This window comes from Prionailurus bengalensis, chromosome C2 (genome assembly GCF_016509475.1).
Source record: "Prionailurus bengalensis isolate Pbe53 chromosome C2, Fcat_Pben_1.1_paternal_pri, whole genome shotgun sequence".
Lineage (NCBI taxonomy): Eukaryota > Metazoa > Chordata > Mammalia > Carnivora > Felidae > Prionailurus > Prionailurus bengalensis.
The window spans coordinates 115636732-115708177 of NC_057350.1; the positions used below are offsets into that span (position 1 = coordinate 115636732).

The following is a 71446-nucleotide window of genomic DNA, read 5'->3' on the forward strand; positions in this document are numbered from 1 at the left end:
CACCACCACCTGAGACTGGAAGGGATTATTTGTCCCTAGCAACTCATGACTGCTACACTTCATTTTATCAGCGGGAGCCCTGCACGGTGGCCCTGACAAGGAAACATCAGCTCCCTCGCTTCTGGGAAGAGCTGGGAAAAGAGAAATGGGTCATTGCTGATTGTTTTCAGATCTTCCCATACATTAGAGTGAAAATTCAACATCACCCAAGCATCTCATATGCTACTCACTGTGACTATGGCAGAAGCTGGATGTATAAAGTGGCCGTCTGCCCAACCCATTCTGGCTCATTTTAACGCAACTACTAATAAAAACACTTCACTGAAAAATGAAGTACTTGAGACAAATCCTACACCAAAGTAATGCTGAGAATATAGATGCAACCTGGGACTCTTCTGAGCAAACTGGTACGTGCGATCACCCTAGCCTGACCCATTTTTTTCTCATTAGATTTGGCTACATGACACTGTCATCTTCCTGAGTTGTCATTAAAATAAACCCTCTCATATCATTATTATTAAAGTAAAACAATTCACCGACTTGTGAGTTTATTTAACTTCTGGCACAGGACCTTTAGTAAAGCATTATTACTTTATCACTATCACACCCTGAAAAAAAAATCCCGATTTATGGCCCACAAGATCTTGTGTAGGAGCCCCTGCCCCTGAGTCTTCAGCCTCATCTTTTTCTCCTCCTACATCAGCATGCTCTGCCGTGCTTGTCTTCTTTCTATTCTTCAGATATACCAAGTCTTATCTGTCCTCAGAGCCCTTGGAGGCTGCGCTCTCTCCTTGGTTTGTCCTTCCTCCCACGATCCCAAGCTTGGCTCCCCCGTGTGTTCCGGGGATGATCTCAGCTGAAGCATCACCTCTCTGGAGCATTCCTCCCTGGCTGCCTTCCTAGAGGAGGTGTCCCTTGGTTTTTCTAAACCTCAGCTCATATTTGTCTCTTTCATAGCACTCATTGCTTTTGGTTGTAGTTAGCTTTTTTGTTGGCTTATTTATTTTACTGACAGCCCCTGCCCTGAGAATGTAAGACCATGCTCTTTTCATCTTCATAACCCCAGAGCTGAAAGGGTGTCTGGCACCAAACACTGAATAAATATTTATTGAATGTATAACATACATTAAGGTGCGAAACACATCAAAAGATCTACAACCAGTTGGGTCAAGTTTAATATATATGAAAATGTTGATTGCGATATCAAGTTTCTAAAAATGTCTTATTTTCATAATGATTTCTATTATGGATTGGCAAGTTAGCCCCAAGGGCATCACTGTGCTCACTGGAGAGGCACCTCCTCAACCTTTCAAGTCTGCAAACAAAAGGACAGGGTCTGATCTGCTCAAGTCCCACTTGCTGAGATGGTCCTGAGGAGCTTAGCGTTCCTTCAAGTGTGTGGGGTTTAGATGCTGTAGAAAAGAGGGAATTTAAGTCTATCGACTTCCTTTCCATTTATACCTTCATAAACCTGGCCTTGTATGGAATTGTGCTTTGTGAACAAATGGCTGAAGTGCCTTTGTTAAACACAAGAATTTGTCGTGTTGTTTTCATACGCTGAAAACCACGGCTAACCTTATTTGCATTGTTTGATAAACACGCTCTATTTCTCCCAGCATTTCTGCCCTGCAAATGTTCTGGTTTCTGGAAAAATTTACTCTAACTTTATTATGCCTTCTGTAAAATCAGAGGAACATGTTCCTATATTTTAACATTTAAAAAGATAACCTCTTCAATTTAACATTTAAAAAGATAACCTTCGTCCAATTGATGTCATAATCGTGAGTAAATCATTTGCAAAATAGTTTTAATGCCCCGCATTGTTTTCCAGGTACTCATTCCTTCTGCAAAAGGCTTCTTTACAAATAAAATATTCCATGTGTGATTTCAGCTAAGGGAGGTACACTTGTTGTGAGAAAGTAGAGAGAGCTGTGTTAACTCTCCATGAATGAAGTTGACTACAAGGGAAAGAAACTCCTACCTCAAGTCACACACAAAAATCAGTTTCATTATTATAGTCCACACATTTTCAGCTCTCAGCAATCGCTCCGCCTGCCTAGGGATCCAAGGGAGCAATTGGATAATTTATAGGATATCCATGCTCTGGAGTACAATATAGCATTAAAACATCATATTGTAGAAAAATATTCAGTGACACAAAAAAACTGATGTATTAAGAGAACAAAGCAGGAGATACAAGCGTATGTGCAACATGAAGCCTTTTTTTCTTAATTTAAAAAGGCAGAGAAATATTTACGTGGAGAAAAAAGACTGAGTGGTAATGTCAATATGCCAAAATATTAACCCAGAAAGTTAATGTTGGCTTTCCCTGTGTGGTGGGAGTAAGAGTGATCCTCCCTCCCTCCTTCCCTCCCTTCCTTCCTTCTTTCCTTCCTTTCTCATTAAGATTAATGAAGAAAAGGAAGTAGGACAGAGAACAATTAGAATAAGAAAATGGTTAATTTTCTTCATTTAAAAATATACATGAACATGGTTTAAAAAAGTGAAAAAGTAGTGAGTGGGAGAGTAAATATCTCTTCCACTCACGTCTCCCTGCCCTCCACTTTTTTCCTCCCATAGGCACCTCTGTTAACACATTTTTTAATTTAAATATATCCTTTTTGTGAATAAATAGACACATATATTTTGTGTGTATATACCTCCTCCTCTTTTTTATACAGATGCTAGCATAATAAATCATTTTGCACCTTTATTAACAACTTATCATGAAAATTTCCCTTCTACAGCACTGCCTAGACTCTTTGCCGTTACTTAGTGTTCCATTGTCTGAACGTACTATAATTTATATAACCTTTTCCCCAGCCATGGGTGTTTAGGTCACTTCCAATCTTTGCTATTACTGATGTTTTTGTGACGAACATACCTCAACGTACATTTGCTCGTGCGTGCTTTTTAACACCTGCCAATCTGTATGTAAAAAAGTGAGCCAGTGGTTTTAATTAATTTACTTTCTCTTATTATGAATTAATCATGATATTCCAGCTGTATTATTTTAAAAGGTATCTAAATTATTGTTTTAAAGTCCTCACAGGAAGGGAGATCATTACAAGGATGAAGGTCTGCTGGGTCTGGGTAAATGAATACCCAGAGTATGGAGGCCAGCCAGGTTAGGGATGGCTGACAAAAGCATGAGTCTTGCTCTGCTCCCTTCTGGTCAATAATCCATTATGTCAATAACACATCAGAACTGACATCTTAGCTTATACTATTTGCCATACTTGTTTTAGATAGCTTGTAGTTAAATAAAATATAGAGGCAAAACCCTGAGCTATGGGACCCACATGACAACCAATTTAAAAGAGAAAATTCCAGCTCCATGAATCTCTGTAGGATTCACCCTGTGCCATAGAGCCAGTTTGACTTGTTTCCCTTTTTTCACAGAATTATTGGAGATATCCTAAGCTCCAGCAGCACCCAGCAGCACCTGCTTCCGGACACACATTTCAGGGGCTGCTGTCTTTTCTAGCTTTTCTCCCCTCCTCCTTGAGTATTCCCTTCACCTTCCAAATAAACAACTTGCATCCAAACCCGTGACTCAGGTCTTTCCTGGGGACCCAAACCAAGACACAAACCTTATCTTATTTAGTTTTTATAACGATCTGTGAAGTTGGTGTTAAAATTTTCATTTTACAGGTGAGAAAACCAAGTTAAGTAACTGAGTCAAGGTAGAGAGTGGTAGCAAAAAGTCTTTACCAGGTAGACATGTGCTTTTTTTGGTTTGTGTGTTTCCATCCTTTGAGTTCTTGCTCAAGGTAATAAACATAGCACCTGACTTGAGAGGCTACAAACCTGGGGATGGGACCCGGCTGGAAAGCAAGGCCTGATACTGGTTGTTGGGGAGCAAACACATAGAGCACAGGAAGGTGCCACTCTTTTCCGTGATCCCAGGCTCCTGCTTTCACGCTCCTTCCGGTCTCATCTTCTCATCATAACCGTCGCTAATGTAATGTCAAAGTAATTCCTTAGAGACATTAAACCTTTTAAGATGTGCAACTTTTGTCCTACAAAGTGCAACTTTTAGAAATTCCATTTGGGTGTAGATACCCCTACCTTGCATGGACAAACTCATCTGCCTCCAAATGCAATGCCCACAGCTCTCCTTGCTTAAATGGATTGGCTTATGGCTTTTCAATTCCTCTGAGTGGTCTGCCGTCTACCTTTCTCATTACTCAGGATATTGACAACTGGGAAAATGCACACACTTGCTAACTGATGAGGACCCAAGAGCAAAGAATAGAGAAACAAATTTGACTCTGATATATTTTTTCTTCTTTCCTCCTTACACATCCAAGGAACTTTTACTCTGAAAAATTTGCTATGAGTGAGCATAGGAGTTGGCTAGGTGGTGTCTCATGGACGTGTCTCATCGGGGCCTCTCATCCCTTCACACTGAACCCCACCTCACACCCGTTACATAGAGCAGAGTAACTCCTTCAGACACAGTAGATACTACAAATGATATTTATTACTGTTTTTTTGTAGTGATTAAATTTCATCATTAAAAAAATTTTTTTTTGTTTATTTCTGAAAGACAGAGAGAGGATGAGTGGGGGAGGGGCAGAGAGAGAGGAGACACAGAATCCGAAGCAGACTCCAGGCTCTGAGCTGTCAGCACAGGGCCTGACACGGGGCTGGAACCCTTGTACCATAGGATCATGACCTGAGCTGAAGTTGGATGCTTAACTGACTGAGCCACCCAGGTGCCCCTCATGATTTTTTTTTTTAAGTTTATTTATTTATTTTGACAGAGAGAGAGAGAGAGAGAATCTCAAACAGCCTCCGAGCTGTGAGTGTGGAGCCCAATGCGGGGCTTGATCTCCTGAACCATGAGATTATGACCTGAGCTGAAACTAAGAGTTGGACACTCAACTGACTGAGCCACCAGGCGCACCCAGAATTTCATGATTTTTATAATCTCTTTTCCCTAAGAAATTCAGAACATTGGGTACATCTAAATATGGTGATAAGATGACTCCCTCACAGTCCTTTACCCACAATCAAAGTACATTAGAGGCAATACTCATAGAAAAATTGTTTGAGACCCTGGGAAATTGAACAATTTCCTGTAATTTCTTAAGTGTTAACATGTTTTGGAATGATAAACTATTTGTGGGATAATTGCACCATTATAATGAAATGGACCTAAGTCATCTAAACTACATTGTGTTTCCATGCATTTAGGCCTTTTTTATCCAATATTATTCTACTATGTCTCAAAATCAAACACACACACATATACATATATATATAATATACTGTATATTAGATATATATTATATATAATTATATAATATATAATTATCATTATATAATATATAATATATATTATATATTATAATATATATTATATAAATATATATAATATTATATAATATATACATATATCTTAGAGGAAATAGTTATAAGATCAAAGAATTACAGACATAACTATATAAAATGATTTGGAGATTGTCATTGTTGTAGACAGTCTAAGAAAATAATATTAGCTGATAGGCAATACTGAGGTGCAGAAAATGGTGCTGTGTACTAAAGACTACAGACAGATGCTCAACAAGTTCTTAAATTTTAACTTTTATGGAAAAATCAAGGAAAAAGTACAAATAGAATGATTATTACATTGAAAAGATGTCAAAGGGAGAAAATCATTTGGTTAACCATTCAGAGTTTTCCAGAATACATATATTCATCAGTGTCCCAGGATGAGCCCACTGATGAGCATAAGTATTTCTCCATGGTATGTTTGAATTTTCAAAAACTCCATTAGTTATTTTCATGTTGCTCAGGGGAAATCAGAGTCTGATGGAACTGGCTTGTATTAACTAAACTTACAAGGGCTTGATTGATAAAACAGGTTTCCAATTAACTAATTTGAGGTGGAAAAAAATAGAGCTATTAAGAGGTCTGGAATTTCAATGTTCTCAGGAAGATATTTTCTCTTATTTGTAGGGAAGTCTACCGGAAGTCAAATAACTATGAAAAAAATGCTTCGTAAAAACAAAGTCAGAATAAAGGGAGCTGGATCATCTTAATGAGAAATGCCATTATAAAGAATCAATGAAAATTGAAACAATTTGGATAAAATGTGTCTTTTTCAGCGGCTCAAGCTGTATATTTTCAGCAGAACTTTAAACCTTCTCTTTTTAATACATTCTGGTGGTAATTCTCAACTCCCCATAGAAAAACTTGCCTCAATTCTATTTTAAAGGTCATTTGTTGCTGATTTATTTGCTAGAGCCAACTATTTTGGTGTGGCTTGACTCTAATTTCTTTTATAACAAAGTCCTACCAGTATAATTAAGACAGGTTTCCCTCGTAATATTTTTCTATCAGCTTTCACTTCTTTCATTAAACATCATTATCTACTTCCCCTGCCAATGACCTTTACCTTTATTGTCATTTGAGTCATTATGCTACAGACTGGATGCTTTGGATGGAAATGCTGAAATATTATGTTCTAATCCAAACACAATGTTTTAGTTCCATTTTGGTGGCATTCAGGACTTCGTCATGACCAGCAAACAAGTTGGGAACCGAAGAGCAGGATTTCTGGGTGGTGGATCTTCCATCACTTTTCTCGATTATAAAAATCAAGTTAAGGAGGGACACCGAACAAACTATACTTCCTACATTTTCTATGAGCAGAATTCGATGGTTCAATTTTATGGGTGAATTTATTAGCAATAATATATTATCAGGCTTATCAGGAACAAGATAGCATGTTCTTTCTTCTCATGTTCATAGCTTTAGCGTCTATCAAGTGTCTGGAGAGGTAAGTGTCAGGAAACGATTCTCCGCGGATTTCTCGCATTTCTGCACATCTTTTGAATAGAGGCATTGTCGGGAGCGTCTCCCTCAACAGCATTAAGCAGGTGTGCTTACTGTTCAGGACAAAAGACCTGATTTCTCTAAGCTTAGCAATGCTCTCAAACGCAGACACTGAGTACTGCTCCTGCTGTAAGTAAGGCAGTCCTTTGTTTCTGACCTAGGAGTTTCACGACTCCTCCCAGCTTTCAAACTGTCAAAGTTAACGTGTTAACTTGAAAGTAGGGTAAGATCTCATACCCTTCATGGTTCTTGGGAAAAAGTGTTCAAAAAACAAAAAGTTTGTTGAATGAATGAATTAAAAAAGTGTTTAGGGAACTTCATACCCTTATGACTAATAAACAGTTACCCAGAGAAAGAGCCCAAGAACTTCTCTTGGCAAGGAGCTATTTCACAATATTTTTTCGTTAGAGTACCAGTGTGTGTTAGTCACCCTGTGTTTATTTTAGATATCAGTGTTGACTTAAAATTGTTGGCAGCAGTATGTTTGGAATTGGCTAAACACTGAGTTGTATGATGGGAACTGATTATTTATTCACTCATTACCTACTCATATAGGAACTATAGACTTTGGATAGTTTCTACTTTGCTTCTGCATCAGCGTCCCTAATGGATGAAGCCATAATTTTGGTACAGAGGGCTGAAGTTTTAATATCTCTTTCTAAAAATAATAACTAATTATCTTTAGAATGACACTTTCAGTGGGGACCCAAAATACTGACTTTAGTGTTTATTTTTCCATTTGCTTTAGAGGTGGATTTGTTTTTCTTTCTGTTTTAGAATGCCTGACAAAGGTGAGCCTGGAAACCCTTTACCAAAAAGAAGTGACCTAGTCTTTATTTTCTTTCTTTCTTTCTTTCTTTCTTTCTTTCTTTCTTTCTTTCTTTCTTTCTTTCTTTCTTTCTTTCTTTATGTTTATTTATTTTTGAGAGAGACAGAGTGCAAGTGGGGGAATGGCAGAGAGAGAGGGAAACACAGAATCAGAAGCAGGCTCTAGGCTCTGAGCTGTCCTCACAGAGCCCGACCCGGGGTTCGAACTCACAAACTGTGCTATCATGACCTGAGCCGAAGTCAGACACTTGACTGACTAAGTCACCCAGGCACCCGAAGAAGTGACCTGGTCTTTTTACATGGCAGATGATCAAACTGACACCTGTTCCCCTCCAGTTAATCATGACTCCAAGAACTTGAGCAGAGGGCTGGTGCTAGGCAGCTGGGGATCATGGGAGAAAATCACTTTCTGAAGGCATAGCTATCTTAGAAACTACACGGCATGCCAGGAGAGAAAATGCTAGGATCCAGGAGACATAGGTTTGCTTCTAGACTTGCCAATTTTCTGTGATCCTGGGTCAGTCATGTGACCTCACAAAGTTATAGTTTTCCCAGTTGTAAAATGGTAACAATAATACCTACTCTGCCTATATCATAATAGTGTTTTGAGCATCAAATGAAATAGCTCAGTGCTGGTAAGTAAGTGTAATAATTTATATTCTTAACATTTTGGTTACGAATTTAGAAGGGACTTGAAAGATCTACACAAATGGAGGTGTTATTAGTGAGGAGTATGTCTACTTTTAAGTTCTTCATTTTTATCTATCTATCTATCTATCTATTTATTTTGCACTGAGCAAAATGTCACTGTAGGGAATCAAGCAAATATAGCCTTGAATACTACACACACATGATTAAACTGTTTAGACCATAGCAAAACTGACTTGTTCTTTGGACACTTTTTATGTGATAAACTGGATCAAAGCACTCAGAGTGGAATCAAAGCATCATTTGATAAAGACGTAGAAGTTGTGATTTCTTTCTGACTCATTAGGCTTTCTTACAGAAGTTAAAACTTGGGCAACTACCCTTGACCCAATTTGCCCCAGGAAGACCCTGAACAGGATGAAGAAAGGTTGTCTAACAGTTTGTTTATTTCTGTAATGAATCGGCTCCCTGGGTGCAGAGAGACTTTTCCCCATTCTCAGAGAAGGGGGACCAATGACACAGGGAGCTGGTCTTTGTGGTAGCAGTCACCATTGCCGTGATCACAGGTGTTCTTTTTTTTTTTTTTTTTTTTGCTTTTATTGTATCGCATGATAAAATAATCTTAAAACCAGTTTTTGTGGAAATATGGAACCAAATTCACAAATACACATTCACAGAGACACTTACAAAAGTGACAGAAGAAATACTCCTTTTTTTATAACTTAAAAACTAAGAAACCAAGTCATTTCCTTTTGCTTCTAGCGTTTACTCCTAAATGTGAAATATTCATCCTAATGTGAAGTTTTAATGATCCTGAGGAAAATAGAAATGGAACAATTTCCAGGGGGCTATTTTGAAAACTTCTTCAAGTTTGATCGTCAGGATCATGTGTAAATAGGTTACGGCCACTTTACAGTGTTGCCCTGTAAAACTGTAATCACCACTCTCATATTTCTTACGAGATAACTCTTTTCAAAATGGCTCTATGGCTTAACCGTAAGATAAAGTGGTGAATTATTTACGTAAAGATATATTATCTCAGAATGTGGATTCACCTATAACTTGTTGAAAATATCTTTATTGCACTGAGGCTACCATATGTGCCTCATGAATTGAAGATATGATGATGCCCTCAAGCATTCAGTATGTAATACAGTGTCTCTATTATGAATCATATTTCTGCTTCAAATATATACTATGTGTTTTTGACACAAGGCCCTTAAATTGATCACCTTGTTGACCACCCACATACATTTTTAAAATAAATAGTTACCTTAGTCTTTAAAAAAAATTTTTTTTTAATGTCCATCTATTTTTGAGAGAGAGAGAGAGAGAGAGAGTGCCAGTGGGGGATAGGCAGAGAGAGAGGGAGACACAGAATTGGAAGCAGGCTCCAGGCTCTGAGCTGTCAGCACCGAGCCCGACGCGGGGCTCAAACTCACGGACCATGAGATCATGACCTGAGCCGAAGTCGGATGGTCAGCCGACTGAACCACCCAGGCGCCCCTGTTTGCATTCATTTAACATAAACACGGAATACCTTTGTTTTTTCTTTTGGACAGCTAAAGCTTCTAAATATTTTTATGATGGAAAAATTCAAATGTACAAAGACAGAAAAAATAGTAGGATAAAACTTCATGCACTCATCATGCATCTTCAATAAATATTAACTAGTGGCCAATCTCATTTCATTCCAAAATACCAGCGTGTTTCTCTAAAAGGTACATGTAAATCTTAAAATAATAACCATTCCCTTGAAATGAGATATGGCTTCAGCATTTGTAGAGTTTGGTGGAGTATAGGCTGAAGAGCAAGAAGGGTGCCCTGGGATTTAACAATTTCGCCCACAAACATTTGTAGGTTTAAATATTTATTCCAAAACAGAAGGGCCATTGTATTCCCTGGTGGCTCTACAGTTGCAATTGGTTGGCACCTGCAAAGCCATTTCTAACATCCTCTCATTATTATTTATGGGTTGATGGATAATATGTATTTGGTTAAAGCGACCTGGGGGAGCTTTTCCTGTTCTCATAGAGGCTGCTGGGGCCGGGAGTGTTTATACAGTCACAAAGTAGCAGGGAACGCAGCTCTGAGATGCTCCAGATGCAGGACAAAGCTACTTTTCTCATGCTCTGTACCAGGCTCTGGCCAGTGACACCACTTCCTTAATGTGCTGTCAGTGATTTTGCCTTTCTCTGGCCCCAGTGTCTTGTACAACAGCAAGAAGAAGATACACAGGAGACCGTGTCCTCCATAAACACGTGGTGGCCTTCCATTGTATTTGCACTGCTCATCAGAACTTACAAAGCATTTCGGAGATGGTGTCACCTTTGACCATCACCATAACGTGGCTAGGTGGGTATTATTGTGCCGGTTTTATGGTGAGTGAACCAAAGATCAAAGTTAAGACACTTTTATCAAGGTCATGCAGGAGATGAGGCTGGGACCGAGCCCTCTGGAAGGAACATGGTGGTTTTGTTTTTCTGGGCTGTTTCTGGACTAAAGCTTTTATTTTTGTTTCTTAAATAAATTCTGAAATTATAAAGGATAAAGGAAAAACGTGTGGAATGAGTTTACAGTGAAGCATGTTAAACTTCATTTTTTAAAAATGTCTTATTTATTCTTAAGAGAGAGAGAGAGAGAGAGAGAGAGAGAGAGAGAGAGAGAACGGGAGCAGGTGAGCAGCAGAGTGAGAGAGGGACACAGAATCTGAAGCAGGCTCCAGGCTCTGAGCTGTCAGCACAGAGCCCAATACGGGGCTTGAACTCATGGAGTATGAGATCATGACCTGAGTCGAAGTCGGACCCTTAACCGACTGAGCCACCCAGGCGCCCCTACAGTGAAGCATTTTAAAGGAACAAGGCAATAGTAGACCTTCTCTTCCTTCTTGTACCTCCTAACTGGAAGCGAAGATGCCCTTTGTCTTCTCATGGAGGGATGGGTCTTATTAGGATGATCCCTATATTAACAGTAGAAATAGAGTCAATGTGTTGATTCCAGGGTAAAACAAGTGTTCTTTGTCTGGGTGCAGGGATAGAATTCAGCAGCCCATGCACTTGGATGAAGAAAAAATACTGTTTTTATTTTTAAAGATTAAAAATATTTTAAGTGCATTTATTTATTTTGAGAGAGACAGAAACAGCATGAGTGGGGGACCGGCAGAGAGAGAGGGAGACAGGGAATCCCAAGCAGGCTCGCACTCTCAGCATGGAGCCTCATGTGGGGCTCAAACTCACAAACCACGAGATCGTGACCTGAGCTGAAACCAAGAGTCAGATGCTTAACCAACTGAGCCTCCCAGGCACCACTGAAGAAAAAATATTTTTTTTTAAATTTCTTGAACCTCTAGTAGTCTCCACAATTATAAATGTAGATTCTGAATCACAATTATTAACTGTTCCTGTGAATCTGCCACCAGGAGAAATCAAAGACTTGTTCCTATCACATTAGGACTATTGCAAATATCTTGAAATATCCTTTATACTCATCACTACTTCAAAATATGGTAGGTATGAGACCTGCAGCTGGATCTTTTTATTTAGTGTGTTAATAAAGACACATATTATTTTTATTATGAAGTTTAGAAAGCCATTTTGATCATTGTATTTCTAGAACAGAGGGTTGCTGGAGGGGAGCTAGGCAGGGAGATGGGCTAACTGGGTGATGGACATTAAGGAGGGCACTTGTGATGAGCTCTGGGTATCATATGTCAGTGATGAGTCCCTAAATTCTACTCCTGAAACTAATATTACACTATATGTTAATTAACTAGAATTTTAAAAAAAACTTGAAACAAAAAAAATAGAAAAATTTTTGAATCTTGAGCAAAACATAAACATGTGGATTATCTATTTTCAGTGCAATCATATGTATTTTATTTTATGCATTTAGAAACAGTACTCTGAGAAGGGGTATAGGTATCACCATGTTGTCACAGGCGTGCGTGGTACAAGTTTTAAAAACTTGCTTTGAAGGAACAAAAAAATCTTAAATTATTCCCAGGCAACAAAATTTGCAAAAAATTTTTGGAGGAAGGAACTGAGTTGAGGCACCAGTTCCTCAGTCTCATTGCATTTTCTATCTCTACTTGGCACACTGAATTCCTGAAAAACGTGTCAATTTGTGCCATAAACATTCGTAGAGAATGATGCTCCTTTGTCTTCATGGAGGAATGAACGGACTGCTAAAAACACACTGAGTCTGGTTCATGGGACACTTCCCAAAAGGAGAGATGGTTTAAGATGGAGAGTAAAGCAGAAGGGGGGGGAATACCTGCATCAGGGAATTAGCCGAGGACAGAATCTTACATGATAGACCTTCTGCACTGAGTCTGAAAACCACATTTCTCTTCATGTGGGAAAGCATGTCATGACCTAACCTTTCTGTGTCCTCTCAACCAGAGGTAATCAAATTACGCATGAAATAATTTAATAATTTTATTTTCAGTTGGCAAGCACTAAATTTCATGTTAAATCTGTCCGCATATGGGAAGATATTTGTGGCAGTAACATCTCCTATTATGTGCTATTCTCAGAATCTATTATATTACAATTCTTAACCTAGGTATGGAAGTGAAAAGGTCTAAGCATCTGACCAATATAATTTGATGATTCATATATACCGGGAGGAATTCAGGACTTCCATATGATTTTTCTGATAAAACCCTCCTGATAGTCTTTTACTTTGCTACTGGAAATCATTTCGCTTGGCTTGCTATTTCTTCTGACATATGTTCCAACTGAGCAGAATCTTTGAGAAATTAGATAACCATTAAGGACAGTATGTAGAGCATAATGTGTAGAAAGAGCAACAGGCAGAACCAATATGTGGTTGCTTCCTTTATAGCTTATATATTTTTTAAATTTTTTAATGTTTATTTATTTTTGAGAGAGATAGAGAGACAGAGCGTGAGGGGAGGGGGAGGGGCAGAGAGAGAGGAAGACACAGAATCTGAAGCAGGCTCCAGGTTCCGGGCTGTCAGCACAGAGCCTGACGTGGGGCTCGAACCCACGAACCGTGAGATCATGACCTGAGCCAAAGTCAGACACTCAACCGACTGAGCCACCCAGGCGCCCCTATAGCTTATATTTTTATGATGCAAACTCTATGGTTCATAAATAGACCATATTTTTCATATCCCCCAAGATTTGCCCTGGTTCCTCTCCCAGGAACGTTATTCTGCTCTCATTTACCCTCTGCAAACTCAAGATCTGCTAAGTCATCATTTCTTGCAAAAACTTACCCTGATCCTTCCTCTCATTCCAGGTTGGGTTACCTGCCCCTCTGTACCATTAAAGTCCTCTGTCCTCCTTCTAGAGACATGAACTGTTGTCACTTCCCCCTACCCATACCTGCCCCTCTGTGCTCAACATTATGCTCTAGCCTATGAACATCTGGAGGACTGGAATCCCACCTTTGAGTTATAGGCAAATATTAGGCACTCAATAATTTTTTGTAGAATTAATTGAAATAATAATGTAGCCAACAAATAAGACTAATGCGACAGGAAACTTGAAGACTGAAGGGTGGATAGGGAAGGGTGGAGAGGCAAGTCAGTCCTAGGCAGTTTCATTTCCAAGATGCCAATAGAAGCGTGTGTGTGTGTGTGTGTGTGTGTGTGTGGTGTATGCACACATGCACAGGCATCCATGTTTGCATGGGAGTAGTGGTAGTACAGGGGAGGTGAGATTTATACTTGACTCTAGATAGATACTTCCAATGTAGCCATACAAATGTCACACTGCCACTTTCCGACGTGCAAATGCTACATTTCTCTAAATCAGAGAAGTTGGTTCTGTACTTCCACCCACGTGACTGGCAGAAAAACTCAACCTCAGTCGTGTTTGGGAATTCTCTCTCATCCTCCAGGGGTTCATGCAAGGATCTCCTGGTATTTGAGATGCCATACTCTGCAGAGTCCTGATCACCTCCTCCGTTTGCTGTGACTCGTCAGTTTCCAAGGTATTGGTCAGGCAATGTGTTCCAGGAAGACCTGGATGCTTGTCCTGCTGGTCCACTCCTCTACCACACACGGGCCCACAGAGGCCCTCAAGACCTCAGAGTCTCCAAAAAGACTGAGGAAAACCAGCCTTCCTTGATTAGGTGGTTTGTGTGCCTTCAACTCCAAAGCCCTAACCTCCATGCTCTCCTCTGGGGAACACATTCTGGGGACATTTTTTGTACCGGGTGTAATCGGGGGAAAAAAGGAACTGGAAAAGTCACTTGTTCCTTTCTTAACAACTCACCTGGCTACACAGTTTCTTCAGAAGCAACAGGAAGTTTTATCTCCCTCCTTCCTCCCGAAGATCCCTGGCCCCCGCCCCAATCAACTGGCGATCCAGCCACTTTTTCTCTTTCAGCGTCGACGAGCTCAAAGCACAGAGCCTTGGCGGTTGTCCCGGTTTTCTTCATCCTGTTCATGACTCCAAAGAAAACACATTTCTGACTCAAAAACAAGCCAGGGGTTTCTGTTGAGACCTCAAATATTTTCCCAGAGTCCGTCATGAAAATAAGGTTATGTTGTAATTTTTAAGTGATTTGTTCGACTTCTTGTGGCAAGACTCTGCTATAGTTTTGCTTGTCGTGCAAATAGCCTTGAGTCTGCTTCTAAACAAAATGTTTTCCAAAAACAAACGCAGGCTTCCCTCTGCTGACCCAGATCTCAAGGAGAATCAGCATTTGTTATCATAATGCTCCACACAAATACTTACAAACACAATTGTTTTGCAACTTGAATGCTGTTGGCAGTCAACACTCATACCAGTATTGTTACTTGGACTCAGCATTAATATTTTCTTCAGAATATTTTACTTTGGTAGTATAAATGTTCCCTATATTGCTGAAGACACACGAGAGAAGCGTGGTCATCAGTGTATTGCACTGAAACTTGGCTTCATTTCAAAAACGGTAGGAAATTCACGACAGAAGTTTGGGGAAGAAGAAATCTTTTAGTGATCTAATCCCATAATATTTGTGCTTTCTTACAAATAGTAGTAATTAGGCTGCGCTTGTGACAACACTAAAAATCTACCCCATTCAATGAGTAAGACTCCGTTTTAAAATAAGTATATTATGAAACGTGAACAAGTAATATTGGAGACTAAAAATGCGTAACTGGTGAACATTCATGTGCTTCTCTTCACTGCCCAGTAGGAATAATTCTGCCAGTGCCAGCTCGCTTCGTGAGCATTTGTGATGCAGCAGAAGTAGAGACGAGACCGCAGGGTCTGCTTTGAATTGGAATAGGCTAGATTTTACTTCTGGAATAGCAAATGCTAAAGGTATAAGGAAAGGCAAGAGCCAAGGAAGTCTTGGGAAGGTTTTTGAAATTTTTATTAAATTATTTTTTTAAATTCTTATTTATTTTTGATAGAGAGAGAGCGAGGGAGCGAGCGCGTGCGTGTGCAGGGGGAGGGGCAGAGAGAGGGAGACACAGAATCTGAAGCAGGTTCCTGGCTGTGAGCTGTCAGCACAGAGTCCGACACAGGGTTCGAACCCACGAACTGTGAGATCATGACCTGAGTCAAAGTTGGACGATTCACCAACAGAGCCACCCAGCCTCCCAGGAAGCCTTGGGAACGTTTTATTGGGGGTTTGGACAGAGTAAGAGGTTAAAATGATAAAACCCTCAGGGCTTCGCTCCAGGTCAGGCTGTGTGTGGTTCCAAAGACAGGGTGGGGACTGGACTTTGAAAAGTTCTGTTGTGGCTGTGTATAGCAACCCCCTTGACAGACGCTAGCAAGGAATTTTTAAATGCCGGGTTTTATTTAACTTTTGAATAGATGATACCATCACAACATTCAAAAATTAAATGTAGTATGAACTGCATCAGGGAAAAAAGTCTCCCTAACACTCCAGGCCCTCAACCACCCAGTTCACATCCCTGGAGGCCACCAATATTTCCAGCTGCTTGCCTGTCTTCCAGAGGTATTTTACACACATACAAGCAGATAGGCATTCATATTATATAATGCCCCCCCCCCACTTTTTATACAAGTGGTAGAACACTGCACACATTGTTCTGAGTGCTGCTTTACTGTCTTTCTTCACAATATTTGGGATATTGTTTCATTTTATTAAAGAGATTCCTCTTTTTTTTTTTTTTGCAGCTGCAAAGTATTCCACTATAGCAATGCACAAATATTGTTTAGCCAGGTCACACTTTTGGAAGCTTCCCATCCCATGTTATATATCACAGCAAGGCAATGCTGTTCAATGCAATGCAATGAACTGCTCTGTTCTTAATTTACTTTGTGCCATGCACCCCTTTGGTCGTCTGGTAAAGCCGATGCATTTCTTCTCACCATAATGTATAAAACAAAATCCTTGAGATTAAAAAGAAATCAACTACACTGAAATACAGTTATCAAAATATTTTTTTTATTTAAAAATATGTGCACTTATTTATTCATGAGTTAAGACACAAGATCTAGTGGTGGGCCTAATAACTACTCTAATATCGAAGTATGGACGAAATAAATGATATTGCAGAATGGCTACAACAACTGAAGTATGCATAGAAGATCTGATTTTTACTGGTAACAAAGGCTCAGGTTGACACTATTGTGGCTTCCTGCCTACTTTCATAATGAAAGGAAATGATAAATTTCGGTTAGAGTTTAATGAAAACCAAAACACAATTTCTCCCCCTTCCAATCTGGTAAGTCCCCTAGATTTTCCTGTGCAGCCCTTATCAAGAAGCCCTAGTGTATACATGCATCATTTTCTAAATATTCAAGTATCTTTGTATACATTTGTAAGTTGCCAGAAGTGTTTTAAATGAGCAGATATGAACACATTTGTCATTGAATGCCTGCTGTCAAACTGCCGGAAATACAGGCATTTCACCAGCATTAAAGGAAGGTGTGTGAGCAAGCATTTTCATCTTTGCCAATCTGAGAGATGAAAAACAGTATCCTGGTGTAGTTTTATTTTGGGTTTGTCTTATTAAAAGCAAACCTGAGCATCTTATCATATATTTAAGAGCCATTTCCTATCTGTTCACGTCTTTTGCTTACGGTTTTATCGGTTCCTTTGCAGGTTTGTTGCTGCATCTATCACCACGACGAGGATGTAAACAGCGCCCCCTGGAGTTAAGCACAGAGACCCTACTTACTGGTCAAGGTGAAGATTTACATTGCTATCCATTGTATTTTTACCTCAGATTATTGTTTCTTTGAGTCATCCAAATAGATTAAAATAGAATGTGGAATCCTTAGGGCACTAGTCTTATTTAGGGAACAGTGTGGTCTAAGATGAAGTCTGAAAGAAGTCACAGCAATTTCATAAATGCAGTTATTGCTGGCAAGGGAAATGTCATGGAAAAGGTTTGATAGAATGTTTACTTCGACTTTTTTTCAAGTCTGTAATTATGTACTATTTGTACGCAACAAACAAATGATAAGAATGAATACACGTGGTGAAAATTCAAATAATACAGAGGAGTATGAAAAGAACAGTAAAAGAATCTCTTTTCCCAGTGTCACTCCAACATCGGAATTTTAAGAACAATTACACTGGGGATGTTCCTTGAGCCCAAACTGTGATTTTGAAATACGTTTTCCCACTACAAAGATCCAGGGCTTCTGAGAGAAATAATGGGTTCCAGGTCTAGGGCAGGAAATGTACAAAATGAGCCTGGTGCTTCATGTTATACCAGATAGCAAGAAGTTACCAAAGACTAGTAGGTCATAGCAAAAGGACACAGGACTCAACTTGACCTGAGAGGGAACATCTTGAGCATCAGTATGGATAATAACTGCCATGGCCTGAAGTGCAAACCAGAATACTAAACTGAAATAGTATACAAAATAAAAAATAATTGGTCACATTGGGAGGACAATTGTTCACACAGGGACACAGCAAAGGTCCAGCCAGGAACATGACTTTGATAGGCAAACTAGCCAATCTAGAGCCTCTTCTCTCAGGTTCATGATTTCGGGAGGCCCCATTCTTCTGCCTTGACCATCCCAGGTTGCCAGGCAACCCGGGACCATTCCTACAGCTGAGAGCTCACCGAAATTATTCAAACTAGCCACATTTTAAATTATTTAGCCAGCCCTGCTTTGACTTGCCCTTCAGCTTCAATAAAGGTGGCCTAGGCTCTGCTGACTCCTGCCCCTCTGCCTGGTGTTTTTTCCAGGTGGCCCTGTGCTTCCTGTCTCTAGGGCTGTGAGTATAATCTATTTTGTTTCCCCAAACTTCTTTGTCTCCTCTGGCCATATCCGACTGACCATCGCATAAAAGAACACAGAACACTGGATAAGACATCCCAGAATTATCTTGTGTTTCCCTTTCTTCAGTTCTAGAATCAACCATTTCTTCAAGGAGTCCTGATTCCTTTTATTGCAGAATGGTATTTAGAAACCAGTATCTGAGCACTAAGTATATTTTATGTACAGTGTACAATGCTTTTGTCAATATTTGCTCTTATCTGACCAAGCCCACCAGGTTGGAGGCGGTATGATGTCGCAGTTAAGAGAGGGGGCTCTGGATTCAGACTGCCTGAATTCAAATCCTAGCCATCAGGTTCAAGGTTTGAGGACTTGGGAAAGTCATTTAAGCTCTTCAATTTTATCACCCGTATGATGATGTATAGTACCTACCTCAAAATGTTGTTGTGAAAATTTAGTGAGCTAGACAACTAAAGTTCTCAGACGTGCATGCATGACACACAGGAATTACTCAATTGATATTTGTGGAATGAATGATCCTCATTCATTGATCAGAAATTCTTTCAGAAGAATGAAAATGAGAGGAAAATTCTGATTCATATCCTTTCCAGAAAATGAATAAAAAATGAATTTGTTAGAGATCCTTAAAAATGTTTTCCTTAAAAATTCCCCACAATAATTGTATTTTATTTTTTGAGAGAGAGAGAGCGCATGCGTGCGCACATGAGTGGAGGAGGGGCAGAAGGAGAGGGACAAGGAATTTTAAGCAGGCTCCATGAGCTAGATCTCACCACCGGGAGATCACGACCCCAGCCGAAGTCAAGAGTCAGACGCTTAACTGACTGATCCACCCAGGCGCCTCTCCCACCTCCAACAATAATGTTGTTGTTTTTTTTTATGTTTTATTTAGTTTTGAGAGAGAGACAGACAGACAGACAGAGCACGTACAGGGAGAGGGCAGAGAGAGAGGGAGACACAGAATCTGAAGCAGGGCTCAAACTCAGGAACCATGATATCATGACCTGAGCCGAAGTTGGACACTTAGCCTACTGAGCCACCCAGGTGCCCAATAATAAGTTTTAAATTATCTTTCATATATTGTGAGCAGTGAAAGGACATGCCTATGTAATGTCACATACATGATTTTAGGGAAAAAATGCTTTCCACTTGTCTATGTTCATGTTCTTTTTTCTAATTATAAAAAAAGTCGAAAGAAACACGCAAGCCTGGTGCCAATGTAGATGTGATGCTGTATCTGGGCTCCTGATTCCTAAAAGTATCAAGTCATGGCAGAACACACCAGGAACCCTGGAAAGGCAGTCAGGAAGGTGGGGGAGGAGGGCGGTCTAGAAGGAGCACGCCCTACAGTCATTCTCCCCGGTGTTGTCTTGAGGGGGCGTGAGAGCTGCCAGAACCTGCATGTGCAAAAAGAGATGCAAGGCAAAGCAGGGATTCCACATCCCCAGCTTGCTTTTAATAGCATTCCCTCCACAACTGGCATTTCTATCCCAGATTCCTGATTCAGTGACTCATAGGGAGAGCCTAAGGGATCTCACCAGAGAAGCTTATTTGGTTCCTACTGGGCAGGAATTAATGCATTACAGGTATTCTAGATAATTTTTAGGCTTCAAGTTGGTGTTTCAGTCCCTTTGCAATTCTTGCTCAAGTCTTTTCCTCATCTTGTAAATCTGAAAAGGTAACTTCCAAACCACTTTTTTGAAAACCCATGACTCTGCAGAATCTTTCAGTCATTTGAAATGGGGCAGACTAATTATTTAACATAAAAATGGAATGGATTTCACATCAGCATTCCCATAGTAGGCTACTACTGTGTTTTTGTAACCTAACACAATGAAAGGCGTTGTCACTAGATGATTCAGCTAGTTAGAATCTCAGCTCCCTTTCTGGGGAGGAAATTTGAGGCATGGCGTTTATATTAGATGCTAGGGTAGTGCTTACCCGGACAGTAATGCTTCAATTCTCCTCCATCAATGCCAGGCAGAGACTATGAACAAGGAGATAGGAAGTTAGGTCAACCAGCCACCTTGGCCAGAAGCAAGCAAGCATTGTAGCCAACCCAAATCTGTCATGTTTCCTTGGTATCTGTCTGTCCCTCTCACACACACAACACATGCGCGCACACACACACACACACACACACACACGGAGTCTCAATTGCTCCATTGCTGTAATGCCCTTCTCAGTAAAATTCCCTAGGGCAAAATCAACAGTTACCTGAGTTCTCAGCTCATTCAGTATCAGTGGGAAGCGTGCCATGTTGGACTTTGACTGACAGTCACAAAAAACCAGTTTGACTGAGAGTGGCAAGGCCACGAGGTCTGAGTAGAGTATTAACTCACCAACTTGGAATGGTTCCTTGGAGAACGCTCACATTGCCTCTTATTTATGCTTCAGCCTAAGTCTCCAAGTGTGTCGAAGTCATAGAAACGACTAAACAAATGTACAGCAGGAAGATTTGTTATTCAGAACTCAACCACACACACACACATAAAAGCTCCTCTGTCACCAGGGATCCCTGGAAAGTGGTATCTAAAAATCTGCTCTGAGTCGACTGCCTTCACTTCTCATCTTTGTGTGATCTTTGACTCCCAACTGATAGAAGCCCCATGGAACCAAATTTTAATTGGCATGAGAGCAAGAGGGGGAGAGTTTCACCCCCACTTTTCTGAAAAAAGGCATGCATATTTTTTATCTAAGGTCCAAGGCCACGTGGGGGAATCCTTTTCCATATTAGACTGGAGTAAAGAAAATGAAAATAAGCTTTATTGTTTCTTTCCTGTACTAAGTGTAGGAAAAAAATTACTCTTTTTTTTTTGTTTTTACTTTTAATTGTGCTCATATCTTAATTGTTGACAGTTCTATTTTGCTACAGGAAAACCAAGTTTATTGAATACCACCATAGCCTTAGTAGTGTGCCCACCAGAGTTCTGATAATTTCACTCAGACTGGTGTAAAGTCTTCCTATTTGAAAAACACTGGATTGATTTTTAGAAAGATTTAAAAAAAATTTTTTTTTAATCTTTATTTATTTTTGAGAGAGAGAGAGAGAGACAGAACGCAGGCAGGAGAGGAACAGAGAGAGAAGGAGACACAGAATCCAAAGCAGGCTCCAGGCTCTGAGCTGTCAGCACAGAGCCCAATGCAGGGCTCAAACTCATGCAGTGAGATCATGACCTGAGCTGAAGTTGGAGGCTTAACTGACTGAGCCACCCAGGTGCCCCCAGATTGATTTTAAAATCATTTATCGGGGCGCCTGGGTGGCGCAGTCGGTTGAGCGTCCGACTTCAGCCAGGTCACGATCTCGCGGTCCGTGAGTTCGAGCCCCGTGTCAGGCTCTGGGCTGATGGCTCGGAGCCTGGAGCCTGTTTCCGATTCTGTGTCTCCCTCTCTCTCTGCCCCTCCCCCGTTCATGCTCTGTCTCTCTCTGTCCCAAAAATAAATTAAAAAAAACGTTGAAAAAAAAATCATTTATCTAATTAAAGTAGAGCCCAAATGATTAGTGTCTTGGAATTGTGTGATTCAGAAATATCAAATAAAAAATCCTGTAAGTCATTTTTCATGGGTGACAGTGTTGGGAAGTAGTATAAATAAGCCAAATGTGTGAAGGAAGAATATGAGTGTCTGAGTCAGAGATTCGAGTAGGAATCCAGAGCATGTCACCCTCCAGCCTTGTGACTTTAGCCTGTGTACTTAACCCATCTGAGTCTCCCTTTCTTAACCTGGAAACGGCTCCACACAGAAGAGCTGTAAAGTTCAGTTACAACATGGGAGAAACTGACACGTCTCTATTCTGCATACTATTTAATTGTCCTCTCTTCCTTCCCCTAAATGTACAGAAGCTGGATAACAGGTTTTTTTTGTTTGTTTGTTTGTTTGTTTTTGTTTTTGCCATTCTCCCCAAAGGCAGCTGGGATCTGGGGAAGCAAAAGAATCACAGAGAACCACCTGGTTGACCAGGTTCAAAATACACAAGCAGAGGAATTAGTTTCCATGTTTAGGGTTTGTTTTTGTTTTGATTTAATCTGTGGCTTTGCTTCTGAACTGAAATTAATCTCTCTAGACCTCAGTGGTCTCATTTATAAAATTAGGAAGTCAGACCATCTACCTCAGTGGATTTCAACTTTGGCTGTGCAAATAGAATCACTTAGAGAGTTTTCTTCAAATGAGATTCCTGTCCCCACCCTTAGAGATTCCCTGTTTCCTTAGGGCTGAATCAGCGTGTGTGGTTTTAGAAACCCACAGGCCACTCTCCATTGAGACTCAGGTGATCTTTGAGGCCTTCCACCATTTCACGTGTCTGACTCTATTATAAAACCCAAGGAAAAGATACTCAAACTAGAAAACAAGTATTCATGTGCTGATTGTCACAGGCATGTTCTGGAAGTCCTCAGCTCCCCTATCCCTCAAGGGAGCAAGCCAGCCCTTTGGAGCAGCCAGACCCACATCTTGAGCTTCAGACCATGGGGCAGGCATCCCAGGAGCTACCTTGTCTGAACATGACAATGAGACCTAGGAGATTCCCTGGCTTGATGAGGGGGTAAATGGCCACTGTGAGATGCTGAACTACAACTACCAGATGGGGATGGGAGCATGGAAGAGAAAGGGCAATGCAGGTGAAGGTGAACTCTGGTTTAATCTTGGGCCAAGAAGCATATTTATTTTATTTTATTATTTTTTTTTGAGAGAGTGGGAGTGTGTGTGCATGCCTACATGTGCAAGTGGGGAGGGGCAGAGAGAGAGGGAGAGAAAGAATCCCAGGTAGGCCCTGCTGTGTCAGTGCAGAGCCCCATGTGGGGCTCAAACCCATGAACTGTGAGATCGTGATCTGAGTGGAAACCAAAGAGTTGGACGCTTAATGGATTGAGCCACCCAGGTGTCCCAAGAAGCTTATTTTTAACCCAAGAATAAAATTAGCCACAGTCTAAAGTGAGGAGAGAGCCAGGAGATTGTAGCTAAGATGACTTAACACTGCTCCTTGTCTCCACCTTTCTTTTCCTGCAGTTGTATGTCCTGATTATAGTTTCAAATAAAGCACAGCTCCCAGCCTCTCTGCCTGGTCCTATGCTCATGTTCCCTTTAGAATGCCTGTTCCTCCATCTACATGGGTGCAGAGATGGCTCCCAGCAGCCATGTTTATTCAGTCCCCACGTATGTGAGTGCATCCTTGTCCAGTGTAACTCCCTTCCTTCAGAATCTGAGGTTGATGAGTCTCTTGAACAGAGAAAAATGTAAACTTGGTAACTGCCAGTAGCCATATTCTTTTGTGTGGACTGTGAAAGAGACAAATGAGTCTGCATTAAGAAGAATGAAGTTACAGACAGAAGAGTCAAAAAGAGGCCAAGATGGAAAGTAAAGACATTCTGGATTTCCTATGGAGTTTGGTTCCCCCTGTCCATCTGCATTCTTACTTTTTAGTTCATAATTAATGTCCCTTTGGTTAGGGCAGCTAGAACTGGCTTCTGCTACTTATATAGTTGACCCTTGAACAGCCATGGGTTTCAACTCCATGGATTCACTTACACTTGAATTTTCTTTTGATAAATATAGTACAATATTGTAAATGTATTTTCTCTTCCTTACGATTTTCTTAATAACATTTTCTTCCTCCAAGCTTACTTTATTATAAGAATACAGCATATAATACATATAACACAAAATATGTATTAATTGACTATTTATGTTATCAGTAAGCTAGTGCTCAACAGTGGCTATTAGTATTTTAGAGAGTTAAAAGTTATATGTGAATTTTCTTTTTTTTTTTTTTTTTTTTTCTGAAATTTATTGACAAATTGGTTTCCATACAACACCCAGTGCTCATCCCAAAAGGTGCCCTCCTCAATACCCATCACCCACCCTCTCCTCCCTCCCACCCCCCATCAACCCTCAGTTTGTTCTCAGTTTTTAACAGTCTCTTATGCTTTGGCTCTCTCCCATTCTAACCTCTTTTTTTTTTTTTCCTTCCCCTCCCCCATGGGTTCCTGTTAAGTTTCTCAGGATCCACATAAGAGTGAGACCATATGGTATCTGTCTTTCTCTGTATGGCTTATTTCACTTAGCATCACACTCTCCAGTTCCATCCACGTTGCTACAAAAGGCCATATTTCATTTTTTCTCATTGCCATGTAATATTCCATTGTGTATATAAACCACAATTTCTTTATCCATTCATCAGTTGATGGACATTTAGGCTCTTTCCATAATTTGGCTATTGTTGAGAGTGCTGCTATGAACATTGGTGTACAAGTGGCCCTATGCATCAGTGCTCCTGTATCCCTTGGATAAATTCCTAGCAGTGCTATTGCTGGGTCATAGGGTAGGTCTATTTTTAATTTTCTGAGGAACCTCCACACTGCTTTCCAGAGCGGCTGCACCAATTTGCATTCCCACCAACAGTGCAAGAGGGTTCCCGTTTCTCCACATCCTCTCCAGCATCTATAGTCTCCTGATTTGTTCATTTTGGCCACTCTGACTGGCGTGAGGTGATACCTGAGTGTGGTTTTGATTTGTATTTCCCTGATAAGGAGCGACGCTGAACATCTTTTCATGTGCCTGTTGGCCATCCGGATGTCTTCTTTAGAGAAGTGTCTATTCATGTTTTCTGCCCATTTCTTCACTGGGTTATTTGTTTTTCGGGTGTGGAGTTTGGTGAGCTCTTTATAGATTTTGGATACTAGCCCTTTATCTGATATGTCATTTGCGAATATCTTTTCCCATTCCGTTGGTTGCCTTTTAGTTTTGTTGGTTGTTTCCTTTGCTGTGCAGAAGCTTTTTATCTTCATACGGTCCCAGTAATTCACTTTTGCTTTTAATTCCCTTGCCTTTGGGGATGTGTCGAGTAAGAGATTGCTACGGCTGAGGTCAGAGAGGTCTTTTCCTGCTTTCTCCTCTAAGGTTTTGATGGTTTCCTGTCTCACATTTAGGTCCTTTATCCATTTTGAGTTTATTTTTGTGAATGGTGTGAGAAAGTGGTCTAGTTTCAACCTTCTGCATGTTGCTGTCCAGTTCTCCCAGCACCATTTGTTAAAGAGGCTGTCTTTTTTCCATTGGATGTTCTTTCCTGCTTTGTCAAAGATGAGTTGGCCATACGTTTGTGGGTCTAGTTCTGGGGTTTCTATTCTATTCCATTGGTCTATGTGTCTGTTTTGGTGCCAATACCATGCTGTCTTGATGATGACAGCTTTGTAGTAGAGGCTAAAGTCTGGGATTGTGATGCCTCCTGCTTTGGTCTTCTTCTTCAAAATTCCTTTGGCTATTCGGGGCCTTTTGTGGTTCCATATGAATTTTAGGATTGCTTGTTCTACTTTCGAGAAGAATGCTGGTGCAATTTTGATTGGGATTGCATTGAATGTGTAGATAGCTTTGGGTAGTATTGACATTTTGACAATATTTATTTTTCCAATCCATGAGCAGGGAATGTCTTTCCATTTCTTTAAATCTTCTTCAATTTCCTTCAGAAGCTTTCTATAGTTTTCAGCATACAGATCCTTTACATCTTTGGTTAGATTTATTCCTAGGTATTTTATGCTTCTTGGTGCAATTGTGAATGGGATCAGTTTCTTTATTTGTCTTTCTGTTGCTTCATTGTTAGTGTATAAGAATGCAACTGATTTCTGTACATTGATTTTGTATCCTGCAACTTTGCTGAATTCCTGTATCAGTTCTAGCAGACTTTTGGTGGAGTCTATCGGATTTTCCATGTATAATATCATGTCATCTGCAAAAAGCGAAAGCTTGACTTCATCTTTGCCAATTTTGATGCCTTTGATTTCCTTTTGTTGTCTGATTGCTGATGCTAGAACTTCCAGCACTATGTTAAACAGCAGCGGTGAGAGTGGGCATCCTTGTCGTGTTCCTGATCTCAGGGAAAAAGCTTTCAGTTTTTCCCCGTTGAGGATGATGTTAGCTGTGGGCTTTTCATAAATGGCTTTTATGATCTTTAAGTATGTTCCTTCTATCCCGACTTTCTCAAGGGTTTTTATTAAGAAAGGGTGCTGGATTTTGTCGAAGGCCTTTTCTGCATCGATTGACAGGATCATATGGTTCTTCTCTCTTTTTTTGTTAATGTGATGTATCACGTTGATTGATTTGCGAATGTTGAACCAGCCCTGCATCCCAGGAATGAATCCCACTTGATATGTGAATTTTCAATTGTAGGGGGTGTCAGCACCCCCAAGCCCTGTGTTGTCCAAGAGCCAGCTATAATTAAAAAAAAAAGCTCTAACAGGTATGGTTACTATGTATGGATCATTATATTTTTCATGTCCAAATGAGTAAGAAACTAGCGTTTTCCCAATAAGGAAGGGCAAAGCACATTTGGAAGAAAGCAACCAGGAGGCAGGAGGTCTGGGTTTAAATCTTCCTCTTAGAATCCCACAATCATATAGAATCATAGACTACTGACATTAGTTCTTAAAGGAAACTGATTTCCCCTGCCCACTAGTTGGACGATACTGGGAAGAGTTTTTAACACTTGTGAACTTAACTATAAAGTGGCCATAAAGATTCTGTAAAGGGGTGAGAGCTGAACCATTCACTCTACTGAGGCTTCTTCCAACATTTAAACCTATGATATTATCAAAAGGAGTTTCCCCTGGAATTATTCTTGAAGCCACATTCTGCACATCAAATGGTTAGGAGAGCTAACCATAAGGAGCCATACCAGCTGCTCTTATAAATGACAGGTAAAACTGAACATTTAAAAATGTAAATGTAATAAGTGCCTATTGTGCCCAGCTTTCCATAAGACATTTTGGTTTTGCTTAAAAGCAAATAACCTTAGAACTGAACATATTCAGCTCCCCTATTTATTTGAACAAAATTTAGCAAGTACTTATTGAGAGCTAGCAAAATGCCTGCGACTGTGCCTGCTGTTGTATCCTCAAAGGAAAGATAACCTGCTCTCTGGGACCTCTGCAGAGCTGGGGAGGCTGATGAGAATGCACACTAGTACATCGTGATCTGATTGGTGCCGAATGGGGGTGTGTCCAAGGATGATGTGCGAGTGACCAGCAGGTCTAGGAGGCCGGCAGGGGTGTGGTAGAAAGTGTCATGGAAAAAGTGATGAGTTCAGCCAAGGGAACAAAGCTGGGTGGGGTGGGCTACGGTGAGAAGGAAGATCAGGGCCTTTCTGGCAGTGGGGCAGCACGCCCAAAACACGGGGTTGACAACCACTGTCCAGAGCTCAGAGGCCTGCAGTCCTAGGATGAAGTAAAGAACACTCTTTTCAAAGGTGTTTGTGCACTGGGGCTAATTCCAGAGAGAATGATGGAGATAGAAGTGACCTTTTCTTTTAACGTTTATTTATTTATTTTGAGAGAGAAAGCATGAGCCGGGGAGGGGCATAGAGAGAGGGAGAGAGAAGCTTTGCGCAGTGGCAGTATCGTAGCCAATGAGGTTTATCCGAGGCGCGATTATTGCTAATTGAGAGAGGGAGAGAGAATCCCAAGCAGTCTCTGTGCTGGAAGAGCAGGGCCCGACGTGGGGCTCGAACTCACAAACTGTGAGATAATGACCTGAGCTGAAATCAAGAGTTGGTTGCCTAACCAACTGAGCCACCCAAGCACCCCAAAAGTGAACTTTTAATATAACTGTGGGAGCTCCAGTGTCTAAAAATTAGTCACAAATGATAATAAAGGGATCCAGTACATAATGGAGTAATGGAATCCTAGAGAAGTAGATATATCATAAAGGGAGTAGAGACATCTTGCCTGGGACAGGGGGCTGATGAAAATAGCAATAACAAGTAACATTTATTGAGTTATTACTAAATGCCAGGTGCTTCATGCTTTGCAAACATTGACTCACTTTATACATCACAACTCTGTGATGTAGGTTCTATTATTATCCTGTCTCAGGAGGCCGTATCCCTCCCTCGTCTATTCCCCTTTCCTGCACTTATCACCACCTAATGAACAAGGTATTATATTTATTTAATATGATTTTGTATGTGTCTCTCATTTTCTGATAGAACAGACTCTCCTTAGGGCAGAGATTTTTGTTTCTTTTGTTTCCTGCTGTATACCCAAAACTTAGAAGACACAGTAGGAGCTCAATAAATATTGGTGAACAAAGAATGATAGAAACTGAGGTACAGAATGGTTAATGCCACCTCAGTCAGTTAAGCTTCTGACTTTGGCTTAGGTCATGATCTCGTGGTTTGTGAGTTCGAGCCCCACGTTGGGCTCTGTGCTGACAGCTCGGAGCCTGGAGCCTGCTTCAGATTCTCTCTCTCTCTCTCTCTCTCTCTCTCTCTCTCTCTCTCTCTCTTTCTCTCTCTCTCTCTGTATGTGTGTGTGTGCCCCTACCCTGCTCATATTCTGTCTCTGTCTCTCTCTCTCTCAAAAATAAATAAACATTTAAAAAAAATTTTTTAAAGACATTGATTCACGTATTTATTCAATTTTTCAGCAAATATTTACTGAGTACCTACCACACACCAGGCATTGTTCCAAGCCCTGGGAAATAACGGCGGGTGAGGCAGAAAGGGTTCTGCACAGACAATAGAAAAGGAAACTAGTGAATACATAGGTTAACTTCAGGGATGATAAATTCTTGGATGATAACACAACAGCACGACGTGATGAAAAGTAACTGGGGGAGGGTGCATAATGTCATTAGATGGGGTCTTTGGAGAGGGCCTCTTTGAGGGGATGTGTAAGCAAAATCCTTCAGCAGGAAGCTCCAGAAGGCGATGCTGAGAGCAAGGAGGACAGGGAGGCCCGGGAGGGAGGGGGGTTGGGGGGAGGGCCCGGGGGGGTGGGGATTTGGAGAGCGGGATGAAACCCAGAACGTGCCCATGGAGATGGCAGCTCTGTATAGGAAACTGAGAGTTCACAGCCAGGAGAAAAAAGCCAGGGTCATCTGTGGGACAGAGTCTGGCTAGGACCAGAACCAAGTAGTTAAACAATTGTCCAGAAAAGCATATCTGATTATTAAACGAGGAGCCCAAACCAGAAAAGACCCTGATTTATGTTCCCAGATGAGGGGCAGAAGCAGAGGGTACCATGCAGAATGACAGGAGTGTGGGTAAGGTAGACAGACTCCATATTACAAGTGAAGCCTGAAAGTGGCCTATATCGAGTGGCACTTTGTCCCCCCCACCATTCATGCATATGCTGTATGTCTGTCTAGAGCTATGGAGCCAGTGGAGGTGACAGTGGCCTCAGGGAACATATAATACAAATGGTATTTACCCGGCCTGTGGACCAGTGATCCCCAACCTGAGCTAACATAAGACTCATTTGGAGTACTTGTAAAAACTTCAGATGACTGGGCCTCATCCCTAGAAATTCCTGTTTATTCTGTTGAGGGTGGACCAGGTATCTGCATCTGTGATGCAAATGGTCTCCAGACAGGATTCATCCGGAGAAATGTGGAAGAGAATCCACTAATGGGCTTCAGGGAGTCCGTGAAACCCTGAAAGTGAGTGAAAAATGTGTGTGCTTGCATACATGCACATTCTCTGGGCAGGGAGAGAATCCATACCATCACAAGAGTCTCAAAACTTAAGACCCACTGATCCAATCCTGTCCCACACTTTAGAGAGGAGGAACCAGAGTCCCAGGAATGTGATGACTTCCCTGATCCACAAAACTGGAAAACAGCAGAGGTAGGCTGTCACTCCAGACTTTTTGCATGACCCTCACTCTCTTCTCCACACTCTGTTGATCCTAGGGGTGGGGGAGAAGGGCAAAGGTGATTAAGCACTCAGAAGCAAAGTCGTCAGACGATTGCTCACCCTCATTTTGGCCCCAGGTGGGGTGGATCAGCAAAAGAGGAGGTTTGCAATGATGATGCCTTAACAAAGGGCCCAGGCCTTTATGCCACCCCAGGCCTTGCTATCTGTGGAATCTCCTCTCCATTAGGACCTAAAGCCAGGGACAGAGGGTGCATGTGCCCGGTTGTTGGATGCATGGTGGAAACAGAGCAACGTTCTTGTGAAGATCTGCCCCCCTCTGCCCGAGCAGCTGGGCAGTTCCAGGCTTCTCCACCTACAGTCAGTTTTCCATCCCTCTACTTCCTCAGGCCAGTCTGGATCATGACCCCACCTTTGTGAGTATGTTCCTCCCAGTCCAGATTCTATGTGACTCTATGTGACTCTATGTGATTCTATGTGACTAACCCCAGCTCAATTTAACCTCAAATTTGGTATGCATCCTGCCCTCCAGTGTTGGCCTAAATCCTTCAGACTCCGGTCTCAGCCTGAGCTGCTGGATTCGACAGCCTTGCTCACCTTCCTCTTCTGAACTAACAGTACCCCATCTTGGACTTCTGCCTCTTTTCTGCACTCACTATTCTGTCCTGGGCACACGTCCCCTCCAGTCCTGGCCCCACCTGGCCACCCCGTCCTTCCCCAGCCTACCTGGCTTGCACAAGCTGCTCTTCAAGGGCTAGACTTACTCACAGTCCGACCCCTCCTTCTGTAAGATGGAAGTAACACCCTTTCCCTGCCTTCACATGTAAGCCTGCAACAGCTGGTTCAGGAGCTGGCTGGGTAGACCACAGGTAGACCCGGGCCCTGATCAACAACCCTGGCTCTCCCGCTCATTCTGCATTCTCTCCGTCCTGTTTCCCTGCTCTGCTTGCCGAGTCCCTTTCTCTTCTGTCTCTTTCTTCTTCTTCCTTCCTGTCTTTTTCTTTCTATCCTTCTCCCATGCTTTAGGCCTCCCTTGGCCTTTCCTGGCATTGCTTTGCCTGAGAGTAATACTCAGGAATAGACAGGTGCCTGAGCCCTTTGTGTTGACTAACGCCACCTTTGTTTTGGTACCAGATTTGTTTTGGAGGCAGATATCCAGGAAAGCTGGACAGTCGGATCGGTCCTGCAGAGCAGGCAGTAGGCAGAGGAAAGAAGCCTGGTTGGTAATTTTCCCAACAGCCACCTCAAATCTGTGGGTGATGGCTTTTAGACACCTTAACTTTAACAGACAAGGAGGCAACCTCAGAGCTCAGGAGACTTGCCCCAGGTCTGGAATTAAGTCAGTGCAGCAGGGGAAGTGAACACACAGCCCTCACACTGGAAGCTGTCCAGACAGCTGCATGGAGCAGGATCACAGCTCGCTGCCTTTCAAAGCCTCAACCGGCACGGTCACACTACGGACACTTGACAGTTACTGGAAAGTTGTATTACGCGTTCCTGTCAATTCTTCATCCTGTGAAGGAGTAGCACTGTGAATTTCTCGGTGAAGATTAATCATTTTCTTTCTTGCTTAAGACTGAGGCTGTTTCCCACATCCCTACCCTGGTTTCGCTTGTCTCAAGGATTTCGTTGCAAGGGCGGGACATTCCCCCTACCTCCCCCCACCCCAACCAGAGCCCGCAATCAGGACCAATGAAAGCCAAGTACCTCACCGCCTCCCCCTCCCCCAACCTGGTGACTAAGAACTGAGTATTTAAGAGGTTGCAGGAATGGGCTGAGAACTGCTTTTGCTTTCTCCACAGACAGGCATACTCTCTTCTGACTTGGCCATCACTGAGCTGCAGAGTGAAGAGGGAAATCCTCGCAGCCTCTGCCACCACCATGTGTTATGGAAAATGTGCACGGTGCATCGGACATTCTCTGGTGTGGCTGGCCATCCTCTGCATTGTAGCTAATATTTTGCTTTACTTTCCAAATGGGGAAACAAAATATGCCTCCGAAAACCATCTCAGCCGCTTCGTGTGGTTCTTTTCTGGCATCGTAGGAGGGGGCTTGCTGGTAAGTTGTTCAGAATTATTACAAGCTTAAAAAAGTCTCTTCCGTTAAAGAGGTGTTTTCATGGAAAGTTTTCTACAATGCCTATTTCCAAAGCCAGTTATTTTTGTTCATCTTCTTTTGAAAGCAGATTGCACAAAAGTTGAGCTACGTCTAGTGTATTAATTTTATCAGACGTTTTACAAAGTCCTCTTTCAACCAACAGCGAACTTCCTTTTTGCTAAGCTCTCTCACTTTACAGCTAGAAAACAGATATTAGCTTTTCAGTCAGATCTGAGAGTGTCTAGAGTTTCTAGAACTGAAGTGGGTAGGCATTTAACATTTGCCCTAGGGAGCTGGGAGGGCGTCACTGGTTCTCTGTCTAAATCAACAGTTTCGGATCCAAATTATCTGCTGTTTATTCTCAGACAGCTGTGACAGGAAAAATTATCAATTATGAGTGTCTTGCTACTTAAAAAGAAGGATACATTTTCTCCTTTATGTAATCCTGGGTGTGGTGTCTAGGAAAAATCCTCCCGTTAGCAGCAGATCAGGATCTGAAGCTAACAGCGGAATGTGTTGTTTTTTCCAAGGTTTGTTTTTAATTGAAGTGAGAGGAATTTGCCTGCCAACCTGGGAGCTGAAAGTATTAGCTTCAACCACAGCACGGAAAGAATGTGGACAAACTCGAGCTTGCCACTTTAAATGCTGGGATTGAGAAGTTTAAAAAGACATTTTGTGGAATTGCTCATACCACACAGAATATTTTTCTTAGTCAAGAAAAGACCTGAAAACATTTAAATTTAATGCACTAATTATGGTATGGCAAATCGGCTTTGAATTTAAGTATTGTTGCCATGTTAACAACTGTTTGTCCTTAATATAATGTCACCCTTGTTTAGGCTTCTTTTGATCAAACTCAGAGTATTTCATACTTACTTTATTTAAGGAGCTTTATTGTGAAGCAACAACCATACAATCGCATCATCAAAGAAACGGTTTTTTATATATTATATGGTACTTTCATCTCTCCCACTTACAAAAACGTTTCAATTATTATATTAAAGACTTGTATCATCTATGTGTACAAGGGGGGAAAAACGAATTAAAGGCAGGGTTTAACAGGAACAGAGTTTGCCTCTGGGACTACGTGAGGGAACTCTTGTGGAAGAAACATATTTATGGGTTATTATTCTATCCCTCCCATACGACACCCTCACCCTAAAGAATGCTTTGACACATTACATGAAAACAAGCAGATATTTCATTTAGAGGTGTTGTTTTTTTCCCCCTCATAGTTGTACATTCTTTATGATACTGGGCCGACCTAACCCAAAGCCATTCCACATTGTCAGAAAGCAAGGTATTTTACCAAAAGATGCTTAGCCTGACCCTTATGACAGGCTTTAATGTGGGGAAAGATGGTGATTTTAATTTGATTGTTTTCTAACCAGATGTTCCTGCCGGCATTCGTATTCATTGGGTTGGAGCAGGACGACTGTTGTGGCTGCTGTGGCCACGAAAACTGTGGCAAGAGATGCGCGGTAGGTGCTCCAGCTCAGGTGGTGAAAAGGGTCCCTGGGAGGCAGGTGCGACGCTCGGGCTCACTTCTGCCGTCTCTCCTTTCCCTAGATGCTTTCTTCCGTCCTGGCAGCCCTCATTGGGATTGCAGGGTCTGGCTACTGCGTCATCGTGGCAGCCCTGGGCTTGGCCGAAGGGCCAGTATGTCGTGATTCTTTTGGCCAGTGGAACTACACCTTTGCCAACACCGATGGACAGTAAGTCATTGTTCCCTGTCCGACCACACATTCTTGTCCACCGCATGGTATAGGGGCAATCCCATCGAGTTGGAAAGGCATCAGTTATCCACGTATCCATGCACTCAGCCAGGCGGTGACTCAGGCACCAGGCAGTGGTGTCAGAGGGTGGATGCCCAGTCTCTGACCTGGAGAAGCTCTAAGTGCTTTTAAATGGATTCACTGATTCAGCCCTCATGATACTCTAGGAGTTGACTTCCACTCTTGCTCCTGTTTTACAGATGAGGAAAAAGAGGCACAGAGAGCTGAAGTAATTTATCCAAAGGCACATTCCTAGGACATGAAAGCCAGGCAGCCGGGCTGTAGAGTTCGGGCTTATGTAGTGTGTGCACTATACCAAAACAATTGGCTGGTTTTACTATTTTATAAGAAAATATTGTGGAATCCTTACATACTATGGATGGAAAGCATCTGAATTTAACCAATTCAGATCCCCGATTGGTCATACTGTCCTCATACACACACTCACAATATAACATAATCGCTATGTACAACAAACCCTTTATTTAAAGTGATCAGGTGGGGCACCTGGGTGGCTCAGTGCATTAATTGTCCACCTACAACTCAGGTCATGATCTCACTGTTGGTGAGTTCGAGTCCCGCCTCAGGCTCTGTGCTGACAGCTGGGGGCCTGGAGCCTGCTTCAGATTCTTTGTCTCCCTCTCTCTCTGCCCCTCCCCTGCTTGGACTCTGTTTCTCTCTCTCTCTCTCTCTCTCTCTCTCTCTCTCTCTCTCTCTCTCTCAAAAATAAATAAACATTAAAAAAAATTTTTTAAATAATAAAAATTAAAAGAAAAGTAAAGTGATCAGGCTACATAAGACAGTCTTATACATGATCTTAGCATCAGGATAATTTAAGCTCCGTTGTTTTATGTCGGTACTTATTTCTTATCTATTACTGAGAAAAGAACAGAAATAGCTCATAGAAACTGATGCACACGACAGCAAATGAATGACATCCTTCGTTGAATTGTGAAAGGCTTTGTTATGAGATTCATGAGTGGAAATAATATGAATAATGAATTTCAATTGCCCTTACCCTATCGAGACTGTCCCCCATGAATTGTATAGCATACAGTGAGTTTGTAAAATCGTGAACATGGAATTATGTGGACCTGGATTTTATCTCAGCTCTGCATTTCTCCCTCAGCAACCAGGAAACAGTGAACTGAGCTCTGTGTTTCTCGGTTACTTTGTAAAATAAAACCAATGGCAGTTGTCATAGGTTAAATGAGATAATAAATGTAAAGTATTTATCACACAAGCTGACACACTCTGAGGCTGGCCTCTGTTGGCTGTTAATATTATCTGCTAACTGACAATGAATACAACCCAATAGTAGCCTCTGAACAAATGTTAGCTTTACGGGGGTTTGAAATTTGGGTGGCCAATATAGTTATGGATCGTGATTCAACTTTGTTCAGAACATACTGAAAGTGTGAGTGGAAATTGGCTATATATGCACAGGCATTCAAGCTACTGTACAAACCCACCTCCAAAAAAGATCATGATGGATGAAGCTGGAAGGCAAGGAGAAGTGAGAATATCACTCAGCATTTTACAGCTGTTTGATTGTATGCCCCTCCCACCAGCCACCCCAGCTTCTGTAAGAAGCCTTCTGCTTCTATATCATTCCTCACTTCAACCTGTCTAGGGATTTCAATATGAGGAATAGCTAATGGTCACAAGCCAGTGATTAATTGCTCAATAGCCAGATGGGGACAAAGGAATTTTTTACATTGTGTCCTAAAATTACAACTTCACCCCACCTCCTGATATGCAGAAAGATGGGGTCATAAGGACAGAATTCTTTTTTTTTTTTTTTAATTTTTTTTCAATGTTTATTTATTTTTGGGACAGAGAGAGACAGAGCATGAATGGGGGAGGGGCAGAGAGAGAGGGAGACACAGAATCGGAAACAGGCTCCAGGCTCTGAGCCATCAACCCAGAGCCTGACGCGGGGCTCAAACTCCCGGACTGCGAGATCGTGACCTGGCTGAAGTCGGACGCTCAACCGACTGCGCCACCCAGGCGCCCCAGAATTCTTTTTTTTAACCAACACATTGAGTTTCTGATTGGCTCAATGAACCATTCAAAGTTAGGTCTCTAATTCTAAGCCCCTTTGTTCTGCTGTGGTAGGAAGAAGTGATAAGAAAAGATTTATACCAGACCTCTTTGTGGGATTAAGTCAGTTGTAGATTTTCCCACGATTGAATCCTATTTCATTAAGAATCCAGATGCTTTATGATGTAGCAAAGGCTGAAAGTCTACAAGAGCAATCAGAGATAGAATTTTTCAGACTGTAAGAATATCCAGGTACTTAGAAAGTCTCCTAAGTTGTATATATACGTGTATATGACTTCTGTGTGTGTGTGTGTGTGTAATCAAATGTGACTTCAGTGTGGTTTGCTAACATTTCACAGAGTGACTTCAGATTATTTATCGTTCAATTACTTTTAAAATGTGTTCAGTACCTACTATGTACTAGATACTGATCTAGGGTCTATATATACAATGATGAAAGGTCTGGTTCCGGACTTCATGGAGCTCAGACTTGTGGAATAGTTACATAAGCAGGTACTCTCCTGGCCTAGGGGAGATACCCTTCCTCACACTTGGTCTTCCTGATCAGTGTACTGGTTACATTGAGATTGCATATTGTCTCCTCCCTTAGATGCTCCTCCCTTAGATGCTCCCTTAGATGCTACCATTATATCCCCAGCCCTGGCTTGAGGTCTAACTCACAATGAGTGCTCAATAATCTTTGTTGAATTTTATGTTTATCATTGCAGCAAGATCTGAATTTGTCACTTTGTGAAATGACAGACTAGAAAAATTTGACACAGGTCATTGAATTAGTTTCTTTTTTTCTGAACAAAAAAGCACCACACAGAAAGTAGCTTATGAGACATCCCCTTAGATGTGGTCATATATCAGAAGTTTCTTCTTTTCATCCACAGGTACCTTCTGGATACCTCCACATGGTCCCAGTGCACGGAACCCAAGCATATTGTAGAATGGAACGTCTCTCTGTTTTCCATCCTCTTGGCCCTGGGTGGAATTGAATTCATCTTATGTCTCATTCAAGTAATAAATGGTGTGATGGGAGGCATATGTGGCTATTGCTGCTCTCGCCAACAGGTAAGAGCTGTGAAGATGTCACAGCCTGGCCCTGGGGTATTCAATTACTGTAACACACTGTTATTTTCATCATAAAGAAAAAAAAAAGGCAAAATCAGATTCTGCTCCAACTACCAACGTTTGTTCCTATATCATCTTTGTGGCAAAGCATTTACAGCATTCAATTTTGCTTTCAGTAATAAGCTTCCTGAATATCATAGTTGCTGGGTTATCTTTTTTTTTTTTATATAGTTGGCTCTGTGTATATAGGAAAATGCTGCCCGTACCCAAAGTTTCCTTTCAAGAGCAAACTCACTGCCCCTTTCACTACCCCTGCTCTGGCCAAAGAGACACAATTTTGCTTGCTCTCATGTTCCCAACTAGTATATGCAAATAGTGGTCAATGTTCACTGCACCAGGCATGGAGCTAAACTCACATTTCAGAAGAGACTATGAGTCAGACATTAAGCAGTATGTCTAAGATCACCTAGGCAGGAAGTAACAGGCTTCAAACCCTAGGTCATTTTATGCGAGCTCCTGCTCTCAACCTGTCCGCAACACTTGCTGTTCTGTTGGATTTTCTACAGTGCCTTCTAATAAGGAGTCACAAAAATACCCAAACAGCTAAGCACAGAGAATCACTAATAACCTTTGAATAGCAGCTCATGAAAAAAACCTTTCATGGTGAAAGAAAACCAGGAAGCACTTGTTTCCTGGGGATATGATTTCAGAGAGAAGTATGCATTTGTTAGTAGCGGGGAAAGTTCTTGTTTCTATATCCTCCTAAAAAAAAAAAAAAAGACACATAGTAATGAATTGATGGAAGTCCAGCTTTGGTCCAATTTTGGGAGGTTAGTTTTATGTCTTATTCTGTAAAACAGGATTAGGTAAACAGAAACTTATTTACTTTATATTTTCCTAATCATTTACTCCTTTGGTTCAAGGTCTCTTAACTGTCTTTTAAAATAAGACAAAATCTAATTAAAACTGAAAGCATGTGGCTACCATGAAAAACCTTGCTATGAATAAAAGGAAACTTTCTAATTTTTGAGGGGACGTTAAAAGAAAAATCTAGTTTTCCTTATCAGGCAAGTACAGCAAGATTAATAATTTCCTTGGGAGCCTGCCAAATTTCCAAGAAAACAGCGCAGTGGGAAATCTTCAATATGAAGTTGTTTCCAGGCAGTATGGTTGGGGAGAGGCAGAGGAGAGTCCTCTCAGACTTACTCTAATGTGACCTATCTTTAGCCTTGGATTTCATACAAGGCAGAGTTTAAATTAGGTGAGGCCCCTTTGGACATCAGCACTTGTGCATTTTGGGGACAGGCATAATATGTCAATGACCAAAATTGCTGTAGTGATTTGCCAGAGTGACCCTCTTCTCCGAGCGGGGGTGGGGAGCAAGTAGTCCCATGGGATTTCCCGTCTGAGTCACCGAAGAGATGGCTTTTTCACAGACACCACAGTGCAGATCTGCTATTTTTGTTTCTAAGACAAAAGACGCTTTCAGAGGGCAAGGTTTTTAGTGTAGATGAGTCAAGTCTGTAACTTGGTAGCACTTAATTGGGAAGGTTACCCACATTGAGCCCACTCCTGTGTGAAACTCCCATGGCATTATCTCTTAAATCCCTAAGATTAAAAGCCTACCCCAAACGCATTCAAAGCCAAGCAAACACCAGTAAGCTGTGGTTTCCATGGCCCTTTCCTGCAGCTTTTCCTAAGAGAGGACAATGGATCTGGTTTGTTTAGGAAACATTTCAGGAACATTGTCCAAGCTCTCAGTGTTGTTGGCCAAAAGCTCTGGGTAGTGGAGATCAGCCCACTTTATGTTTGCTTAAAACAGGAATTTTTAGGACTAACATGGCATCGTTGTTTGTTTAGCCTGATTGTAACGTAATGCATATTTCATTTTCTTTACAGCGATATGACTGCTAAAAGAACCACCCCACGACAGAACCACGATCTTCCTTTATTTCATTGTAATTTATATATTTTACTTGTATTAATTTGTAAAACTTTGTACTAGTGTATCATACTCCGTATATTCTACTTTTATAAATGTGTATAAAAGCTGGCATCTTCACGTGATGTCAGTGTTTGAGCGTAGCAAACTGTTTTTTTAGGAATGAGAAAATCCACGAGGTAATTTACAGACTGAATGACGGTCGGTCCTCAGCATAGCTGAGGCACCTGAGACAAACTCTGGCCTGAGTGATGTTTTTTAGAAACATTATAAGGATAAGTATCACCCTCCAATTACTATTATCTATGCCTGGGTTTATTAAAGGAAAGATTTCTAATTGCTTTTTTTAAGATCGTGAAGGAGAAAATCCAAAAACTTGAAAAGATGTGTCTTTTTTCACTGTTTATATGGTGTTTCCCATTCATATGCCTGCAAATCTCTGGCAAGAGGCCTTTTTGAAGTGTTTCATGTTTCATAAGAGACAGACTCTTGCCCAGAGAGGGAGGGCTGGTTGAGAGTGCCCTGAGCTGAAGGAAGGCATCAAAACATGCAATGCTGCTGAGAGTACTGGCAGGTCCTAAGTTTCTCTAACAGGTAGAACACTTTTTGTCCTTCAGAGACAAGCACCAAGGATCATGTATTGACAAAGAAAAAGGCCTGGATAGTTGGATGAGGAAAAGATGGGAAACGGACTAAAGCAGTTTCATCAGCATTATGGGAAAATGGGGCAGGGGGAGGAAGGGCAGAAGGAACATGGGGAAACACCCCCCAACTTTGATGGTTTAAATACAACAAAATAAAGTATCCACTACAAGTTTTTTTTCTTGTTTAGTTTCACTGTCCTTTGTTTAAGGTTCCCCCTTTTGGGGTGCCTGGGTGGCTCGGTCAGTTAAGCGTCCGACTCTTGATTTTGGCTCAGGTTATGATCTCACGGTTGTTGAGTTCGAGCCCTGCATCGGGCTCTGTGCTGATGGTGCATTTGCTTGAGATTCTCTCTACCCCCCCTCCCGCCCCTCCTTTACTCATGTGCATGCTGTGCATGTGTGCTCTCGCTCTTTCTCTCTCAAAATAAATAAATAAGCTTAAAACTTCTCTCCCTATTTTGGGTTTGTTTGTTTGTTTGTTTGTTTTGTTTTTGTTTTTTTTACAGCCTGAGGGGTGTGCAGCCCTTATTGCTTAGGGCTTTGTGTCTTCTGAGTTTTTTATCCCACTTTCTCTCCCTCATCCTCTCCTTCTTCTTCCTTCTTCTACGTTTCTCTGTTCTCCGTGCATTGCTGTTGCTGTGCCATTACCTTGGGGTCATTACACCACTTAGGTCCTTTCTACTGGATGCCTGAGGCATCAGGTTCCTGGGGAGGGTAACAGACATTTTCTTCCTTGATATTTTATATCTGTTATACAGAGTTAGGCCCTTTCAAGAGACAGGATTCCCTAATCTATTGGGAATTATCTTCAGAAGTTTTCTGCTTTTCGTGTTTATTGGCCTGGGTAATAGATGAGTTAATAAAGGAGCTTCTCGGGCTGTTGGACAGCAGAGTCCCTCCTGTGTGCTGGGTGCCCTACAGTGGCTTCCCAATGGAAAGGTTCTAATCTTTTCTGTGCTTCTGTCTCCCTCTGACAGTCCTATGAAGACTACGGACTTCTTTGAAGAATGCCATTTAAAAGTGCATAAAATAAAGCATGATCTTTAATCGAATTGTGATATTTCATCAAAATGTTTTTGATAAAATATTGTGATATTTTTATCAAAATGTTTTTGATAAAATATTGTGATATTTTTATCACAATGTTTTTGAAAATTATAATACAGTTTACCTGACAGCCAGCTCCATCACATCAGCCTCTGTAGACAGGAAGGCAGGCAGTGGTCTAGGGGGTGGGTCTAAGAACAGCTGTACTTTTGATACAGAAGTAACATATAATTTATATATATTGTTTATAATCATATATGTTTTGTATTGTTAATCAAAGCATGATCAGCATTGCTGATACTACTTTGAATTGCTTCATGTAGTCATAACAAAGGAAATACTATATTTTCCTTACAGGTTAGTAAAAACATTGGCATTTTTTTTTCTCTCTGGAGTTTAACACCCCATCTCCCAGGTATCTATCCCTGGGCCTCTTGGGAACTCTTGGGCACCAGATTAAGAGCCCCTGAAAGAGAAAATCCAAACAAGAGGCATAATGATCAGGTATAAGCACCTCTTTTTCTTAAGTCTATCCTCAAGGCAACAACAATAATAATGATTAATCATGATAGTAACAATAGCAACCATTTATTGAGTTCCTTCGATGGGTCAGTTACTATACTTAGTTTCTACACATATTATTTCACGGAAATCTCTCAGCATTCCTAGGAAGTGTTGCTTGTCTCCAATGTACAGAGTCAAAGCTCAGAGAAGTTACGTAATATGCCCAAGGCATATTATGATATGACTTCAGGTCAATCTAACATGAAAACCCATGCTTTGCTGGTTTCTGTCCTTGGCCCCCTCTTCCTCCTCTGCTACCCCTGCCCAGGTGCTGGGGTCTTGTCTCCTCCAACACTGACTCAGCCTCTCCACTCACCCAAGGGGAGCTTTGACAGGTCCCTATGACCCTCAGTCATCCCACCCCAGAGCTGAAGTTTGAGTGACTCAAAGTTTTCCCTAGTTTGTAAATTCTTTAATAGTAGACATTGCCATTTTCCAGAGGAAATAGCAAAATAAATCACCTTCTACCCTAGTTTATTTATATTTATAGCTCACATGGTGGGTCTATAATATTCCAAACCCTTCAATTTGACTGGAAATTCCCTCAGAGATTGTACCAAAACAGCTTATTATATCACCCGGCAACATAAAAGCAATACAATTACTGTAGAATCTGAGTCATCTGAATAGCACACATGGCCCAAAGGTTAGATAGTTCCCTCTGAGTATAAATTTACCATAGTTGCCAAATTTATAAATAACTTGCTAGATATAGGGAATCTCTTGAAGTAAAGTCTGAGGAAATTGATGGAGCATTACCTTCACCACAATTTGTTTCTTGTACGCATGTGAGACCCTTTTGACTATGTTTCCTCTGATGCTTACCCACCATGAGAACAGGTATGGGATTTGGTGCAACTTTTCAGAAAAGCAACAATCTGTAAGGTCTGCATATCCTTTTTAACCCAGTGTATGTGTGTATGTGTCTATCTGTCTATTCTATCTATCTACCTATCATCTGTCTACCTACTGTCTACCTCCCTATCTATCTATCTATCATCTATCTATATATCTATAACTTCTAGTAATTTATTTTAGGAAAATCATTAAGGATATTTGATTTTAGCCTTGCAGATGCCACCACCCGGAGCCCCCTGAGCCTCCCAGCCACAGTCAACTCCACCGAGTTCTTCAACATTGCTATGGATGGCAAGCTCTTGGGTCAAATCTCCATCGAGCTGTTTGCAGACAAAGTTCCCAAGATAGTAGAAAACTTTCATGCTCTGAGCACTGGGGAGAATGGATTTGGTTATAAATTTTCCTGCTGTCACAGGATTATTCCAGGATTTATGTGCCAGGTGACTTGACTTTATAATCCATAGTGGCAAGTCCATCTGTGGGGAGAAATGTGATGATGAGAATTTCATTCTGGATCACACAGGTCTTGGTATCTTGTCCATGACAAATGCTGGACCCAACACAAACAGTTCTCAATTTTTCATCTGCACTGCCACACCTGAGTGGTTGGGTGGTCGGCGTGTGGTTTTTGGCAAAGTGAAAGAGAACATGAATATTTGGAAGCATAGACTTCTTTGGGTCCAGTAATGGCAACACAGCAAGAAGACCACAAGTGCTGATTGTGGAAAAATCTAATAATTTGGCTTGTGTTTTATCTTAACCACCAGCCCATTCCTTCTGTAGCTCAGGAGGGCATCCCTTCACCCCCATCGACTAGAAATATCCCATAATCTTTGTGCTTTCACTGCAGTTCTATGGGTTCCATATTCTCCTTATTCCCCTCCAAGTGTAGCTTGATTGCAAAGTTAAATTTATGATTATGAAATAAAACCTAAACAAATAAACAAAAAGATATTCAGTTCCAGGGATAATTTTGGGAGTAGTATTTATACCAAGAAAAATAACAAGAGCCTAAATGTCCAACAAGGAACTGGTTTGGTAAAATGTCAGCACAATAAAATTTTATTTATATTTATATTTATATTTATATTTATATTTATATTTATATTTATTATATATATGAACTAAAAAGTAATTTTGGTTAGATTCTGGGTGATTTTTGTCTTGATTCATTTTGCCTATCTATACCTATTAACGTTTTTACAATAAACACATATTACATTTGGAAAGGAAGCAAAAATGAGAAAACAAATATTCATTCCTGAAATCATTCAGGGAGTCGTCCACAGTCTTTGAAGGAAAATCCCCAAGTGTATGAGAAAACCATTGTTCCTTTCGGTGGACAGAGGAGTCATTCTTCAGTGAACTCTGGAGAATAATTGTGCAGGAAATTAGCTGAAGGGCTGGGCCAGGTGAGACAGGCAGTAACCACAGGCTAAAAATATTGTGGGGAGGCCATAATTCCCACTCTGTGTTTGGGAAATGTAAGTACGTGGTGTCTACTTAGTCTAGCTACCAAATAAGATTTTTATAAATATCAGCTACATATCTGTTTTTCCATTCTTAAAAATGAAAGCAATGAAATGCTTTTACTTTGAGAATTGGCCTTTTATCAGGGCTTTTTGTAGCACAGCTTGAATTTTCCTCATTTTCCTCTTCTGAGATGAGAGGGATGGTCAACAATGGGGTTATAGGACATGGTCCAGCCTGGTTTGTGGAGATGATTCACAGCACATTATATAGAGAAATTGTCACCCACCCCAGGCTAGTAAAAATGGTCCTTCCTCCCCTTTTAACACAAAATAATTTTTGTGTTTGTTCATCTTTGTCAATTTAGATACTTTTTAAAAAAGTGAGCCAGGTTGGGATCTCACAGAATACTTAACTCCCTATTGTTTAAGGCAATCCCTTGGCTAAAGTAGATGTTCTAAAACTACACTCAGTTCTGTCAATAATCTCTGACACCTAGGTTAAGTTTTTAACTTTTTAAACTTTTATTGAAATGTAAATGTTTTACATGTAGTAAAATGCACACAAAACTGTGTAGCTCAGTGAATTTTTTTAAATTTCAATTTATTTTTGAGAGAGACAGAGAGAGCATGAAGGGGGGGAGTGACAGAGAGACAAGGAGACACAGAATCCAAAGTAGGCTCCAGGCTCTGAGCTGTCAGCACAGAGCCCAACGTGAGGCTCAAACTCATGAACCCCAAGATCATGACTTGAGCCGAATCCAGATGCTTAGCAGACTGAGCCACCCAGGTGCCCCTACCTCAGTGAATTTTTACATATGTTTATACACATGTAACCACCATCTAGATCAAGATGTAGGACTCCCAGCTCTCAGACAACTTTCTCGTGTCCTCTCCGAGACAGTATGTACCTACCATCACCACACACACTCAGAGTAACTACAGTTCTGATTTCTATCACCATAGATTAGTTCTGTCTGTGCTTGAACTTTATAGAAATTGAATAATAAAGCATGCTTTCCTTGTGTCTGGTTTTTCTCACTGAACGTTATGTTGTTGAATGTTGACTCCTGAAATATCAGCAGAACGATCTGTTCATGAGACAACGCTGAATGTATTGCTTATGGCCATCAGGGAGAATACCACCTTGAAAGAACTTTCATTGGAGGGAGAAGGAAAAGGCTGAATTTGAGATTTTGATTCTGGTTCAGGTGAGTCTTTCAGTGCGAAGACTTGAACAGGATTTGTAGGAATTCTATCATTTAGGACTGTGGGAAAAGCATGGCAAGGATTTTGAGGTGAAAGGTTCAAAGACTCCTGAGATATGAACTCTTGATGTTTTCTATTGAAGAGATGATGGGGTCTTTTGGGAAGTTCTATAATGAAAAATAAAGTTATTTGCCTGGGCAAGAGTATCCTGGAATAGTAAAGCTATGTTAATGAAGACTATGGAGTAATAAAATCATGGTAATATAGACAGTAAGCTGTGGAGCAGTTTATGGTTTTAGTCCTCAGTGTCCAAGTGGGGGTTGGAAGGTAGGTGGTTTCAATTTGTAATAATTTTGGTATTCATCTGTGTTGTCTTATGTAGCAGGAGTTTGTTCTTGTCCTTTGCTGTATAGTGTTCCATTATTTGAAAATAATACAGTTTATTTACTCTGATTCTATTAATGGATATTTGGGGTGTTTCCAGCTTTTGTATCTTTGGAAATATGTTCTTATGATCATTCTTGTACGTGTTTTTTGGTGCATATAGTACAAGTGTTGGTTTGTTTGCTTTTGCCTTGGTAAGGACTCAAACTGCCAATAGAGGTTCTTTTGTTGTGCTCTAGTTAGCATCCTAGGGAGCCCAGAGTTTCCCCCTGGCCCAGCACCCCCAAGGTTTGGCTCATCTCTTGATCCAAAGGATTTTCAATCAGTCACTAGTTCAGTATATATGAACTGACCACTACATGCCCTGTCCTGTACAAGGTGCTGACGACCCAGCTGTAAACAATATTTTACAAGCTCTAGTAGGCAGAGTCCTTGACCATGTGGCTCACCATGGTATTCATGGCTCCTAGAATAATGCCCGGCAGGTAGCAGGTACTCAATGATCAGTGGGTCAGCAAATCTTGTCTGCTGCCTGTTTTCGTAAATGATGTTTTGTGGAAAGACAGCCATACTCATTTGTTTACATAGTGTCTATGGTTTCCTTCCTGCTGCAGTGGCAGAATGGATAATTGTGAAAGTTAACTTATGTTCCCACAAGACCTGAAATATTTACTATCTAAATCTTTACTGAAAGAGTTTGCTGACGTCTAGTCTAGCTGGCCATTTGTCTCACTAAAAATTGACACTTCCATTACAACAGGAGAAGAATGGGTATTTTTGTTATTTTTAAGCTTATTATAGAAATTAAAAAACATTTTAATAAGTAGAGAGAGAAAAAAATGAAATTGGTTTACCGGCCAACCAGCTAGAAGAATGGATACTAGGGAATATATTAGTTTCCTAGGGATGCCATAACAAAGTACCACAAACTGGGTAGCTCAGAGCAACAGAAATTTATTTTCCCCCGGTTTTGGAGGCCAGAAGTCCAACATCAATGTGTCAGCAAAGCCATGCTCCCACTGAAGTTGCTAGGGAAGGATTTGTTTCAGGACTCTCCCCTAGCTTCTGGAAGTCTCAGGCATTCCCTCCACTTGTAAAAGGACACCCTTTCCCTATGTCTCTTCATGTAGACTTGTCTCTGTGCATATCTATATCTGTGTCCAAATTTCCCATTCTTAGAAGGACACTAGTTGAATTGCATTAGGGTCCACCCTAATAACCTCTTGATTAATTTGATTATCTCTGTAAAAACTGTATTTCCAAATACAGTCACATTCTGAGGTACTAGGTATTACGACTTCAACATATCTTTCTTGAGGGGACACAATTCAGCCCACAACAGAGGAAATACTAGCTGTCTCTGGGACTTCATTAGCATCTTCTAAACTAAACAGATGTCCTATGAGACCTCTTTGGAAAAAGTCTGGGAAATAGTACACACAAGACAAATCTTCCTGAAGATTCACCACACCCATTAACATTCCATAAACTCTGAGAAGTCTTCTTGTAAAACCTGTTTAACTCAAAACTTCCCAAATTATTTAACTCACAGACCCTAGGGCTGTAGCTTTGGAAAGAAAGTAAATAGCAGATAAGAAGAGAATCACGGATTTGGAAACATGATAAACTTGTAAAGGGACAATAGATGATAGAGGTCAGAGGAAATTTTTAATGATGACCAGGAACTTAGGATGAAAGAAAAAAAAAATTCTCAATATAATTAGCTGCTGCCTGTTCAATGTACAGAAACTCTGATGTGCTTTATCTACATCTGCTATTCTTACCATACCTGCTATACAATAGCTATGCAGGGTTACCACCCTTCTGGATCTTGCTCCAATTCCCTAGGAGAATATTATGTGTCCTTCAAGGACCCCAGCTCCCTAGGTTTGTAAGGAGTTCCGATTTCCAATGTCACAATTTTGGAAATGAAAGTTTCTACTGTAGCTGTCTTGGTCTCCAAGTGGGAGATGTCTCTGAATGGGACAGACAATAGAATTTCAGAGATATAAGTAACTTAATTATAAGTCATTTCATTCCTCCATAGTTTAGGGTCAAAGCTAGATCTTCCACCAACTCCATTTCCAAGTCCCAATGTGTTTATCGTGGGATGTGCTTGTATGTGAGTGTGGGCACTGGTATATGTAACCTACAAACCCTTGCAAAGACTGAGAAGAAACTTCCCTCTGCATTTGCCTATGCATCCTCTTGTGCATGGGTGTAGAGGTATGGGGAGCAAGGACATGCCATGGATGTGAGGTAGGCAAAGCTTGAAGTTAGAAAGAGACAGAAATGAAATGACATATTAGTAACCAGTTTCTGCAAAGGCAAGTTGGATGATTCAGTCTTTAGCACCTCTGGCTAGAGGGTTAGGGTGTCCTGTGAGTCAGGTAATCTGTGAGCAATTAGGCGTTTCTTTGGCCCAGGGAAGCGTCACACTAGAGGCGATGGTGAGTCTCACCTTGTATAATGAGAGAAGTATTCATATTCACATCTTCAGGACTCCCTATGCAGATGAGAACATCAGGGTTTGGAAGCTTGTAGATGTGCTAGGTGGGAGAACTGCACCCAGATATAGAGAAAGTATGAGGAAGGCTGCAGAGGCTCCCTTGACCTTCCCTGAGCACCACACTTTTCTTGGCTCCACACCTTTTACTCTCCCATCACCTCTGCTTCTGGGGTAAAGCAAACTAAATGAAATGGTTTCCATAGACCACAAGGGGGTGGTTCTATTTTCCTTTCTGAAGATTTCTTTTTTTCTTTGAAAGTCATCCCCCCTTTTATTAAAGACAAATTTTTTTAAGTTCGTTTGTTTATTTTGAGAGAGAGAACATGAGTTTGAGCGGGGTGGGATAGAGAGAGGGAGAGAGAAAGAATCCCAATCAGGCTCCATGTTGTCAACTTGGAGCCCAGTGTGGGGCTTGAACTCATGAACCGTGAGATTTGACCTGAGCTGAAATTGAGTCAGCCACTTAACCGACTGAGTCACCGAGATGCCCCTCACTTCCCCTTTAATGCCTCAGGGAATTAAATGACAACTGGACTCTGACTTTGACTTTTACCAAATAACAAGCACATTTGAATAACTAAAGGTCCACAGAAATTTGATTAGCCAAAGGACCATGCAGAATGGGTGCTGGTTTTCACTCAGGAACCTGGGATTTGGGTTATGACTGGTGATCTTGGAGAAGTCATTTTTTTTCTCTCTGAGCCTCAATTTCCTAATTTGCAAAGTGGAGATAATAATGTAATCTCTAACTGCCTATCAGGATTAGGATGGTCAAACTAGATCCTATATGAGATCATTGTAATTTATAAAGTTTTGTGTCATATTATTGTTATTTTGTCCATGAATAAAAGGATTAGAATAGTAGTTCCATTCTATTATCACTCTCATTAATTCTTGCCTCATCATCATCTTCCTCACCCAAGTCATGAACTCTGGGATTCAGGAGCCACCCAACATGTGAAGACTTTGCATATAACTTCTTCTTCCTTTGAACTTTAGAAAAGGAGCTCAACTCTGTATGTTAAAATCACCCAGCAACTAGGCACCAATATCTCTCATGAACATAGAGGTAAGAATTCTCAACAATCTAGTAGCAAATCAAATCTTAACAATGTATAAAAAGAATTATCTATCACAGCTAAGTGGGATTTAGCTCATGAATGCAAGTCTGGTTCAACATTTAAAAATCAATTAACGTAATCTGCCACATGAACAGACTAAAAAAGAAGAAAAATTACATCTCATACCAATATATGGACAAAATCCAACGCCCATTCATGATAACAAAACAAAACAAAACAAAACAAAACAACTCTTGTCAAACTAGGAATAGAGGGAATTTCCTCAACTTGATAAAGAATATCTACAAAAATCCACAGCTAACATCTTAAGTGAATAACTAGAGTGTTTTCTGCTAAGATCAAGAGCAAAGCAAGTATGTCCCCTCTCATCACTCCTTTTCAACATCATACTGGAAGTCTTAGCTAATAAAACAAAACAAAAATGATATAAAAGGCATACAGATTGGGAAAGAAGAAATAAGCTGGTTTTGTTTACAGCTGACATGATTGTCTCTGTAGGAAATCCAAAAGAATCAACAAAAAAACTCCTAGAACTAATAGATGATTTTAGAAAGTCGCTCACTGATCTGTAGCAAGAAGGGCAAATTTCTGGAATATATGCTGCAAACTCACTTGTCCTGTCACCCATGGCAGACCTCACTGACCTTTCCCAAAATCTTTCCCAGTGAGCCCAGACATGGCCTTAGGATCCTTCTCAGCCCATCAGGTGGACATCAATAATTGATCAGAGTTTGCCAGTGGAATCCCCTTTGTCATCTCTGCTTTATAAATTCACCCCATCTCCAAACCAGGGTCGGCTTTGCTGGATCTTCTTCCCCCTAGTCCTGCCTCCTTCTCCATGACTTGAAAAGTTTGGTGTTTTCACAGGAAAGCTCTCCAACAGAGCCTGAACAGACTCTGTGACGGCTGCTCAGGCTCTAGGACAAAGCTGTACCTTCATACTGTGCTTAGTCTTTAGCTCTCAAGGACTTTCTGCAAACATTAACTCATTTATTTGAAAAGTCTGGGGCTATGAGGACTAATGAGATAATGCTGATGAAACACTCTGTGTTCCCAAGATGCAAGACAGCAGGCTATTCATATAAAAGGCATTTTTAGAGGCTACTGAAAATTCTCACAGGGGTTGGCTGCCTTTTTTGCTTTGCTGTGAATATCGTTTAAGGCCAGGAGACAAGGCCTCACTACTGTTCTTTAGAGAAGGCTCGGTGATGTGGGAGGGGTAGCGGTGAGAACAGCTTGGTAGCACTCCTGCATCTATCACTTTCTAGTTTTATTATCTTAAGCAAGTTTCTTAATGTCTCTTAGCTTATTTTCCCTCCTATGTCCAATGGGAATGATAACGTCTGGTTCAGATAATGTATGTGAGAATAGACACTTGATGTCAGCTCTTCTAAGGAGTTGGGCCAGCTTGGGCTGATTTTATAGAGCCACACAAGCAGTATATTTGCACTTTAGTGAGAGGAAATGTAGAGGATGGTGATGATTAAAAATCCAGAAAAGAGCCTTTCTCTGACTAACACGAGAATTAGGAGTGCTCAACTCTTTTAGAAATTCCCCTTATTGATCTTTAATTAAAAACAAGAGCCATGATGAGCCCAGCATGGCTCTAGAAGTCAGGTTGTATCCATTCAGACAGCTGACCTCTCTATTCAAAACATACTAAGTGGTTGCTCCACACCAAGCTAAATAATGGGGATGAAAAACAAAGCTGTCATTTTCCCAATGTGTGAGAAGAAATCCCTGCTGCAAAATACAGATAACACATTTCATTAATTCTAAGATGCACATTTTCATCACACTGTAACATACCTGAAATTGGAGTGCATCTTAGACCTATCACAGTTTAAATAACAGCACTTCCTTCTTTTATTAATGCATCACAGAATAAATGGAGCATCTTGCAAATGATGACATCAGATTCAGTGAAATACAGCAATAGCTATCTCTCAGGACTATTTGCGGGTTAAAGGGAGTAAATTGGAAAAGAACCTGTATTTATGATCTACTGCTTCATAGCAGATAACCCCAAAATTTAGCAGCTTAAAGCAATAAACTTTTTTTTTTCCTCATGGTTTCGGTGGCCAGGAATCCAGGAGCAGTTTAACTCAGGTTCTAGGTCAGGGTTGCTTATCAGGCTGCAAAGGGAACTAGGTCTACTATCATCTGAGGTTTGGGCATGGAGGATCCACTTCCAAGATCATTCATGAAGCTGTCAGCTGGAGGCTTTAGTCTCTGCAATGTAGCCTTCTCCATTGAGCTGCTTATAACAAGGCATCTGGCTGATCCTAGAGTCAGTGGGGTGTGTGTGTGTGTGTGTGTGTGTGAAAGAGACAGAGACAGAGAGAGAAAGGCCCAAGATGAAAAGATTGAAGCTGCAGGTGTTTATACCTAGTCTTAGAAGTTACATACTGTCTCTTCTGCCACATTCTGTTGGTTACACTGACCAACACTGGTACAAGATAGGAGGGTGAGGAACACTGGGTGCCATCTTGGAGACTATCATAGTACCTAACACACTGAAGGATGAAAAGAAAGTCAGAAATAAATATTAGTTTTTCTCCCTGTGTAGTACTCTCCTTTTTACCTCATATAAATTCTGTTGGAAGAGATTGGGTCTTCATTTAGGTTTATACCACCATCCAACTCATACTTTCAGTTTGCACAGCTATCTAGCTGGAGTGGCAAATGTAATGAAAGTGAAAAGATGTCAAAGAGAAGTTTCTGTGTTTGACAACTTGGTGTGGCTGGGGATGGAGACCTTCCCTTCTGGCTTGTGTTCAAAATGGAGAATCTTAGGATTTTACTGATCTCTCTTTATAAAAAAAAATGCATCCAAATTTAGAGGCTAATCATCCAAGAGAACTCAGCCACCTTAGGGCTTCTGACCTTCATAGAGGGATGGTTTGGCACCACATGATGGCCTAAATACAAGAGCTCACAGGATCTCAGACCTAGAATCTTTTGTTAGGACGTAAGGAAACTGGCTAAGCACATCATCATTTGCCAGTGTAGTGAAAAAAATAAACAGATGATTGTAAAATTCTGGAGCCATCAAATCCTGATTTCCAAGTATTATTGGAAATAAGAAGCCTGGTTATTCACAAATGATTTTAGAGCAGGCCTGGATACTGTCCCATGTACCCTAAGTCTATGGTTCTGGAAGTGTGGTTCTGGCCCAGCATCATCAGCATCACTTGGGAACTGATTTAAAATGCAAATTCTCAGTCCTCACTTCAGATCTGCTGAATCAGCCCACATGGGAGTGGAGCCCAGTGAGGCTTCTGTGTTTTAATAAGCAGGTGATTCTGATGCCTACTCAAGTTTGGGAACCACTGCTCATTGTAAAATCCTTTCCTTTGATGTAAGATAGATCCCAACTGTCCCTCCATCTGCCCTCCACACACACACACAAAGCAAAAACTAAATTACAGTGTTTGGGGATGCACTTGGGTAATACAATTATGAAGAAAAGTAAGGAAATGATTACTGTAAAATCAGGAGAGTTGTTACTTTTGGAGAAAAGGGAGGGAGATATGGGTTGTGTAGGAAGGCACACATGGAGGGCTTCTGGGATAGGAATGTTACCCATTTGAAGGAGTGTGGGATCACCCACTATGTGTCCAGCATGTGCTTTAGGAAGGTAGAGACAATGCAAATATGATGGCTGGGGATGGACACATTCACACCCCTAGTTCCAGCACAGAGTAGCAGTGCCATTCTTTTCATAAAAGTATAGTCTCAAACAAATGAAACCCAGTAAAATATAGTGGTTTTCCCACACCAGCAATCAATTTTCCAATACTATGAACATCAACAGTTGTCTGACATTTTCCTCTAATTTAATTCTGATTCTAATTACCTGGAGTTAGTGTCAGATTCCACAGATTTAAGAGCTCAGTCCCAAAAGCTGTGTGATCTATGTATCTCCTGGCTGGGGCAGCCATGCCTGGGGATGATATGACCTGATAAGATGGATGCTGGCTTCACTATACATAGATTTGGTGGGAATCCCTTATTGGGTTACTTTGCACCCAAGATGGAGAGAGGGACAGGGAAAGTGTAGAGCAGAGTGAGGTGACTTCAAAGACCAGCAGCAGTTTGAAATCAGCAGTCCTTGGAGAAAGACGTGTGTTCAGTGGTGGAAGCAGATATTGAGGAGTCCACCTTAACCATTCGCTTTGACTTATTTCTATCTCCCATCTGGCTGCTACTTAATCCCTTGGCCCTCCTAGCCAAGGAGATGCAGGGTAGTGTTGCAGAAAGAGCACTAGACTAGGGGTCAGGGCTTTCATCCCAGGTTTGCCCCCTGACTTGAGTAAGTTCACTCCCTTCTCAATGCCCGTGACATTAGACCAGACCATATATAAGCAGATTATAGTAAAAACACACACAGGGCTGGAATTGGAATTGGAAGGATAAAATACCTCTAAGGGCATTGGATGTATTTCCCATCATGCAGATATTATATTACAGATCTATAACTTCATTGAAAAATAAAGATGATAGAATGAAAATGTATTTGGTATTATTTTATGGTAGCTTTGTAACAGGAGTTAATCTTTCTTGTATCTCTTTGTTTCTTTAGTGAGAGAAGTGGAAGTTACTTTTCCTAGTGCCAGGGTAGAAAATGGCTATGTGGACTTCCCCAGGGGAGTTTTCCCTTAGGAGGATACATATCAATTTACACTGTAGAAGACAGGTAAGTAAAGGGTGAGGAGCCCTGAACATCCAGGGAAAGATGAAATAGAGAGGCCCTTTATGTTTGGAGAGTTGGGGGGGTAGGGGATAGGTGGTGGAACTAATGCCGGCACTCCACCTCTTGGGGATCACCGGAGTGAAAGGACTGAGAGAATTCTGTAGACAGTGGAATCCATTCCGACTCAGAGATTCAGGGGCCAGCTCTGCGTGTACAGAGACTAAAAGAGCTGGGTTGAAAGGGTGGCCATATGAGGGCCTCTGACAGAGCCGGGTGCTGCAGGGCACTGTCCCTGAAGAGCCCTTATGGCCCCTTCAGAACAGAGCATGCTATGGGCTCCTCACAGCAGAGGAATCATTTTAAGGTGAACCAACTGGTCTTCAACAGCGACACCATGTGGCTGAGAGAAGTAAAGACAGCACTGGACTTGAAAGATCCAGGGTCAGCCTGCACCCAAAGGAACAGTAAGTGCATGTACGTAGGTCAGGAGGAAGACTGACCTTTTTATTACTAGACTAGGTAAGGACTACAGTGATTTTGTTTGGTATTGGTACTTTGAGTTTTGGGAGCAGTTCATACTAGTTAAATACATTCTATGATAAATGTTAAAAATAGATTTTACATTTCTGGAAATCTGTAACTACAATGTTTTGACTTTTGCAGGTTTTGCTGGAGCCTCTGAGCATCACACTGCAGACTACTGAACACAAGCATTGTTTGGTTTCCTCTTTCACTGCATGGTGTCCAACCTGTTTTTTGAAAAGGAAGAGGGAGAATGGAGGACTCAATTTTTGAATTTCAAATGAGATTACACCGGGGTCATTACATTTTTCTCTAAGGTACCTTTCAGCTCAAATGTCTATAGTTGTATATGGAACTTTTTAATGTTTTAAGAATCTCCTGGAAAAGTTATTGATGCTACTCACTGTGGACTTCTCGTTGATCAAATGTTTCACTTCGCTTCCAGCTGAATAGCACAGTAATGGTTTCTCAAAGCATTTATTTGTAAATGTATTAGGAATAAGACTGTGTTAACTAGTCAAATGGGTATAGTCCACGTGGTTTAGAGTGTCATTCATTCAAACAAATAGGTAATGTGTGAGTCCCACTGTGTGTCAGGCATTGTTCTGGTCATGGAAGATAGAATGGTATAGAACAGAACATGGCACCTCCCTCAAGGAGTCTCCCTGGCTAGAGAGAATCACAAGATGCTCTAAGAGCAGAGAGGAAGAAGATCTGAGCCAGTCTCAGTTGACAGCACTGATTTTGAGGAGCATAAAGGCACAGATAGATGAATGCCAACAACCAAGCATAGAACCAGCCCATGGAATCAATAATTTACATGTAGGCAGGGCTGCTCAGAAGTTGTAGTTGAGTGTTGGAATCAAGACTACTTGGGTTTGAATCCCAATTCCACCACTTAGCAGCTATATAATTTCGGGTATGTCACTAAAGCCCCAAGTACCCCTAGTTCCTTACCTGTGAATTGGAGAGAATACCTACCTCAGGAGAAGTTTAAATTAGAGAATATTGGTAAAGTGTAATGTTGAGCAGCATTGCTGTATAAATTGAGCTTTATTTTAATAATAATAATAAATCAAAAATTTGTAGACCAATCAGATCATCAGTGAATTTTTGTTATATTTGAATCAGGATTGACCCATTTAATAAAGACTTGCTGGTTTAGACCAGATGAGATTTACCATATTTCTCTAATGCTCTCAATATTGACCTTGGCTGCATATCAGAGTCACCTGAAGAATCTTAAAGCTGATGCCTGGACTTCAACCCCAGAGTCTGATGCAATCAGTCTGGAGTATGCTTTGGGCTTCAGCGTTTTTACTCATGCAGCCCAGGTCTAGCTGAATATGGAAAGTGAGCAGATCTGTCCTTGGGTCACAGGCAACCAAGGCAGTTACTGATGACTTTCCCCTTATATACCTGCATTCTGAGCTAGAAGTTGTATTGGAAACAACCAGTGGGAGAGGGAGTCACCTCCACCAACTGGTGCTAAAAATTGACAGAGGCACCTGTACTTCTAACCCCATGAGGCATTTGTTAGTCCTAACTCTACCAGGACGTGTTCCTCAGCCAGCAGCTATGGGATGCCTGGAATAGATGCAGTTAGAAAGGTGGATTCCAAGGACAGCTTTGCTATAGCCCAGGCAAGAGACTATTGACAAATCATTCTTCCTGTTCCATCTCGGTTTTGTTATCTGTGTCTGTTTATGGAGATGAGAATATTCTTTCCACATGCCCATAGACCTGTTCTTAGGTCCATGAGTTATGCTGGTAAAGCACTTTGCAAGCCATAAAATACTGTATGAATGAAATAAAATACCCAGTAGAGATTAGAAATTGTACTTTTTGAAACTAAAAACTGCTATTTTGTATAGTTTCTGCTGTCCAGAGCTAAGTTTTTAAATACCTTATACAAAGCTGTGATGATGTGATGATTGAGACCATTTTCTTTAGCAATTCTATGTCCTAGGTTTCACAAAAACAAAACAGCAGTGAATTCTATTTTCTATTCTAATCAATAATTTATCGTGATAAACCTTTTGCAAAACACCATCTAAGGTGTGGGCCTACAGGGTAAAATGACTTCTTGTTTTTTATGGAAAAGTAATTACTGTAATGAGTTTTTGTTATGTGTGAGGCTCCGTAAAGGAAATCTAATTCAAATGGAGTCAGAGAGCTGAAGGTAGAGCTCTCAAACCAAACCACTGGCTGCAGCCCTTGTATTCCCAACAGGAAGAAACTTATACTTTACAACCCCAGCAGGAAGAAAGATTTTCACCTTACGTAGCAACAGCCAAGCCAATGAGAGACTGTTGCAATTCAGCCAATGAGAAGCCACTACCCTTTGAACTCCCAGTTTATTCAGATGGACTTTTTTGTTTATAACAGCCTCTCCCAACTCCCCCAACTTTCCTCTATAGAAGAGCATTCCTCTCCTTTGTTCTCTGAACTTGGAGTATGGTTTTGGCATAGCTTGCCTGTCCTGAGTTGAAATTCTCTGCTATTCCCAAATAAACCCATTTTTTGCTGGTAAAATAACTGTCTTTTTTTTTTTAAGTTAACATATGCAAATATAAAGCACTTGGGGCCATGCAATTTTATTGAGGATAAAAAGTAACCAGAATTCAAATTAAGGGTTCTAATTAGTAATGTAAATTAGCAACATAAATTAGTGAGGGTTTTTTTTTGGTTTGGTTTGGTTTTTGGGATTTTTTTTTTTTTTTAGTAGAATTATTTCCTTTCAGGTTATGGAGACATTAGAAAACTTTTATTTTTCTTAAAAAACACAATTCAACTAAGTAAATTTTAAAGACCTTACTAACTTTATTCAGAGATTCATGAACCTGGCAGCACCCAAGCTACCAAATAAAAAGGAGCCCTAAGTAGTTGTACAATTCAAGAGGGCTGATAGACCAAAGTGAGCAGGAACAGAAAGTTACACTGGGCAAAAGCAGATTGGTTATTGCAAGGTTACCTTCCTTACAGCTAAGGGACATGTTGGAGCTGGGTCAGGTTAGCTGCGCTGAACAGAAAAGCACTGATTGGTTGACCTGGGCCTTTCTTTCTTGGGAGGGCTGAACGTAGAAACTTAGTTAAAAGTTTTGGTTTGCTGACATCAGACTGAATGTGAGTGACTCCACCTTGAGCCCAAAATGGTCACATTACCACCTTCCTAAATCTGATTTGGACCGCCTAGCAAATACGCATTGTTGTATGTTCTTCCAGAGCTGTGTGTGCTGTGCTGTGAGCAGCTAGATGCCAATGTGGAGCTGGTAGGTAGGGACCACTGGAGAAATCTGCAGGCTGATCTCTTAATCTCATGCTGCAGGACAAGGTTATATGAAAAAGACAACTTTTCTATGGAAAAGTTGAAAGTATGTTGAGAGGCAGCCTAAAGTACAGATTCCATCCAGAGTCACATTGCCCCCTTTGAATCCCAGCTTCAATTTTTACCAAGTGTGTGACTTCGGGCAAGTACTTTAACCTCTCTGTGCCTCAGTTTCGTCTTCTATTAGATGGAGGTAATAGTAGTAACTACATCATTAGGTTGTTATGAAGATTAAATGAGTTAATAAAGGTAAAATGATTAAAACAGTAGCTGGGACATAAAAAACATCATATAAGTGTTAAGTAAAATACACTTTTAACCCAGTGTTACAGCATCTGTAATTTACTCTAAGGCATATTGGTATAGACAAACTATAGGAGTATAAATAAACTTTATTCTACATCTTCGTGGTGAAAAATTAACAATGAAATGCCCAATTTGAGAATATACTTTCCGAGGATGGTTAGAGCAGAGCTTTGAATATTGCCAGATAAATCTATATCAGAAGGTAAGTGATTTGATTTAGTGTTAAAAAGAAAAAAATAGCGGGGTGCCTGGGTGGCTCAGTTGGTTAAGCGTCCAACTTTGGCTCAGGCCAGGATCTTCTGGTTCCTGATTTCAGCCCTGCGTCCGGCTCTGTGCTGACAGCTCAGAGCCTGGAGCCTGCTTCGTATTCTGTGTCTCCCTCTCTCTCTGCTCCTTCCCTGTTCATGCTCGCTTGTGCTCTCTCTCTCTCAAAAATAAACATTTAAAAAAAAGAAAAAAATAATAAATGATGGTAACAACAAAAAAGCAATTTGTTGAATAATATGCTTCATACACTGTCATTTACATTTATTCAAATGTACTGTCAAGTACATTTATTCACTCAACATATATTTATTAAGAATCCACTACATTCCAAGTACAGTGAGAGGCATGAGATACACATTGGTCTAAGATGGACATGAAGCCTGCCCTTTGGGGCTTCAAGATGAAACCTAAAGGATGAGGTGGTGCCCACCAGCCAAGGCAGGTGGGGATAGAGTTCCAGGCAGTGGGAACAGCAAGGACAGGACCTGAGGGCAGGATACTCAGCAGGTTTGGGCAAACGAAAGGCAACTTGGGTGGTCGGATAGTGGGGGGCAAGAGGATAGCAAGCAGCAGATGACTCTCTGGGAGTGTTTTGCTTGATCTTCCCGAAGCACTGGACCTATTGAAACTTGAAATTGTATCCCCCTTGATTTCCACGTTGCCTCTACCACTTGATTTTCTCCCTTCTTGTACAAGGTTGAATAGTGTTCCCCAAATTCATATCTACTCAGAATATGACCTTATTTGGAAATAGGGTCTTTGCTGATGTAATTAGGCAAATGCTTACATGGATTACATGGATTAGATGGATTAGAGTGGGCCCTAAATCCAAGGATAGGTGTTCTTATAAGAGGCCCATGTGAAGACGCATAGAGAGATGAAGGCCACGTTATTACAGAGCCAAGATTGGAGCGATGCAGCACAAGCCAAGGACCACCAAGAATTGCCACCACCACCACTGCTGGCATATAAGCATGGAACAGTCTCCCTCAGAACCTCCAAGGAACCAAACCTGCTGGCACCTGAATTCAGACCTCTAGTTTCCCAAACTGTAAGACAGTAAGTTTCTGTTGTTTTAAACCACCTGGTTTGTGGTCATTTGTTATGGCAGCCCTAGGAAACTAACATACATCTCTTCGACTGTACATTCTCAGTCCTTTTCCTGGTTTCTCCTTCCCATTCATACCCTTGGTGTGATCCAAGGCTTCTATCCTTGTTGATACTCACTCCTTACGTCCTGTCCTTGGCACCTATTGGCAAACACCCTTACTCTCCACCCAAGGCAAACAGGAAAGAAGTCTGGGAGTTAGCCAATAGGGTTTCCTCTACTTCAGCTTCCACATTCAGTTAGTCACCAAGTCCCATGAACACTGCACTCTTTTTAAAAATTATTTTTCAAGAAGAATGGGTGGGTAATACTTGCAGGTGATTTTAAGATATAACATGAATAGATAAATACACAGACCAATGGAACAGACTAGACATTCCAAAATAGATCCAAACATATATAGAAATTTATTAAAGAATAAAGATAGTCACCAGAAAAAAATATTTACTTAAAAAACTGGTGTAGGGGGGGCACCTGGGTGGCTCAGTCAGTTAAATGTCTGACTTTGGCTCAGGTCATAAACTCATGCTTTGTGGGTTCAAGCCCCACAGAGGGATCTGTGCTGACAGCTTAGAGCCTGGAGCCTGCTTCGGATTCTGTGTCTCCCTCTCTCTCTGCCCCTCCCCACTCGTGCTCTGTCTCTCCCTCTATCTCAAAAATAAATATTAAAAAAAAATTTTTGTAATGGTGTAGGGACAACTGGATAGCCATTTCAAAAAAAGATAAAATTAAATCTTTTGTATTTTTTTAAATTTTATTTTTTATTTTTTAAAACTTACATCCAAATTAGTTAGAATATAGTGAAACAATGATTTTAGGAGTATATTCCTTAATGCCCCTTACCCATTTAGCCATCCCCCCTCCCACAACCCCTCCAACAACCCTCAGTTTGTGCTCCATATTTATGAGTCTCTTTTGTCCCCCTCCCTGTTTTTATATTATTTTTGTTTCCCTTTCCTTATATTCATCTGTTTGTCTCTTAAAGTCCTCATATGAGTAAAGTCATATGATATTTGTCTTTCTCTGACTAATTTTACTTAGCATAATACCCTCCAGTTCCATCCACGTAGTTGCAAATGGCAAGATTTCATTCTTTTTGATTGCCGAGTAATACTCCATTGTATATATATACCAATTCTTCATTATCCATTCATCCATCGATGGACATTTGGGCTCTTTCCATACTTTGGCTATTGTTGATAGTGCTGCTATAAACATGGGGGTGCATGTGCCCCTTCGAAACAGTACATCTGTATCCCGTGGATAAATGCCCGGTCATGCAATTGCTGGGTCATAGGGTCGTTCTATTTTTAGTTTTTTGAGGAACTTCCATAGTGTTTTCCAGAGTGGCTGCACCAGTTTGCATTCCCACCAGCAGGGCAGAAGAGATCCTTTTTCTCTGCATCCTCGCCAACATCTGTTGTTGCCTGGGTTGTTAATGTTAGCCATTCTGACAGTTGTGAGGTGGTATCTCATTGTGGTGTTGATTTGTATTTCCCTGATGATGAGTGATGTGGAGCATTTTTTCATGTGTCAGTTGGCCATCTGGATGTCTTCCTTGGAGAAGTGTCTATTCGTGTCTTTTGCCCATTTCTTCACTGGATTATTTGTTTTTTGGGTGTTGAGTTTGATAAGTTCTTTATAGATTTTGGATACCAACCCTTTATCTGATATGTGGTTTGCAAATATCTTCTCCCATTCTGTCAGTTGCCTTCTAGTTATGCTGATTGTTTCCTTCACTGTGCAGAAGCTTTTTATTTTGATGAGGTCCTAATAGTTCATTTTTGCTTTTGTTTCTCTTGCCTCTGGAGACGTGTTGAGTAAGAAGTTGCTGTGGCTAAGATCTAAGGGGTTTTTGCTTGCTTTCTCCTTGAGGATTTTGATGGCTTCTTGTCTTACATATAGGTCTTTCATCCATTTTGAGTTTCTTTTTGAGTTATTATTTTCTTACAAGAAAGTGGTCCAGGTTCATTCTTCTGCATGTCGCTGTCCAGTTTTCCTAGTCCCACTTGCTGAAGACACTGTCTTTATTCCATTGGATACTCTTTCCTGCTTTGTCAAAGATTAATTGGCCACACATTTGTAGGTCCATTTCTGGGTTCTCTATTCTGTTCCATTGATCTGAGTGTCTGTTCTTGTGCCAGTACCATACTGTCTTGATGATTACAACTTTGTAGTATAGCTTGAAGTCTGGGATTGTGATGCTTCCTGCTTTGGTTTTCTTTTTAAAGATTGCTTTGGCTATTCAGGGTCTTTTCTCATTCCATACAAATTTAAGGATTGTTTGTTCTAGCTCTGTGAAGAATGCTGGTGTTATTTTGATAGGGATTGCATTGAATATGTAGATTGCTTTGGGTAGTATTGACATTTTAACAATATTTGTTCTTCCTACTCAGGAGCATGGCATCTTTTTCCATTTTTTTGTGTCTTCTTCAATTTCTTTCATAAGCTTTCTATAGTTATTCAGTGTATAGATTTTCCATCTCTTTGGTTAGATTTATTCTGAAGTATTTTATGGGTTTTTTTTTTGTGCAACTGTAAATGGGATCGATTCCTTGATTTCTCTTTTGTCACTTCATTGTTGGTGTATAGGAATGCAACCGATTTCTGTGCGTTGATTTTATATCCTGCAACTTTGCTGAATTCATGAATCAGTTCTAGCAGTTTTTTGGTGGAATCTTTTGGGTTTTCCATGTAGAATATCATGTCATCTGCGAAGAGTGAAAGTTTGACCTCCTCCTGGCCAATTTGGATGCCTTTTATTTCTTTGTGTTGTCTGACTGCAGAGGCTAAGACTTCTAATACTATGTTGAATAACAGTAGTGACAGTGGACATCCCTGTCTTGTTCCTGACCTTTGAGGGAAAGCTCTCAGTTTTTCCCCATTGAGGATGATATTAGCATTGGGTCATTCATATATGGCTTTTATGATCTCGAGGTATGATCCTTCTATCTCTACTTTCTTAAGGGTTTTTACCAAAAAAGGATGCTGTAAAAACTAAATCTTTATCTCATACCATGGACCAGAATAAATTCCAAATGAATCAGTAATCTAAATGCAAAAAAAAAAAAAAAAAGCATGAAAGAAAACATAAGCAGGTTTGGAAAGAACTTCTTAAAGCTATAAAACAAGATCCCAAAGCAACAATAGAAAATCTTGATAAATTCAACTACATATATATATATATATACACATATATATATGTGTGTGTGTATATATATATATATATATATTTTTTTTTTTTTTTTTGGCAAGGCATACAACATCACAAAGAAAGCCAAAAGGCAAATGACAAATTGGTGGAAAATACTTGCCACTTACATTGGGACTAATCTTTTTAATATATAAAGAGTGCTTAAAAGTAAAAAAGAATGGAATGTAAGACCTGATAGAAAAATGGACAAAATCATAAACAGACAATATGAGAAAGGGATATACAGTTGACCCTTTTTTTTAATGATTATTTTTGAGAGAGAGAGAGAGACAGAGTATGAGAGGGGGAGGGGCAGAGAGAGAGGGAGACACAGAATCCAAAGCAGGTTCCAGGCTTCAAGCTATCAGCACAGAGCCCTCCACGGGGCTCGAACCCATGAACCGTGAGATTATGACCTGAGTCAAAGTGCCACACTTAACCGACTAAACAACCCAGCCACCCCATAGTTGACTCTTAAATATGTAAAAAGATGTTGACATTTACTCAGAATAAATGCAAATTAAAATTATACAGAGATATAATTTCTCACCTACCAGATTGACAACAATTCAAAAACTTGGTAATATACTCTGTTGGTGAGGCTATGGGGAAATAAACACTTCCATACAATGCCATGGGACTGAAAAATGATACAGACCCGGGTGAAGGGAATTGGACAATTCTTAATAATAATTATGTATTTACCCAGGAAAACCACTTATAGGAAATTAACCTGAAAGGGAACTTTCATAAATATGAAAGAATGTGTGTACAATATTCCTCATTACAATATGACCTGTAATAGTAAGGTAGTGGAAACAATCCACATGACCACCAATAAATTAAACTGTGGTACAGCTACAGGAGTACTATGCAGTCATAATTTAAAAAATATGAAATATTTCTATAACCTGATATGGAGTGGTTTCCAGTATGATATTATTAAGTGAAAAAAATGAGGTGTAAAAAACAAGGAAACATAATATAAATATATATATATTTATATATATATATATACATACATATAAATATATATTTATTTATTTGTATATGTACACATATATATGTTTTTGCTTATTTTTTGCAAAAAAAAAAAAGGGACCACAAGAAGGATAAAACCAAGACTAACGAAAATATCTACTTCTGGGGATGGTAGGAACAGAGTGAAGAAAAGGGATGAGGGTGGCATTTCTTTCCTTTTTATATTGTTCTGATTTTTGAACCAAGTAAAAGTGGTCCATAAAACAATTCAATAAAATGTAATAAAAAGATTTTTTTAAATCAAAACCTAAAATCAAATATAAAAAGAAACAAATGAATCTCTATCAAATTACTATCAAGATTTCTTTGCACTCCCTTTTGTTCTCATGTATCTTAGTAAAGACGTACAGAGGACTGTGTTCAAAGTTACTTGAATTACCCTGTTCTGTACTTTACACAGTACCATGATTGCCCATCCTTGGTGTCCTTAATTGTAAAGAAAAAAGGAGATTACAAAACATCTAAACTCTACTTCATAGATTTAAGATGGTATTAACATTAGAATTTGGATTCTCAAGCTATTTTGTATATACAATATTGTAGAATACAGCAAAAAGGTAAATATGTGAATGCAATTAGGAGCCAAGATTTTCAGAGTGGTCATGTAGAATATTCTTGGTCTTAGAAGATGCCTCCTGAAGTTTTTCCAGTGAAGTTCATGATGTCTACAACTTTCTTTTAAATGATTCGGAAATAAAAAACATGTGAGACACATAGAGCAAAGAGAGCAAAATATGAGCAATTGATAAATCTAGCTGAAGAATAGTGATAGAATTATCTTTGGATAATTCTAATATTTTCAATTTTTCTAAGTTCAAAATTGCAATAAAAATTTTAGAACAAGCAATATATCTCATTGGCATTTTATAAAACACGTTTTGCTATTAACTCTAATCAGAAATACATCATTTTTAGCAATAAAAGTAAGCTAGATTTTTGCTCCATTAAAAATCAGCAGGGGTGCCTGGGTGGCTCAGTCCACTGAGCATCCTACTTCGGCTCAGGTCATGATGAGTTCGAGCCTTGCATCAGGCTCTGTGCTGACAGCTCAGAGCCTGGAGCCTGCTTTGGATTCTGTGTCTGCCTCTCTCTCTGCCCCTCCCCCCCACTCATGCTCTGTCTCTCTCTGTCTCAAAAATAAATATAAACATTTAAAAAAATTTAAAGAATCAGCAGTAAAATATCAAGGGCTTAGAAAATCAAAGGTTTATTTCTTGTTCATGCCATCTACCCATCACCCAGTCTGTGCAAGAGGAGAAAGAGAACTGTGGAAGGTCTCCCACAAATAATGAATTGCTTGACTAGAAATGGCACACACAACTCATTAATCACATGACCTGACTCACCCCTATAGGGAGTGAGACATTGGGAAATATCTGATGAGCAGTATAAATGATTGTCACCTCGCTCATTCACTATGTTTCATGACACAGTAAACATTGATAGATGTGAGAAATTAATACAGTGTAGAGATTAAGAACACAGGTTCTGCAGCCAGATTACCAGTTACTAGCTCAATCACTTGCTAGCTAATCCTGGGCAAGTTACTTAATCTCTTTGTGCCTCATTTTCTTCAGGTGTAAAAATTGGGCCTAATAATAAGTAACTGAGGAAAGATTAGGTAAGTTAACATAGTTAAAGCATTTAGAACAATGGCTGACATATAACTATCATCAACATTATTATTTTATAGTATGAAACTCAAGATAATGCATTGAAGAAATTTCACAATGTCCCTCCTCCAAAGCAAACAGTGCAAAGATTTACAGTGAAAAGTGAGTTACTCTCTCACATCTGAGCCTCATCAATCAGTTTTTCTCCCCAGATATGATTGTTACCAGCTGTGGCATTTATTGGCTGGAATTTATTGCCTTCCAGCTCCCATCTCCCCATCATCTCTCTGCTTCTGATAAATGAAGCATCTTTCCTTGCCCCCTGACAGAATGTTAAGCTTTGCCAGTAGAGGACACTGGTGGGACTCTGGAGGAAAGATGGGCTTCTCTTCCTGGTTCTGGTGGGTTTTCTGTCCTTGCACGTGTGGCTGGGAAGGTGTGTGGGAGACCCAGTGATGGTGGGGGCCCCAGCTGCCTTCCCCAGGGCCAGCTCAGCAACGCTCCTGTAAGCTGTTTATTTCCTGGCAGGTTTCCACCACGGCCAGCTAGTGGCCCAGCCAGCTTCTCATCAAGTTCAACAGCACTCTCCGTGGCAGTTTCCCAGAGAATTCCATCAGTAACCCCCAGCAAGTGATTTCTTTCCTACCAGCCGCAGACGACTGGTTCCTCACTGGAGGTATTTCCAGCTTGTCACCTGGATTGTCAACCAGCTCTGACTCAAGACAACCCAGCAAAATACTGCACCATGGCAGGGAAGGGGCTTCTTTTCTTTTCTCCAAGGAGGTCTCTGGGTCCAGCCTTGAGACTTCATCTTCCAAGTTCCTTCCTTTCTTGGGAACTCTTTCTCAGCTCTAAGAGTTCCCTTATTATCATTTAGTAAACTACCTGTAAATAACCACTTTTTCTCCAAGAACAATTTTGTGATTTATTCAGAAGACTGGCTTCCAGATCACTGTGGACAAGACCCAACTTGGCTGGAAGACACAGTCCTTGGCAGAACCACACGGACAGCTCAGATGGCCAAATTTTATTCTCAGAAAGGATCAGAGATGAAAATACTCTGATTTCCCTAACACCTTGTTTCAGTAGCCAGGAGGGTGTAACTCTCATATTGAAAAGCAAATCGTTTCAAGAAAAAAATTCCACTATAGGGACGTTCTATAATATATGCAATTATGTCATGCAAATTCAACAATAGGCATCCAGAAGAATAGTAAAAATAACAATAATAACATAATAATAAGAGAACATACCGGATAAATGAATGAAAGTGCCAGGCAAGCTTTTACTTGCCATTCTTCTCCCAGCATGGACCTGGGGGCCATTCTGTAAGCCTCTGCCTCTGAGTGCCTCTGTGCCCCAAGCATGAGTCCAGTGCTTAAATATCTACTGTTTTCATATAATATATCTTCTAAAAGCTGGCCAGCTTCTTCATCTGGTGTTCAACTGAACAAACAATAACCTTCTCCAACACCATAGAAAACCTGGCTGCTCTGGACTAATGGAAAAAACACAACAGTCTCCAATTTAATGTCTCTCAAGGGTTTTCACAGGTCATTTCTAACCATAGAAATGTGTGTTCCTCTCCAGAGTTCCACGAACTATAGAGCTGCCCTACCACATCAGATAGGACTACCCTGGAGCCTCAAAGCTGACCAGAATCAGGTTTGGTCCATATTGTCAAGGCAAATATTTTCTGGAAGCCAGGACTAACCCTATGACTGGGTTCAGTAGGGGCCACCATGGAGGTAAGATTAAAGGCAAGTCAATCTTAACCATGCTATACCCCTTTTCTCATTCCCTTGACACTTCCCCCCTGTAAAAAAAAAAAATGAAAAGAATAAGCCCTAGAGAAAACATTTTTAATCTGATTGTGCTACCTGAATGAGATAGCTCTTTAATCCTCAGTAGACTAGCAACGATCAGTTTATTCCCTTAGCCAACAGCCCGCTAAAGATTGGGGGTGGGGATTCACAGATCCGGAAGGCTCAGCATCTTGGGGAACACCGAATCAGTTCTTGCTCTCTCTCAGCTTCTTCCCCACTGCATACAAACTTCCACTGCCCACAGAATGATGTCCAGTTTCAAGAATCTTTGTCTGCTGGACCAGGACGAACTGAGTTCCCCAAGCAGGGTCTGGTTGTCACTCACCTGCAGGTATGCCCAGCACTGAGCACAGTTAATGGCACATAAGCCAAATGGAGCTCATGAATGAATGGCAACTGAGTGAAAATGTAACCCATAGAAAACACAGGCACCATATGTGCAAGTCTTGGTACAGTCTCATGTCAAAGTAAAAAAACAAAAAATTAACTGGAGACCCCTTTATTATTTTTTTAAGTTTGTTTATATTGAGAGAGAAAGAGACAGCATGAGTGGGGAAGGGGCAGAGAGAGGGGGAGGGAGGGAAAATCCCAAGCAGGCTCTGTGCTGCCAGAGCAGAGCCTGTTGCAGGGCTTGAATCCATGAAACCGTGAGATCATGACCTGAGCCAAAACCAAGAGTCAGATGCTTAACTGACTGAGTCACCCAGGCACCCCAACTGGAGAGCCCTATAGATCTTTGCCAAGTTTCTCAAGGAATACCAAAAAACTCTGTTTATAATGTAAAACAAACTTATGAACTTATATCTCACCTCCATGGCAGCTGGCCCCAAATCTCTCTCAAATTACCCCCAATTTTCTTAACTTTCCTCATTCCCTTCCCAAGTCCCTTTCCAAACACAGCTTCCACTCTTTCCTAGAAGTACAGAGTAGCTGCTTAAAAACGCAAGCTCTGGGGCTTACCTTGATGGTTTCAAATTTCTGTCACCATTTAACTGGAACAGGTGCTTGGCATGTGGTAAGTGCTCAATAAATGCAACTGGTTATTTAAATCCTACTGGCTTCTCCAATATCTTTTCTTTCTTTCTTTCTTTCTTTCTTTCTTTCTTTCTTTCTTTCTTTCTTTTTTTAACTTGGCCTCTTTTTCCATTAATACAAAAGAAATGTCTATTAGTTTCCAGGGCTTCCCAAACAAATCGCCACAAACGTGGTGGCTTAAAACAACAGGAATTTATTCTCTTGCATCTCTGGAGGCCAGAAGTCCAAAGTCAAGGTGTTGGCAGGGCTGTTCCTCTCCAGAGCTCTAGGGGAGACTCTGTTCTTTGCTTCTTCAAGCTCTCCTCGGCTTTCAGCATCCCCCGGTTTGTAGCTGCATCACTCCAACAGCTGCCTCTGTCTCCACATGGCTTTCTCCCGTGTGTATCTCCTCTGCGTGTCCACGGGAGTTTTGTCATTGAGTTTAAGGCCCACCCAGATAATACAAGATGATCTCATTTCAAGAATTCAACCTGCTGTGAAATGACCCTGGGTCCTTCCTCTTGTGGGTAGTGAGTGGAGAAGGACTGGATATACCTGTGATTTAATTTTTTTCTTTTACCCTTGTCATGATGAAGATATCAAATCAGCAGCCAGCATCAACTACTTGGGAACCTGGGATGAAGCCCTGCATTCAGCCGAACATGATTCAAAGTGATCTTCCAGGGCCATGAAGAGGTTCTGGAACGCCATAGCTGCCCCGTGGAGGAAGCGCTCCAGAAGTTGCCTGCAGGGTTGTGTGCAGGAACACGCAGTACCCGAAAGCACCACAGGAGCCGTTGGGCAAGCAGCTGTCCCAGCGGTACTGCTTTGTGCCAGGCAAGTTGATGTTACAGCAGCCATGCCTTTCTTTCACAAATGTAGTCTAGCTCATCTGTGATGAGGTGCTTCCCTTGGATGGAGTCCCAGCACTGGTTGCCAGGAAGACTGCTGTTGCTCAAGTGAAAACGAACTTTCTACAGAATGGGCGGTCATGGTCTTGAACCTGAAGGAGATTCCAATCTCTCACTGCCCTCTCCTCCTGCCTGAAGATGCTGGTGAGGAAGTGGAGAGACAGCGCCAGAAGACCAGGGTCAGAACCTACCTCTTCCAGAGGAGCCAGTGCCACACCGGCTGACTATTCAAATTATTAGGTCATTACTGTCTCCTGAATGGACCCTGACAGATAAAACAGCTTCTGGTCATAGTCTTCCAGAGATATTCTATGGCTGTGCTGTGTGTGTGTGTGTGTGTGTGTCTGTCTGTGTGTGTCTGTGTGTATGTGTGTATGTGTGACATTTCTTTTGTTGCATAATTAGCAATATTCTGTACAATGTTTTCTTTTTCTTTTTAAATTTCTTTTAATGTTTATTTTTGAGAGAGAGAGAGAGAGAAAAAAAAAGAAAGAGAGTGGGGGAGGGGAAGACAGAGGGAGACACAGAATCTGAAGCAGTTTCTGGACTCTGAGCTGTCAGTACAGAGCATGACGCTGGACTCGAACTCACCTACTATGAGATCATGATGAAAACCTAAGTCCTAAGCTTAACCGTCTGAGCCACCCGGTGCCCCAGTTTTCTTTTCTTTCTTTCTTTTTTTATAACTCGCCATCATTGCATATAGGCACACATATATTTGTTTCATGTTTAACAACTACATAGTATTCTGTTGTACAGATATGTCATCATTTACTTAACCATTTTCCTATTGGAAAATTAGATTATTTCCACTCTTTTCTCCTTACAAATACTACAGTAGTATTTTTTTTTTTATTAAGAGAGAGGGTGAAAGTGAGCAAGGGCAGAGAGAGAGGGGGCTCACCTGAAGCGGAACTCATGTTCTCCAGAACCCAGGCCTGAGCTCACCCAATAGGGGGCTCATGCTCACAAACCAGGATATCATAACCTGAGTGGAAGTCAGATGTTTAACAACTGAGCCACCCAGGCACCCCCACAGTAGTATTCTTTTTTTTTTTTTTTTGGATGGTAGGGTTTTTTTTTTAATTTATATTTTATTTTTTTAATTTACATCCAAGTTAGCACATAGTGCAACAATGATTTCAGGAGTAGATTCCTTAATGCCCCTTACACATTTATCCCATCCTCCCCCCACAAGCCCTCCAGTACCCTGTTTATTCTCCATATTTAAGAGTCTCTTATGTTTTTCCCCCTCCCTGTTTTTATATTATTTTTGCTTCGTTTCCCTTGTGTTCATCTGTTCTGTGTCTTAAAGACCTCATATGAGTGAAGTCATGTGAATTTGTATTTCTCTGACTGACTAATTTCACTTAGCATAATACCCTCTAGTTCCGTCCATGTAGTTGTGAATGACAAGGTTTAATTCTTTTTGATTACAGAGTAATACTCCATTGTATATATATACCACTTCTTCGTTATCCATTCATCCATCAATGGACATTTCGGCTCTTTCCATATTTTGGCTATTGCTGATAGTGCTGCTGTAAACATTGGGGTGCATGTGCCCCTTCAAAACAGCACACCTGTATCCTGTGGATAAATGCCTAGTCATGCAATTGCTGGGTCATAGGGTAGTTCTATTTTTAGTTTTTTGAGGAACCTCCATACTGTTTTCCAGAGTGGCTGCACCAGTTTGCATTCCCACCAGCAGGGCAAAAGAGATCCTTTTTCTCTGCATCCTTGCCAACATCTGTTGTTCCCTGTGTTGTTAATGTTAGCCATTCTGACAGGTGTGAGGTGGTATCTCATAGTGGTTTTGATTTGTATTTCCCTGATGATGAGTGATGTGGAGCATTTTTTCATGTGTCAGTTGGCCACCTGGATGTCTCCTTTGGAGAAGAGTCTATGTCTTTTGCCCATTTCTTCACTGGATTATTTGATTTTGGGGTGTTGAGTTTTATAAATTCTTTATAGATTTTGGATACTACCTCTTTATCTGATATGTGGTTTGCAAATATCTTCTCCCATTCTGTCGGTTGCCTTTTAGTTTTGCTGATTGTTTCCTTCACTGTGCAGAAGCTTTTTATTTTGATGAGGTCCTAACAGTTCATTTTTGCTTTTGTTTCTCTTGCCTCTGGAGACATGTTAAGTAAGAAGTTGCTGTGGCCAAGATCAACCAGATTTTTGCCTTCATTCTCCTCAAGGATTTTGATGGGTTCCTGTCTTACATTTAGGTCCTTCACCCATTTTGAGTTTATTTTTGTATATTGTGTAAGAAAGTGGTCCAGGTTCATTCTTCTGCATGTCGCTGTCCAGTTTTCCTAGTCCCACTTGCTGAAGAGACTGTCTTTATTCCATTGGATATTCTTTCCTGCTTTGTCAAAGGCTAGTTGGCCATATGTTTGTGGGTCCATTTCTGGGTTCTCTATTCTGTTCCATTGATTTGAATGTCTGTTTTTGTGCCAGTACCATACTGTCTTGATGATTATAGCTTTGTAGTATAGCTTGAAGTCCGGGACTATGATGACTCCTGCTTTGGTTTTCTTTTTCAAGATTGCTTTGGGTATTTGGGTCTTTTCTGGTTCCATACAAATTTTAGGATTGTTTGTTCTAGGTCTGTGAAGAATGCTGGTGTTATTTTGATAGGGATTGCATTGAATATGTAGATTGCTTTGGGTAGTATTGACATTTTAACAATATTTGTTCTTCCTATTCAGAAGCATGGAATCTTTTTCCATTTTTTTGTGTCTTCTTCAATTTCTTTCATAAGC

General features: G+C 40.8%; 1 protein-coding gene, 1 non-coding gene and 2 pseudogenes across 4 annotated transcripts; 2 read left to right on the forward strand and 2 right to left on the reverse strand.

Moving 5' to 3' along the window:
• Positions 1-13308: 13308 nt before the first annotated feature.
• TRNAQ-UUG lies at positions 13309-13393 on the reverse strand. The gene has a single exon. It is a non-coding gene; the product is annotated as a tRNA-Gln (tRNA).
• A 14481-nt stretch (positions 13394-27874) lies between these two features.
• On the forward strand, positions 27875-27968 carry LOC122492575 (annotated as a pseudogene).
• Positions 27969-32031: 4063 nt separating this feature from the next.
• TM4SF1 (transmembrane 4 L six family member 1) lies at positions 32032-43273 on the forward strand. Of its 3 annotated transcripts, XM_043595156.1 has the most exons (6): positions 32032-32208; positions 33639-33728; positions 33817-33962; positions 36962-37142; positions 39042-39100; positions 42406-43273. In XM_043595156.1, the coding sequence occupies exons 1-5, from the start codon at positions 32032-32034 to the stop codon at positions 39054-39056; spliced, it is 609 nt and encodes a 202-aa protein (XP_043451091.1). In that variant the 3' UTR covers positions 39057-39100; positions 42406-43273. The 3 variants fall into 3 exon arrangements, with proteins under 3 accessions (XP_043451091.1, XP_043451093.1, XP_043451090.1); XM_043595158.1 differs by lacking the exon at positions 42406-43273 and having other exon boundaries at positions 36962-37159; positions 39042-39898; XM_043595155.1 differs by lacking the exon at positions 42406-43273 and having other exon boundaries at positions 39042-39898.
• Positions 43274-68385: 25112 nt separating this feature from the next.
• The window catches only part of LOC122491023, a 15655-nt pseudogene continuing 12594 nt past the window's right edge, over positions 68386-71446 (reverse strand).

Bases quoted from the DNA above. Each gene is read 5' to 3' on its own strand.
- TM4SF1 (XM_043595158.1), top strand. From the start codon at position 32,032: ATGTGTTATGGAAAATGTGCACGGTGCATCGGACATTCTCTGGTGTGG. The intron at 32,209-33,638 runs GTAAGTTGTTCA...TTTTCTAACCAG, and splicing joins TCGTAGGAGGGGGCTTGCTG to ATGTTCCTGCCGGCATTCGT. The intron at 33,963-36,961 runs GTAAGTCATTGT...TTTCATCCACAG, and splicing joins TTTGCCAACACCGATGGACA to GTACCTTCTGGATACCTCCA.